Here is a 69,051-nt window from a genome sequence, read left to right as displayed (position 1 = left end):
CTGTCTTTGCTCATTTAGGTGTTTCCGTCTCCCCTACTAGACTTTGAGGACCATGAGGACAGGGGCCTTGTCTTCTTGTTCACTGCTTTTTACCAGCACCTAGCATAATTTCTTGCACATAGTAGGTACTCACTAAATAGCTGTTGACTTAATGAATAAAGTGCCCACCATGTGCCAGGTACTAGTTGACTCCTCGGTAAGGGTATGTGTAGTGACATTTGCTGGCTGCCCCTCTAGCCTCTGGACTTAAGCCAGTAAGTCCCATCCTCCAAGGCACAGAGTGTGGTCAAAGAAGAGCCCACAACCCTAGATGAGCCAATGAGTTCTTGCACTGTGGTCTGAGGAACAGAGATTGGAATTGACTTTCTTGTTCCTGTGGGATGTGAACTCCTATGGCTGAATCCCTAGGAGCACTGCTGACCACCTGGGGCCATGAGAAGAGCCAGCATTAAGATGAAGTCAGCATCACTGAAGGATCTTTGGTGATATGTGAGCAGCTAAATCAAACCTTCCCTGAAGCTAGCCCTCCCACCTCCATTCTTCTTGGGTAAGCGTGCCAATCATTCCTTTTAAGTCAGTTTGAGTTGGGTTTCTGCCCTTATAACATGAAGCATCCAGAAGGGTCAGAGGCAGCCCAAGTTTCATCATCTCAGTACCTGCTGAGAAGCTGAATGAATCCACAGTTTAGGATGCTCTTGGGACCTTATCTTGCAGCCCTCAACTCCTCATCCACCGTGATTCTCAGATAGGGACAACCCCCAACAGCAGCTCTTGGCACCAAGGGCAGGGGATATGGAGTTTGGTCTTAATTACCAGATGCTCCAGCTGTTCTCAGTCCCCACCAAGGAGACAACTAGGACCCATCCAAAGACAAAACAGCTTGTATCTGGCACATGACCTTCTTGGGCCCCTAAATCACTTGTCCGGGGGCTGGATCAGAAGTGACCATTTCAGGGAATTCCCTGGCAGTCCTGGAATTCCCAGTTGTTAGGACTCCGAGCTTTTACCGCCGAGGGCCCAGGTTCGATCCCTGGTCAAGGAACTAAGATCCCACAAGCCACGCAGCATGGCCAAAAAAAAAAAAAAAAAAAAAGAAATGACCATTTCAGTCTTCTTGGTACAAGCATAGTGGAGGTGTAGGATTGAAGAATCAGAGTGTCAGAGCTAGAGGGATCCTTAGCGATGAGCTGGTCAGACCCTTCACCTTGCAGATGGGGAAACTGAGGCCCAGAGCAGGGAGGAGACTTGTTCAAGGTTACACAGCATGTTAGTGCCCGAAGGAGTTTCTGCATCAGCCTCCCCCTGCAGAGATGGGGTTGGGGCTCCCCCAGCTGGGGAAGGAGAGAGGAAGGAATACTGATGGGGATTCTCCCTGCTATGGCAAGATAGGAGCTTCTCCCCCAAACAGTCACTGGTAGGCCTGGTTAGTTAGCCATCCTTAATAATTTGATAGCGGGACTTCCCTGGTGGTCCAGCGGTTGAGACTCCACACTCCCAGGGCAGGGTGCCCAGGTTCAATTCCTGGTCAGGGAACTAGATCCCACATGCCGCAACTAAAAGCCTGCATGCCACAGCTAAGAGATCCCAAATGCTGCAAATAAAAGATTCCGAGTGCCGCAACTAAGACCTGGCGCAGCCAAATAAATAAATAAATAAATTTTAAAATTTTGGTAGCATTTTGATAACACCTTGTGGTTGGCCTAGGGTGAGATGACTTTAAAGGGTACTAAGTCTCTGGCAAATCATCAATGATGCCTCCAGAATTTCTACAGGGGACGAATTTAGGGCCAGCAATCTGATGGGAAAGAGGACGAAGAGACTTGCCTTGGAGGTGCATGCATAGCAAGTCTACTGTTGTTACTTAGACCAGGGTTTCTCAATTTCCACACTATTGACATTTTGAGCAGGATAATTCTTTGCTGCTGGGGACTGTTCTATGCATTGTAGCATGTTTAGCAGCATTCTTGGTCTCTCTTACTGGATGCCTGCAGCACCTACCCTCCCAGCTGTGATAACCAAAAATATCTCCAGACATCACCAAATGTCCCCCAAAGGGCAAATCACCCCATCTGAGAAGCACTGACATTACGTTTAAGTGGCTGAGAGGGAATGATGGAGATTCTTCTAAAAGAGAGGAGATAAAAATATAAGGAGCCACCCCTTTGTACAAGAAAAGAAAATCGTCAGAGGGATGGTCAGCTCTAGGCAGAACTGTGAACTTTGACCTTACTTGCCCCCCTTCCCTTTTTTGACCATTTTCTTCTTTCTTGGCTCCCATTCCTACTTAAAAAAATTAATAAAATTTTCAGGAAAAAATTAATATTTGCATTCATGCTAAAATGAGACAAGCAGTGTACAATAGTTACTAGAGGTTATAAACACAAGCATTATACACTTAAATTGTGAGAATTTCAGTGTATGTAAACTATATCTCAAAAAATAATTTAAAAAACACATAGGAATTATAGTCAGACCTGGGTTCAAGCCCCAATTCAGACATTTCCTAGCTGTGTGACTTAGGACAAGTCCTCTCACCTCTTTCTTTCTTTCTTTCTTTTTGGCCACTCTGTGTGGTTTGTGGGATCTTAGTTCCCTGAACAGGGATTGAACCCCAGTCCCGGCAGTGAGAGTGCCAAGTCCTAACCACTGGACCACCAGGGAATTCCCTCCTCTCACCTCTTAGAACCTCTGTTTCCTCAGTTGTAAAAGAGGAGTAGTAATTGTATGCCTCACAGGATAATTGTGCAGAGTAAATGAGATAATGTATAAATAGCACTTTGTACAATGCCTGGCACTGGAGGTAATATGAATATTACCTATTATTTATTTACATTTATATTACTTATTTATATTTATCTGTAGTGTACAGGTGAAATTGCTCCCCGATGATCTGCTTCCTGTGGACCTGTTCTTATCAGGGGCATCTCCGCTTGCCTCTTCCCATGTGATCCCTTGGTTAAGATAGGAAAAGCAAGGTCCGGAAACATAGAAATTTATGGGACTTTGGACCCTTGGCTCCATCAGTGACTTATTAGTCCCTCTGAGTCTCAGTTTCCTCAGCTGTAAAATAGTATACTAATATTACCCACTTCGTAGGGCTCTAGGCAGGTCTGGGAATTCAGACCTGCCCTAAGGTGCAGGCAGCAGCTGCACCAATAGAACCTGCCACCAGGGGTCAGGATCGCTACAGCCAAGTTCCCACCTATCCAAGACATTTCAATTTTTTGAGCATGGTTGTCTAACTTTATATTATGGAAAAATTCAAACATACACAAAAAGTAGAATAGCATAATGAACCCCATGTACCCAGGTTTCAACAACTAACAATATTTTGCCAGTCTTCCTCCCTCCTTTTGTTTGCTATGCTGCTTGCAGAGTATTTTAAAACATATCCTTGGGCTTTCCTGGTGGCGCAGTGGTTGAGAATCTGCCTGCCAATGCAGGGGACACGGGTTCGAGCCCTGGTCTGGGAAGATCCCACATGCCGCGGAGCAGCTGGGCCCGTGAGCCACAATTACTGAGCCTGCGCGTCTGGAGCCTGTGCTCCGCAGCGGGAGAGGCCGCGATAGTGAGAGGCCCGCGCATCGCGATGAAGAGTGGCCCCCGCTTGCCACAACTAGAGAAAGCCCTCGCACAGAAACGAAGACCCAACACAGCCATAAATAAATAAATAAATAAAAACATCTGATTGTCTTTAAAAAAAAAAAATCCTTAACCTCATTTCATTTTATCCAGAATACATCACTGTGCATTTCTAACTGAAAAAGGCTTTTATTACCACAGGCACTATGTCATTATCACACCTAACAAAAAAGAACAAATAATTCCTTAATCAATTAGTTCACATTCAAATTTCCCTGATTGCACCAAAGATGTCTTTTGGCAGTTAGTTCACTTGAATGAGGATCCAAGTAATGTTTTTGCATTTGGTAAGTGTGTTGAGTTTTATGATTTAACATTCTACCCTCCTTTTTAATTTTTATGCCATGAATTTGTTGCAGAAACCAGGTCACTTGTCCTGTAGAATGTCCCACATTTTGAGTTTGGCTGACTGTGGTGTTTGCCTATGCCCCATATTTCTGGTAAACTGGTAATTAGATCTTGGCTTGATTAGGTGTTTTTTTTTTTTTTCCAGGCAAGAATATTCCATGGAGAGCACTGTATCCCCTTCTTAATGATTTTAAGGTTGGTCAATGGGTTCAGGCAGTGTCAGCTTAAGGTCTCCATTACAAATTTTCCCAATAATTTTTCATCCAGTTGTTTCAGCATCATTTCATGATTGTTGCCAAGACTCATTATTTCATTAGGTTTTGCAAAACCGTGCTTTTCTAAACCTATCATTTCTCCTGCATTTATTAATTGGATCCTTCTATAAAAAATAACTTTTTCTTATCTACTATTTGGTTACCTGCAATATAACTCATCAAGGAAAGAGCAAAAAAAATTTTATTTTCTTCTATTTATCAATGTTTGTAGTAATTAGTTGATTTCCTGTAAAACTCCATTGATAAAAATGTGTTGTTTTCCTTACATATCATTATTTTTATGTATTTTATGTGTTGCAATCTATTGAAGTCATTATTTTTCTTTTAATGCTCAAATTGTTCCATCTTTGGCCAGTGGGGCCCCTTTGTACTGGTTCCTCAGTCATTTTTACATGATCCTAATAGTCTTTGATAGCTTCCTGGCCTTCAGGCATAAGACAACCCAACCTCATCTTTCCTGCTCCAGATCTGGAACCAGCCATTTATCAAAGGAGCCTTGACTTTGTTTAATTTTTAATTGATTTTTAAACTGGAAAATGGTGTTTAGAGACCAAATCTGTGCACTAGGGGTGTTCATTACTACTGGGTTGGTCTTTGCTTCTAGGCCTTTTCAGCAGAGCTAGAAAATACATTTTTGAGAGAAAAAAATACATATTTCATTCATTCTGCTATGTAACTCAGATCTAAGTTCATCCTAGGCTTCTTTAATACTTGCAACTCTTTTTCTCATATGTTGAAAATCTTGATTCCTACTGCCACTGACACAATTACTTTGCTTTATCCAAAAATATAACTATCATAGCTTCAGAATAGCAATATTATTACTAATAATAAGGCTAACAAATGCGATTTAATATTTCTATGCAATTCTAGTTCATGCTTAGATTATATCCTATTAGGGAGGTACAGTCAAAATACTTATAAAGCCACTTGAAATTATTTTCCCTGTGTAGTTATAACACTTCATTTGTTTCCATTTGTTTTTTGTTTTTAAAGTTTATTTATTTATCTATTTTTGGCTGCGTTTGGGTCTTCGTTGCTGCATGCAGGCCCTCTCAAGCCACAGCGAGCAGGGCCACTCTTCACCGCGGTGTGTGGGCCTCTCTCATTGTGGTGGCTTCTCCCTTCGCGGAGCACGGGCTCCAGACGCACGGGTCTCAGCGGTTGTGGCTCGTGGGCTCTAGAGCACAGGCTCAGTAGCTGCGCACACGGGGTTAGTTGCTCCGCAGCATGTGGGATCCTCCCAGACCAGGGATCAAACCCATGTCCCCTGCATTGGTTAGGTGGATTCTTAACCACTGCGCCACGAGGGAAGTCCCTCCATTTGTTTTTAATTTTTATGGAGTGCTTTATTCTTTTTATTGAACTGTTTTATAAATATGCAACATTTACAAAGTTCCAAAATAATAACTATATAATAATGTATATTCACAGAAGTCTCATTTCCATCCCTACCCACTCCATCCCACATAGCAAACAATTTTTAGAAGATTGAGTTTAGTTTTCTATTGTTTAACTTTTAAATATAAGCAATTAATGTATATTTATATCTTCCCACTTACACAGAAGATAGCATACTATAAACGCTACTATGCATCTTATTTCCCTTAACGTATATGGGCATCACTACATATTAGTTTCTGTTTATCAGTATATATAAGAACTCTTCGGGGCTTCCCTGGTGGCGCAGTGGTTGGCAGTCCGCCTGCCAATGCAGGAGACACGGGTTTGAGCCCTGGTCCGGGAAGATCCCACATGCCGCGGAGCAGCTAAGCCCGTGCACCACAACTACTGAGCCTGCACTCTAGAGCCTGCGAGCCACAGCTGCTGAGGCCCACACGCCTAGAGCCTGTGCTCCGTGCCGAGAAGCCACCGCAATGAGAAGCCTGAGCACTGCATCGAAGAGTAGCCCCTACTCACCGCAACTAGAGAAGGCCCGCGCACAGCAACAAAGACCCAACGCGGCCATAAATAAATTAATTGATTAAAAAAAAAAAAGAACTCTTCCACATATCTTTTTACAGCTGCATAGCACTCCATCCTGTGTTTGTACTATAATTTATTCAGCTAGTTCTTAACTGACACAAGCAGTTTCCAATCTTTTGCTATAAAAATGCCATAATGAATAGCCTTGTGCACAGAGCTTTTTGTATTTTGCCAATATATCACTAGGATAGATTCTTGCAAGTTTAGCCCTGACCTAGGTTTACTGGGTGAAAGAGTAAATACATATGTAATGTGGCTACAGATTGCCAAATTACCTTAGAGTTACATCATTTTGCCTTCCCATCAGCAATGTATGACAATGCTATCCTCAGGAGTATTTTGGTATGATATCAGATAAAGGAGGATGCAGAAATGAATCAAAGACAAGGTTCCTGTCCCCAGGAACTCTCAGCCTAGTAAAAGGCTTATGGGCAAATATAATGATATAATGTAATCTTCAGGGCAGATTTATTCTGAAGCTTAAGCTTCAGAGTCCCTCACAGAGACCCTCTCCAAGGCCCCAGCAATGTATTCACAGGTCCATTTTGTAATCTTTTTCCTAAAGAGGACACCCCAAATTATTTAAACATCTACCTCACAGACTTTAGAGCCAGTTCCATAACTTTGGAGTTATGGGAGTGGATTTCAAGTTCTGCAACCATCTTGAGAGGAGGGATTCCTATATTTAATGACTGAGACAAAGAGACAAACAAAAAGAAAAGGCTCCTTTGACCAAAGAAATACCCCTCCCCAGATTCTGATCAGTTACACACAGGTAGGTAGCTGTCTACACAGAGCCCTCTACTTTCCCTCTGTTCTCAAGGGCAGAAACCAAGCCTTAGAATACATCAGTATTCCCAGCTGACAGCTGAAGACTGGTACACTGCACTCAGGACAAGTCTGAACAGATTACCGAGCAGGGTTTTGTTTTTTTGGGGGGGGGGGGGTAGGAGGGTTTACACCAGGGGAGTGGGTATTCAAGGCAGGTGCCCCCCACCCCAAAACAGACACCTTTCCGTCAAATAAGGCAGAGGTCTGCTTCCTTACCTGTAAAAACAGGGTTAGTAATAAACCCTGCCCTCGTAGGGTTTGGTTAGGATTAGGAGAGATCATTTAAAGACTTAACCCAGTCCCAGACTCTCGGGAGAAGGTCCATAAATGGAGAACAGAAAATAGAACGGGTAATTGGTTGATCCTTGAGAGCAGTAACAAGAGATTCTTTGCACATTGTGCCTTATACAGCACTGGAAAGAGGAACAACCCCTTTATTGACAAATAGTAGGTGCAGATTAAATCGGCGAAGAAGGAATGGACGTTTCTGGCGGTTGCTTACTGATCTGTGAAACTAACTGAATGACCGATAGGTCCGGGTCTCTGAGCAACTGACAGTCCCGGGCTGCTGTCAGGCGAACGCGGGCCTGGATCTGGCTGACGGCTGTGGGGTGCCCCAGTGCCTCAGGCTGACCGTCGGGCCCCGAAAACGGCTGTCCTCGCTGTCAATCCCGGCCCCAGCCGGCCCGGACCTCCGTCGCTAGCTGCACAAGCGGGGGGCATCCCAACTCTCCACGAGGAGCTCGAGGGTGTCGCCGCCAGGCAGGGCGTGCGCGCGCTGCAGGAGCCAAGCTCCGGCGCCGCGGCCCCTTCCTCCCCGCCGGCGGCAGGGCGCCTCCGACTCGCGGCTGCCGAGCCCCGGAACAACGAGGCGCCGGCTTCTTTAAGGGAGATACCACCGCGCCAGCGGGGCAGGGGATGGCGTCTTCCTAGATGCTCGCACCCAGCCCCGCGCCGCCGCCGCCGCTGCCGCCTCGGCAACTGCACCGCCCGCAAACATGGCTCAGTGACTCTGACAAAAGGTGCAGCCTCCCTCCAGGCGGGGCGGGCGCCAGGCCTCCCAGCTCGGGCTGCGCCTCCACGCGGGTCCGCAGAAGAGGCCCGCTTACCGCAGGCATCCCAGGCCCGCGCGGAGGAAGATGCACCAGGCGTTCCACCCCAGCGACCCCGCACACCTGCTCGCAGCTCGGTAGGTCGGAAATGGGGGCGGAGCGGGGGAGGGGAGGCGCACCAGGCGCGCACACCGCCCCCGGCCCGTACCTGCTGCGGGGGACCACTCCGAGGCCGCGGGCCGTGGACGACCGCTGCGGCTGGAAGGCGACCAAGCCCCGGGCGTGGAGTGGGCTTCCCCGATCCCAGCCACCCCTGCGGGGAGGGGCACGAGTGGTGCGTTCCGGAGCGCGCACCCCTTCCGCGACTCCCGGCTCGGGAAAGCCACGGGAGCCGGGAGCACGCCAGCGGAGCGCCGGGCACGCGCCCAGTAGGACCGGCGCTTGGTGTCCCGCTCACGCTACGGAGAGCCGGAGGGGGGCGGGGTCTCGCGGCGTAAGGGGGTGTGTCCGCGCGCACCACGGGGGCGCGCGCTGGCCTCTGACTGGAGGCCGCGGCGGCGGAGGCGCGAGCTGCCTGATAATGGCGGCCTGCAGAGCCCGTGAGAGGGAGAAGCGGCGGCGGCTAACCTGAGGTAAATCCGGCCCCTCGGCGTGGCAGAGAGGCTTTGCTGCAGAGCCGAGGGCCCTGCACGTGCCTCCCGCCCCAGGAGGCCTGTCACAGAGCTGTCAGCGGAGGCATCCCGGGGAAGGCCCCGCGCGCCTCAGGCCTCCGGCCCCAGCAGCGGCCTCCTCTTCTGCCCGTGGCTGCCTCCCCAGGCCCCAGCCTCAGTCGCTGGCCCCGAGGAGTCGGGCAGCTGCAGGACTGCCTCCTCGGGGTGAAGGGCCCCGGCAGGATCCCCTCCGGGTTTCATCTGGAAGTAGCCGGGGAGGGGGAGGGCCTGATTCTTGGCCAATGAGCGGGGCCCTGAGCCGCCGCGTTGGGCAACACCTCTGCCTAGGACTGGCCCTTCCCGGGCGCCAACAGGTGTACGGCCTGGCCGGCCCGAGACCGAGCGCTGGGTGCGCCCGGCAGGCGCGGGGGCCCGGGGGATGCCGTCCCAAGTCCCCGAGGTTCGCGCGGGATGCATCACCGTGCTGTGTTTTGACCCAGGATCTCAAGGATTGCATAAACACCCTCCCTCCTCCTTATTCAGGGGCTCTCTCGTATGGGGATATGGGACAGCTTCAAAGGCACGAGCCACTTTGAGATGGATAGGAGTTGGCGATCCACGGAGAACAGGAATGTCCACTGTGTAGCTGGGGCAGAGGATTCTGTGGCAGGAAATCAGACCCTAGGAAATACTGCAGGAATTTGAAGAGTGGGTGTCCAGTTAAGAGGAAGTGGGACTAAGAAGCAATCTCAGAAGCTTTCATTTTCTTTATTAAATCTATCCTATGGACTTAAAGTAGCCGGTCCCAATTTCACAGGCTCTGGGGTCGGTAGCTTTTTGTTCCCCTAAACTGTACAATATAAAAATTGTTCAATCTCAGGTTACTTTTCTTGCCCATGCTGGCATTGTACAAATGGGAATTTGTTCCTGAAGCTCTTCAGAATCTTGACATTCTTCGGAGAGTGAGGAGGCACACTTTAGACTTTCTTGATTCAACACGTGAGCGTTTCCGTGTAGGGCCTTTGCTCCTGCCTTTAAATGATTTATCAAATTGAATTCCAAAGAACTCCCTCAGAGAACCCCTTAATATGCAGGACAGTTTTCATTGGCAAAAATGACCTAGATCTAAATAACTATTGCTAAAACAACAACAAAATTTAACCGTATTCTAAGTAACTTAATCTTTAAAGAAACATTTTTCTCCACAAACTGTATTTTCATTTATTTTGCAAGAAATAAGGAAATAACGTAAACAAAATTAAAATAAGAACATATACAGTTTGACCATTTACTTTTAAATAATAAAAACAACTGCACATTTTCACTTCTATATGTGATCTTGTTCACTTTCAGTCCCTAAGCATAAGCCAGGTTTTTGTATTTCTAACTGTGAGGGTTGGTTTTTGTTTTTGCCATTTTTATGACCTTTTATGTGTCTGTGTCAGTTTTCAGGAGAAGCTGGAGTTTTGTTTGTTTTTTCACAATCAGTAAATAAATACTGAATTTTTTGGTTTATTTTTAGCAGTGATGTTTTGAAGCAGTACATGTAAGAGGCAGTATAGTGTAGTGGTTAAAACGAAGGCTGTCAGAGCCAGATGGCCTGGTTTCAAATCTCAGGTCCACCAGTTACTAGCTGTTTGACCTTGGGCATGTTGCTTAAACTCTGTGCTTTAGTTTCCTCATCTATAAAATGACCATAATAGTATCTACCTCATAATGCTGTTGTGAGGATTAAATGAACTTAATATTATAAACTGCTTGGAACAGTTCCTGATACATGGTAAGTACTACATTAGTGTTACCTGGTTTACTATTATTAAGATATTTAGATTTGCCTCATATATAGCAAATATCGTTCAAGCACTGCAAACAGTGAGACAGATGATAACTAAATCGTGCATAAGAAGAAATACAAGCCAGTAAGCAGACTTAATTTCAACAGAGCACTTTGTTGATTTTTCCAGAAACCTTGACCTTGAAGATGGTGAGTAGCCAGCCAAAGTACGATCTAATACGGGAGGTAGGCCGAGGTAGTTACGGTGTTGTATATGAAGCAGTCATCAGAAAGACCTCTGCACGGGTGGCAGTGAAGAAAATTCGATGCCATGCACCTGAAAATGTTGAACTAGCCCTGCGTGAGTTCTGGGCACTAAGCAGTATCAAGAGCCAACATCCAAATGTGATTCACTTGGAGGAATGTATCCTACAGAAGGATGGGATGGTGCAAAAGATGTCCCACGGCTCTAATTCTTCCCTTTATTTACAGGTATGTGTGGTTGAATGGGAAATAGAAATGATTTGAAAGTAGCATTGGTCAGCAATAAGAGGAATGAAAGAGTCAGACAAACTTCTACTTTTAAATGCAGGTGTTTATATAGCTAGGAGTAGATAGGGGTCTGCCAAGAACTGAGTAGACGTTTGCTTTAAAACAAGGTTTTATTTAAACCTGTGATGCAAATACCTAAAAATAACATATGCCACCTGTTATGCCGTGATACTTGCCAATCTGCATAGGAATGGGGCAACATAGGAACTAGAGAAATGATCGAGACTAGAATCTAATTAGTTCACTTATTTGAAATCAGTTTTTTTTGGAACTGAATACAGAAGAGAAGGAAAAACTGTACAACCAGTAGTAGTACCCATAGGTAATTGGGCATTTCTTTATATATCACTGGCTTGAACATAAGCCTCTGCTGTTTTAGAAGGTTATTTAATGTCTTAACCATGCAATTCCATTGAATTTTCATGGAGTATGTGGCGTAGCACCTGAATGTTATTAACAGTGCTGATAGCTAACATTTGGGTTCCTGCTCATTCCATGCTCTGTGCTCAGAGCAATCCTATGAGGAAAGTACTATTATTATCATCATTACAAATGAAGAAACTGAGGCTTAGAATAGATAATGAATTTATCCAGAATCACATAGCAAGTGGCAGAATTGGGAGCTAAACGTAGGAGTATCCAGCAGCTAAAACTTGTGCTCTTTTAACCTCCAGATTACTGTTTTGCCTCCAAATTACTCTTCTGTAGAACTGGGGAAAGCATTAATATAGGAAAACAAAATCTTTTTTTTTTTTTAAGATTGGCTTCTGCCATAGGTCAAAATCTCTAGTAGCTCTACACTTGATGAAGAGAAAATATACTTAAGACATAGCTAGTTAAAGGCCAGAGCAAAATTTCTTAAGTCCAGTTATTCCTGGAATAGGAAACAACTTGCCATGAGTGTGTCTAAATTCAGAATTTACCATCAGGGTACAAAAGTATGTTTTAAAACAACAAAAGCTTTTGGACTAGGAGCAACAAAGAAAACAAACGCATTTTTCTGTGTAATTAGAAACTTGCAAGTTTCATTGTATGGTAAACAAATATCAGTCTTAAGAACCTAATTTATACTGCAAGTTTAGCATGCTATGCCCTGAAGTTTTCTCTCTTAAGATAAGGGATGTAAAACACAGCTGTTTAGCCTCTGTTTGTTTTATTGTATTTTTTTCTAAAAGTGCTTATTATGTATGTTGCAATGATAGAAAATATCAGAAACATTCTTACCACATTCCCTCCTAAAAGTGGATAGAACCTTGCTGGACTTTGCATTGAATTTTGGAGACTAAAGTGCGTAATCAGACTACAAGTGCAAAGACATTTAAACATATGATGTCTTTGCAAGTACTGATGGTATCCTTGAGTCCAGATCAAGCAACTGTTATAGTAACTAGGCATTAACCAGCTAATCTTTCAAGGTTTTAAGATGTAAAGTACTTCCAGACTTGATTCAGTGATTTTTTTTTTTAATCTAAAGTACCTTCTTGTTTAGTAATTTATTTCATCTTTTTAAAGCCTAATAGACCTGTGTTTGACTTGTGGCACTTTTTGCTAGCTGTATGACCTTGGATACGTAACCCACCTTTTCCCAGCAACTGTATCTTCATATGTAAGGAATAATAATGTCTACCTTCCATGGGAGTTGTCAAAATTAGAGGTGATGTAGATACAATACTTGGCACATAGGAGGTATTCAGTAATAAGCAGCTCTATTAAGATTGTCTTTTCTATGGGTTTATTTCATTAACCAAACATTCATCAACGCATTAGCAAGTGCCTACTCTAAATTTACACTAGTAAAGACAACCAATATTTACATGTACTAAAGACAAACAAATCTATAGTGGGACCACAGAGTCTCTATACATGGTCTTACCATTCTGTACATAAATTTTTTTTTCTCCATGTTTTTCTAGATATCTTCCTTGTTCTCATTTGGAATCATTCAGTCAGTTCCTGATAGCTGAAAACCTCACCTAGAAGAAATGTAAAACAAATAATTAACAGAGGATACATCTTATGCATAGGAACTTAGTGGCCAATATGTATACTTGTGATGAGTGTCATGAATGAAAAGTACAAGATGATATAGGCACATAGAGTAGGGAACCTGACATAATCCTGGGGTTCAGGAATTAAGAACTGTTTCAACTGAAACTTGCAGGGTGAATAGGAGTTAGCCAGGTGAGTGACTGAGAAAACTTCCCAGGCATAAATAACTGTACGTACAAATGTCTAGAAGCAAAAAGCATGAAGCGTTCTAAAAATTGAAAGAAAATACTAAGACTGCAGTGTACAGGGAGAGTTGTTTTAGATGAGGCTAGAAAGATCAGCCAGGGTCAGAGCACACAGGATCCCATAGCCCATGTTAAAGAGCTTAGACTATATCCTAAGAGAACAGGGAAGCTATTAAAGGACTTCAGGCAAGAGAACCAATGGCTAACATCCTCTACACGTGACAGTAAGCAGACTGGGATCTGTATTTCTGTAGCTCTCAACCAGGGGCCCTCAGACTATAGCCCTCAGCCTGTTTTTGTATGGCCTGGATACTAAAAATAGTTTTTACATTTTTTAAGAGTTGTTTTAAAAAAAAGAAGAAAGAAAGAAAAGGAAGAAGAATATGGAACAGAGATCTTATGTGGTTTGTGAAGCCTAAAATATCTGCTATCTGGCTTTACTCTAAACTATTATTTGAATTCTGGAAGTCTGCATTGCTCAAAGCTATTTAGGAAGTTTGCTTTTGAGAATGAAGACAGAAGAAGAGAAGAAATGAAGGAAGAGTGATGGTGCTCATCTTTAATCTCAGCATATTTAGTAACAGTGCACCTGGTAAATAATTGTATCATCTGGACCTTTCTGTTCTTTCATTTTCTGTCTCAGTGGCAAACATATGGAACAAGGAAAATGTATGCAAAGAAGACATCTGCAGACCATTGCAATTATGGCTGTTTGCCATTGGGGGAGATGGCATGGAGAGGCGTTCTTTGCCTCTGCCCACCAAAAAGACAAAAGGAAATACTAGTAGATTTAAACATAAAATTAGCAGTTCACTCAATCTTCAACAACTCCTCACCTTGCCTACTGAGTTTCTATTCAACCCATGGGCCTGAAAAGGACACCATAGGACAAATGCTTTCAAAGCACTGTATTTTAGAATGATAGTTCATGTTCAGTGAAGTAGTTAATCTTGAATTTCAGGTAGTAGGAGAGTTATAATTAGATAATGATATAAGTAAAACAGTGGTTTATTCTAGATTTTCACCTTGTATCAAACAAATATACAAACTCAGATTTGAATTTTTATATCAAAATGCATGTATGATTTTTATAAATTGGTTTTTAGAAGCCATCTATTGATAGAGATAGCCAACATATTTGCATTCTGCTTGTAGAAGTTTATGAAGTAATGATGTCTTTAGTTTTATCAGTGACTACAGGAGCACTTTATTTCTATAACAACTGGTTGTTCCTTCATAATTTTCTCTCAGTTTCACAGATTATGTTGATAGTGTAAGTGCAATACGCAAGAAGTAGATTTCAGGCAGTTTCATGGAATAGAATTTCCTAATTTGATGTTTATTCCCCAGCTGGCAAATCTACCTGCTGAAACTTTGATCTTTTCAGGAAGCTATTAACTAGACGGTTAGAGTTCATCTCCATTGACACATGTAGAAAATGTATAGCCAGTTGGATACTTTTCAGAATAAAGCTATTTTTAAATAAGTTTTTACCTCTTGACTTGGGAGATTTGGTGTGTATTTGTTAGGGACAAAGTGACAGTTTGAAGTACTAAAGTTTAAAATAAAATGCACATATGAAAGCACTGACCAAATAAAATATTCATGGAATTTCCACTTAACATTGGAGACTAACTTAATCAGTAACTCTTTCTCTATAGCTGAATTGTATAAACTGTGCAGATGATTGTAAGCTGTTTTTTTATTTCTTATAGCTTGTAGAGACTTCACTAAAGGGAGAAATTGCCTTTGATCCCAGAAGCGCCTATTACTTGTGGTTTGTGATGGATTTTTGTGACGGAGGAGATATGAATGAGTATCTGTTGTCCAGGAAACCCAATCGTAAAACTAACACCAGCTTCATGCTTCAGCTGAGCAGTGCCCTGGCTTTCTTGCATAAAAACCAGATCATCCATCGAGATCTAAAGCCTGATAACATCCTGATTTCTCAAAGCCGGTTGGATACCAGTGACTTGGAACCCACACTGAAAGTGGCTGATTTTGGTCTAAGTAAAGTTTGTTCAGCATTTGGGCAGAATCCAGAAGAACCTGTCAGTGTAAACAAGTGTTTCCTTTCCACAGCGTGTGGAACAGATTTCTACATGGCTCCTGAAGTGTGGGAGGGACATTACACAGCAAAAGCTGACATCTTTGCTCTGGGGATTATCATCTGGGCAATGCTGGAAAGGATCACATTCATAGACACAGAGACAAAGAAGGAACTCTTGGGGAGTTATGTAAAACAAGGAACTGAGATCGTGCCTGTTGGGGAGGCACTTCTGGAAAATCCCAAAATGGAACTTCTCATTCCTGTGAAGAAAAAGTCTATGAATGGGCGAATGAAACAACTGATTAAGGAAATGCTGGCTGCAAACCCTCAGGATCGTCCAGATGCTTTTGAACTAGAACTCAGATTAGTACAAATTGCATTTAAAGATAGCAGCTGGGAAACGTGACACATACATTATTTGCAAATATCTTGGATAATATGCTGCTTCTGTTTTAACAGTGATGCAACATAATGTGGCTGAAAAAGAATATAAAAAGCTAAACTCCACCTTTTAAGGGTTTAGATTTTATTGTGGGATTTTTTTTTCCTCATTTTTCTTAAGTCCAAGCTGGCCATTTTGTTAATATGTTTTAAGTGTGTATTACCAATGTGAGTGTAAATTTTTTTAAATGATCATTGGTAGAAGTTTGGCAGGAAAATTTTCTAAGAGCCAAGAAAAGAAGAAAGTCCAGTTTTCTGGAAATATGTCTCTAAGTATTTTAGACATTCCTTGTCAGTATTAGGAATTTCCATGGAAGAAGAGGTTTGCATGCTGGTAATGCAACCTTTGAAGCTTTGTAAAGGAAACATAAATGTATATATTTATGTATATGTAAGTATGTGAATGTGTGCATTTTGCATTCCATATGAAAAAAATGCCACTTCTGTTTAAATTATTTGATGTAGGTTTGGGTTTTTGAGATTTGCTGGTGAAATCAGTGATGAAAAATAAAAGAACCTTCCCTCATCTCCTACCCTGTCCCTCCCTCTAATGAAATCATACTAAGTTTTTTATTTTTATAATATTATACAGCTTTTTTTTTTAAGGCATCATTTTAGAGAGTCTAAAATTATCTGATTAAACGTAAGTGAAATTAAGTGATCCAAAGCTGCTGAAGTATGTTTGAGCTCTCCAGCGCCCTAAAGCTGCAGGAGTTGAATTAGCCATGCAATCATGTGGTACAGGTTGGCAAGGACATTGATGATTCAGTCATACCTTCTTTAGATAACCACGCATTCAATTAACTAATTAAACCACTGCATTGGGACATGTCTGCACTTGAGCATCTGCAATCTGATACAGATCTGAACACAGGATTCTTCTGTATCTGAAAACTTTGCTGTATATGAACTATAGTAATTGATATATTAATTTTTTATTTCAAGACTTTGTCTAAGCCTCAGCATCAAGTCGAAGAAACCAAATGAGCTCTACCCTCACGTTGCCTGCCCTAATATGGTCTCTCGTTTAATCACTGGAATTTCTTTCATTTTGGCACTAATGCTGTTTTCTCTTGTCTAATTTGACACAGTAATGGTAGTGATATGGTTGTATTCAATGTTGATCACCTTTTTCTAAAGTGGGAAATGATACACAGTTCGGCAAATGGGTAAAATACTGTGGCATAAGTTATATCTTTCAAATACAGAGGTTATCAGTTTTATACAATCACTTGGTATGGTCTGTGTCAAGAACCAACCATTATTCTTCTTGAAGTCAGTTTGATTTTAACCCCATATGGTTGTCTCCAATTTTTTTTCCTGTAAATGCAGATAGTTCAAATGTAAGGGAAGAAAGTTTTCCTAAAACAGAACATTAACAACCTTTAAGGTTGTTAATACTTTAAGACCATTGTATATAGATTAATCTTTATAAAGCACTAGAATCTTTGGTCAAAAGTTAAAAAAAAAATTTAAAAAGGTATTAGAATATTGAAATTGATAATTCAGTCTCCTCAGTTTTCTGAACTTCCACAACTTTTGGAATATTCCTATCGTAATTTTTTCCTTATTTAAAATGTGTTCGGGGGACTATAAAAGGTGAAAAAGCACAAAAAATTGGAGTACATAAAATTTCTGAACTATGCATTACTTGGTATGAAGTTTGAATTTTAAACTGAAAGGTTTTATTAAAAATAAAACCTTTTAAGTGAAAAAAGTCATATACTTTTAACATTACTCTCAAGCTAATAAATATAAGAATTCTTTTGGAAATTAGAGGTGGAAATACACTGGAACTTCATGATAATTAACCCTCTGGATAACCAAATTAGTATAACACAGATCTGGCCAAGGGGATTGAGTTACTGGAAGTAAAAAAACATTATAATGTCTAATCAATAACATGGCACTTCAGCAAGAGATTCATGATGACTTAGGTGATGGTATGCCAATGCTTCATTTGCTCTTCAGATATCTACATGTCATGGTTTTGGACCCGCCTCATTTAAAATAGTTAACAATTATAATTTATTTTGAAAAATATTCTGTGTTACCTATGAAGTGGAATTATTTCTTTCAGTAAGGATGTAAGGCGATCAGGAAGTTTCTTCTGAAATTTTCTCAAGTCCTTGTATTCTAAAATAACCCATGATACCAAGAAAAATTATAGTAAATTCTTTGTCTTTATTTGTTCTTTCAGTCAGGAGGTATTTATTAAGTACCTACTGTGTGCTCAGCACTAAAGATCAGTTGATAACATAACAATTAAAAAATGGTATATAGCCATGAGCCTTTTCCAGCCAGGAGTAAGAAATAAAAGATGATTAGTGAAGCTGGGAAATTCCTGGATATTGCTAGGGGAAAAATGAAAGCAAGAATTGTGCACAGTGCCTTGCGCATAATAGGTACTCAATAAACAATTATTCCTCATAGAGTCTCTTGCCATGGTTTATAGTGTTTTATGAAATTTTGTCTTAATTGAAAAAAGACCAAATATTTCAAATAAGCTTATAGGCAGCTGTGGCCAGTTAAAATAATGGGGTTGTACAGTTAGTTCCTAGAATGTTATTTTGCACTAGTTGTCACTTAGAAAGATGGGGTTCCTGTAGTTTTTTGGTGCTAAGGGATACTTTGTCATTATGATGAAGTAAATGTTAAGTGTCAGATAAATAGCACACTGAATAGTTCTTTCTGCTGGTCTGTTTTTTCCTCTTTGTTGTTGTTGTTTTTAACTGTAAAATGTTTATCAATCAAACTATTGTAGCAGCTACAGATAATTCACCAGCATGACAAAATGGTCAAAAAATAAGTCATCAGCACTTCAAAAATGAAAGTAACTTTTGAAATTTTCTTTTAAAATTGTCAAATATATTTTATGAAGAATTTATAAAAGGGGGAAATGATTGTAATTTATTGTTCATGACTTTTTTTTTTTTAATAAAGTGAATTTCAACAAAAAAAACCTGGAAATGCTACATTGCTGCTTTGGTGGCTCTGTGAGTAGTTCTGTAATGCTTTACTTCATAGACATAAAATAGAGCATATAAAATTTGAAACAATGTCTTTTTCAGCCTTATCTATTAAACGAAAACTATCTATAATAGAAGCTATTGCAGAGGAAAAGATGATTGAATTACAGGAGTTTCAGCATTTCAAGTTCTCTAAAATTTTAATGCTTGCTGTATTAGAAGAACTTGTATTGCCTGAAATAAATGATTTTCTTTCTATCTCATTAAGCTGAGGATGCATCCCAGACTCGGAATGAAGTGTAGTAAAAGTACTAAGAGGATGCAATTTTTCAGTCTTTAACTTGAGACCATGGTTTCTTTTCTATAAAAAAGTCATCTGAGCCAATTTTTTCTCTTCTTTTATAGGTTTTATTATGTATGTCTTCACCAGAATAAACAAAGTACTGAGGATGCAGTGTACTTAGTGGTCCAATGGAATAGCAGAGGGAAAATGAGAGACAGAAAACTTTAACTCTACATGTGATCTAATGATGAGTAGGAAAGTAGGTGTCAGAATTGTGGCTGCTTCTGACTCTGCCACCTCCTGGTACAGCCTTTGCAGACAGGTAAATTTTGCTTTATATTTAGAGGGTTTTGTTTTGTTTTGTTTTTGAATCTTGAAGCTATAAATACTTGTATTTACTAGCCTTTTCCTTTGCAGTTTACAAAGCGTTTTCACATAGTTTTTACATATCTTTTCAGTGAGTTTTACTTAAAATAGGGGCTGATTTCTTGATGAAGAAATTAATAGCAACTTAACACCAGTTAATGAGGTAAAGGTTTTACCTTAACACAGGGCTTTAGTGCCTAATCTCTGACTCCAGTTGGAGTTTACTCTGACAAAGCTTTATCTTTCTCACTGAAGTAATGACCCTAAGGTTGTTCTGGTCTTTTCTTTAAATTCAAATGTTGCTCTCTTGGTCGACCAATCATAGATGTCCTCTCAAAGTGCAGTGTAATGATAGACAGTTGGTTCTGATTAGATAATAACTCCCACTTGAGAAACCTACCAGCCACACCTCTTGGAAGCCACACCTCTTGAGGGCAAGTGCCTCTTTTAAAGGCAGCACTTTCCCTTTTGCAGTTGTTATTGGTTAGAAGGGAATTGTTTTTTTTAAAAAAAATTGCCTGAGCTTGGGACTTCACTCTTTCATTTCCAGTTCAGCCCTGGTATTTCAAGCTTGGCTTGTTCTGAGCAGAGGTTAGGCAACATAATGTTACCGAAGGCATTGTGGTCTCGCTGCAGAAGCACAGGCCGGTAGCAGGTCTCATACTGAATACTAGCTTTCACAAATACCTACATAATTAATGTGTGGCCTTGGGCAAGTCACTTCATTCTGAGCCTCAGTTCCCATATGTGTAAAATGGAGGTGATAGTATTTACATTTCAGGGTTTTTGTCAGAGTCAGAGATAATACACATAAAGTGCCTGGCACATTAAATTCTCAACTGGTAGCCATTGCTGTTACTGTGTTCTGATTTTGATGATACGTTGAATGAATGAATAGATTCCCCTTGAACCAGTCTTCAGGTTGTAGCTTTTATTCTTGTCCCTTTGGGGAGAATCTGATGAAGCCTCTACATCCTCTCCTCGGGAAAATGTTTGCCTATAATTTCAGGAGATTTATAGATGCCCACATCGACCCCAAGTTAAGGGACCCTCAGCTATAGGCTCGACTGAGTACCTCTGTGCTATAGCTCCTGGGCTGAAAGTGGGCCATATGTGAGGAGACTTCTAGGGTACTTGTACCACTTTGTTTCTTGACCTGAGCGCTGGTTAGATGGGGTGTGTTTACTTTGTGAAAATTCATCAAGCTGGACTTACAAGTTTTACACTTTTCTCTAGTGATTTATACTAAAGTAAAAATGTTATTTAAACAAATATGCATTGGGGCTGGAAACTATTGTGCCAGCTGTTGTCAGAGACAGAGAGGGAAAGGACAAAGACTTGGAAATCAGACACTACCTTTCTGTTACTAGCTATGTGACTTGCATGAATTCCCTAACCTCTCAAATCTATAGCTTCCCACATGTATAAAATAGAGATAATACCTGACTCAGAGAATTGCAAAGATGAAATGAGATGCTGCATGTAGAAAGGCACGGCACAATCAACAAATGATTGCTTCCCATTCTCTTTGGAGGACTCGGAATGACTCTGAGCTGCTTTTACTGCTAATTTACACCCCTGATAGAGAGCAAGTTTTGTTTGTTTGTTTTTTATTTAATTTAGCTTATATTTTTACAATATTTGAAAAATATCTTATATTCCATGACTATAATGTCCTGTCCTGCCTGACTCTTTGCCTTATACCCTTCACAGTTATAGTTCTTAACAATCTCCTTAGCCCAGTTTTCTTTCCTCTCTTTGATGATAACATGATTTCTGTCTCTCAGACATAGAGAACCATGCCTAGAAATTTGGAGAGTACTCATAAATACGAAATCCTAGAATGTCATGCCATTTCTCCTAGCTTTGTGTATAAGGCAAGTAGAATGTGAGTTAACCTGCATGATTTGAGAGGTGACAGTAGAAGCACGGCTGCAAGGGGGCCAGAGAAAAGCATAGCAATTGTGGCTAAAACTCCAATAACAAGAATAGAATTAGACTACAGTGGTTCCCAACTCCGGCCATACATTAGAATTTTAACCTAGGGAGATTGAAAAAAAACCAGACTGGTAACTTGTGCTTCTGGCCATTAGGGAGTGACAGGGCCTAGATTTCTCTGCCTGCCTTATACAGCTAAAACATCAGACTTTGGACAACTGGCAGTGCAGGACAGCGATCCCTGGGAGAAGGAAATCAAGTGAGGAGCACTGTGATTGCCCCAGCTTGCTTCCTGTAGAGAATCTTCAGGCTGCCATACAGGGGAGGAGCATCTAAACCAAGTCCAGCAATCTCGCTGAGTTGAGGAGACAACATTCAGAGTTCAGGGAGGCCAGGTCAACTAGAATTTATGGGAGAGAGAGAGCTGAACAAAGAGAGAACTCCAGACATTTGCGGAGAGCTTTTTCAAGACATTGGCTGAGCACTGATGAGTATATGCTTGTGAGGAAACTACCTGAGAGCAGGAAAGACTGTCTGAAAGGATCAGGCAGAACAACCCTCCCAGCTCACACAGGATCAAGGATAATTGCTGTTCCCACCAGCCAGAATGGAGAGATCTCCTAATACATCACAGAAGTACATCCATCAGGAGTGAGGCCAAATTAGTCCTAGGCTAAAGGGTATTCTGGATCTGTCTAACAAAGCTTAAAAGTAAGTCTTGAAAGAATAAATTTTTTTCCCTAAGAAACTTCATGTGCCAGGACAAAGCTCAAAATTACTTAAAGGAGTACAAAAAATTCCAGTCCTCAATAATGTAAAATTCACAACGTCTGCCGTACAATTTAAAAGTATTAGGCATGCAAAGAAAGCAGGAAGATACAACCCACGTTGAAGAGAACAACCAGTGGAAACAGACCTCAGAAATAACACAGATAAAGTAGTATACAAAGATGTTAAATATACTTCATATGTATATTTGAAGGCAGAGGGAAGCATGAGCATGGTAAGGAGAGAAGGTATGGAATATATATATTCCAAAATGAAATTTGAGAAATGAAAAATATAATTACTGAGGTGAAAAATACACAGAAATTAGACACTATAGAAGATTATCAACCTTGAAGGCAATTCAATATAAGCTATACAAAATGAAACAGAGAGAAAAGAAGACTGAAAGAAAAAAAAAAATGAGCACAGGGCTTCCCTGGTGGCACAGTGGTTGAGAATCTGCCTGCCAATGCAGGGGACACGGGTTCGAGCCCTGGTCCGGGAAGATCCCGCATGCCGTGGAGCAACTAGGCCCGTGAGCCACAATTACTGAGCCTGCGCGTCTGGAGCCTGTGCTCCACAACAAGAGAGGCCGCGATAATGAGAGGCCCGCGCACCGCGATGAAGAGTGGCCCCCACTTGCCGCAACTAGAGAAAGCCCTCGCACAGAAACGAAGACCCAACACAGCCATAAATAAATTAATTAATTAATTTTAAAAATAATTAGCACAGCATTAGTGAGCTGTGAGACATCAAGTGGCCCATGTATAACTGGGGTCCCAGAAGAAGAGACGAGAGTTGGAGAAACTATTTGAAGTAATAATGGTCAAAATTTTTTCCTAAATTTGATGAAAATTAGAAACTCAGAGATCCAGGAAGCTCAATAAGCCCAAGAACAAGAAAACTATACCAAGATGTATCAATTACTTAAAATCAATGATAAAAGAAAATCTTAAATGGAGCCAGAGGAAAAACATACCTTACATACAGAAGAAAAAAACAATTTGATGACAGATTTGTTGGAAATAATGCAGACCAGAAGACAGTGGGATGACATCTTCTAAATACTTAGAGAAAAAAAAATCTAGAATTTTACACCCAGAAAAAAAATACCTTTCAAAAAATGAAGGTTAAAAAAAAGACTTTTTTCCAAAGTACAGAAGCTGGAAGAACTCATCACCAGTAGACCAGCACTATAAGAAATATTAAAAGAAGGCTTTCAGGGACTTCCCTAGTGGCACAGTGGTCAAGACTGCGTGCTCCCAATGCAGGGGACCCGGGTTCAATCCCTGGTCAGGGAACTAGATCCCACATGCCACAGCTAAGGAGCCTGCATGCCGCAGCTAAGGAGCCCGCATGCTGCAACTAAGGAGCCCATGTGCCACAACTAAGGAGCCGGCGAGCTGCAACTAAGGAGCCTGCCTGCTACAACTAAGACTCGGTGCAACCAAATAAAAATGAATAAATATTAAAAAATAAAATAAATAAAAGAAGGCTTTCAGGGAGAAGGAAATGATAGCAGATGGATCTGGACCTATACAAAGGAATGAAGAGCAACAGAAATGGTAAATATGTGTGAAAATATAAAACACTTTTCTTTAAAAATCTCTTTAAAAGAGGAAAAATAATAACAATGTCTTGTGGGATTTATAATATATGTAGAATTAAATGTAGGACAACAATGACACAAAGGCCAGGAGAGGGATAAAGGAAGTATACTGTCATTATGTTCTTAAACTATACGTGAAGTGGTATAATATTATTTGAAATAGACTGTAATAAGTTAAAGGTATATACTATAAACCTTAAAACAATTACCAAAAGTAAAACAAAACAAAAAACCAAAGAGATATAGCTAATAAGCCAATAAAGGAGGTAAAATGGAATCATCAAAACTACTCACTGCAAAAGAAGGCAGAAAAAGAGGTAAAGGGAACAAAGAACAGATGAGACAAATAGCAACATGGTAGATTTAACAATGTGATTTACACTGAAGGCTTTGGAACACATCACATCAGTTCCAACCTCCAGAGGAACTGGAGACTGAAGGAATTGAACTGAACCTCTGGGAGGGGCTGGAGACTAAAGGTCAGCCATTCAGGCACTGTGTGACAGAGCCCCATTCAAACTCTGGGGCCCAAAGGCTCAGATGAGCTTCTCTGGTTGGCAGTACTCTGAGTATTGTCACATTTTAACACCGGGAGAGTAACGTGTTGAGGATGATAGAAGCTTCGCTTTTGGAACCTTCCCAGACTATGCCCTTGTGTATCTCTGCCTTTGCTTACAATTCTAGTGGGTCTGGTTCTCATGTGTATCCTTTTGCTATAATAAAACTGTAGTCGTAAGTATAACACTTTCCTGAGTTCTGCGTGTCCTTCCAGCAAATTATTGAACGTAGGGGTGGTCCTGGGAACTCCTGAATTTGTAGTTAGCACCTGGGAAGTGAGGGTGACCCTGGGAATCTCAGAAGTTGCTTTTGGTGAGGTCAGTCCTATGGGGAGTATGCCCTCAGTCTGTGCAGTATGCCCAAACTCCCTTATAACTATTCAGCAATAAAAAGGAACAAATGCATCTTTAATGATATTGTAAAAGCAGCCAGGCCCCTCCCCCAAAAGTACATACTGTATAGCTACATTTCACGTTAATAAAATCTAGAACAAATATAATAGAAAGCAGCTCAGTGGTTGCCTGGGGATGAAGTGGGGTAGGTGGTAGGAGCATGGACTACAGAGGTGCATAAGGAGGAAACTTTGGGGGATAATGGGTATGTTCATGGGTTTCATATATATATCAGAATTTGCCAAACTATATACTTAAATGTTTATACTTAAATGTATTTTATTTTGCATCAATAAAGTCGTTTAAATTTTTAAAAAACTGATGCCCAAGGTCCATCTCATATTAATTGAGAATTTCAGTAAGTAGAGCCCTCACACTAATATTTTTAAAATATTAGTGACCCTAATGTGAAAATAGGATTAAATGTTGCAACTGAAAGAGCATTGGTCAGACTTTGGGATAGGTAGATAAGGTCAAAGCATAGTCTTTCAGATTCACTTACCTTCTACCAACCAGCAGCACAGGCCCCATTTCAGCACCCCACCCCTGTCTTCACCCTCAGGTTCCTTCTACCTCATGTTAGAACTTAACTATGTTTCTGAGAAACAGAAGAGATAAATCATTATCAGGTATTTTGCTCTAGGGGAGGGCTTCTTAAGCAGGAATCCAACAGAGGACTCCAGGATTGTCAGCAGACTCCCTAGAATTGTAAGCAAAATCTTATGTATACATGCATTTTTCCATGGAGATGTTCCATAAATTTTAGCAGATTCTTAAAGAGGTCCAAAAGACTAAGAACCACTATTCTAGTCACATAAGGAGAACTCTGGGTGCAGGGTAAATGGGGTGGATATTAAAAGGAAAAGAATGAACACCAAAGGGTTTGGAAAACTGAGTCAGAGACTAGCCTAATGCAGCCTGGAGTCGCCTGGTTGTCTCCTGAGAGGCAGCCATTCTTATGTAGGTCTGTGTGTCAGAATACAACTACTTGTATCTGCAGGGGCTCTGGTCCTTTTCCAGCTGGCTCACAAACTAACCAGCCTGCTCCAGAGGCTTGACTTGGGCCCTGCCTTTTCCATTTTAGCAGACAGGATTCCTGAAGCTGATGAGAGATCTGGTGGGCCCTCAGCCCCTCCGCTCTAATCATATCAATACCAGTGGCTGGAGGAGGACACTTGGTACTTCCAGTCCTTCCCAAAGGAATGTCTGTACGTGTGGGCTACAGTGGGCTGTGGAGAAGAATTATTCTTTCAGGTTGCTCACTTCCCTGTCTTTCAACACTTTGAGCCATTTCATTGCCCTTGAGACTTGAAAAGCAAAGCACCTGGGGACTTCCCTGGTGGCGCAGTGGGTAAGACTCTGAGCTCCCAATGCAGGGGGCCCGGGTTCAATCCCTGGCCAGGGAACTAGATCCCACATGCATGCCGCAACTAAGAGTTCGCATGCCACAACTAAGGAGCCCACCTACCACAACTAAGACCTGGCTCAACCAAATAAATAAATATTCAAAAAAAAGCAAAGCACTTGTCTCCCTGCTGGGCCAAGTGAAGCTATAAGCCTCCAGGACAGAAAGCTCTATTGCCCCCTTGAAATGGCAAAAGGAAAATTGCCTCTTGAGAAAATTAGCCCTACTGTGTGCTGGGCACTTTGTTAGATACTTTAAAAAACTATTTTATTTACAGAAATCCTCTCTCAGTTGACAGATGAGATGTAGGAAACTAATAGTGACACACTATATAAGAAAGAATAGTAATAACCCCTAAAAATGTATCAAGCAGTTACAATGTGCCAGGCACTGCTTTAAGTGCTTCACATGCATTGACTCATAAGATCCCCGCAACCCTGCAATATAAGTACTATTCTTTACCATTTTACAGGTAAAGAAACAGAGACACAGAGAGGGTAGATTACCTGCCCAAGGTCCACAGTTAGTTCAGGACCTGATGCCGATCAACTAACTGATGAATACAGTTAATTCAGACCCAGTCTATCTTGACCTGAGAGCCCATGATCTAAATCACTACTCTGCACTGTACAAACAGAGGAAGCCCAAAATTGAGTAGAAATCATGGAGATGCTGAGATGGACCACTGCTGGGAATGTATGTCAGGAAAAAAATGTTGGATGAATATAATGAGATCAAATTATGAAGGGTCTTTGAAGACGGGCAGAAGAATATGAACTTGTGATCAAAGCTAAAAAACTAATGCCTTTCTGTTCCACCTCACTGCACTGTAACATGCAGGGGTTCTTAATGTAGAATCCATGGATGGATCTTGGAGAATCTTGACCCCCCTGAAATTTTAGTGTATTTGTATCAATGTACACATTTCTGGGGAGAGGGTCTAGAGCTTTCATTGGATTCTTAAAGAGGTCCATGTCTTCCAAAGATTCTTAGCAAAAGTTCTTAACCTTTAGAGGGTGAATACCAATGGTTATACCAAGTCCCTGTTCAGCCCTAGAGTTGGTGTAACCTTGGGTAAAACTCAGTGCCTATGTTTCTTCATCTGTAAAATAGGGATAATAATATCTACCTCTCTAGGTTAGCTGTGCAAATTAAATGATTTATTATCATTATAAATCATAATATATACAAGTCATACTATATGAAACTCATAACATTAAATGCATAAAAAACTCTAAGATGTCATAAAACAAATAAATGTGAGTTATAATGAAACATTTCATTTTAACATTTTTTCCCAACAATACAGTGAATTGGGTACCTGAGTAACCCTCCTGATGAAAAAAATTAAAATATTGCATAGAGGGGCTTTTTAAAAACTATTTTTTACGATGTTGCTGAGCTGCTGTGAAAGTAAGGATACGTCAAGCCCCCAAATGAAGTGAAACCAGGAACTGTGGAGAGGGGAAAGTAAATGCCCAAATTGTCCTTAACCCTCACAGGATGCCTGTCAAGGCCTGGAGACCGTAATGTCCTCCTTTCGTGTCTGCAAAGGATATATGGGAGACAGGAGATAAATCCCAGGGCCCCTCCCAGATAGAACTCTAATAGGATATCCCAAAGGATTATAAGTACAATGCAAGAGCCAATGTCAAGTAAACCCTCACACTCAGAAAGGAGGAGATATGAAAATTTCCTATATCAACTCTGGCCCGGGGAAGAGGGGAAAATAAAATTCTCCTTTAAGAATTCATAATTTAGGGCTTCCCTGGTGACGCAGTGGTTGAGAATCTGCCTGCCAATGCAAGGGACATGAGTCCGAGCCCTGGTCTGGGAAGATCCCACGTGCCGCGGAGCAACTAAGCCCGTGCGCCACAACTACTGAAGCCCATGCGCCTAGAGCCCGTGCTCTGCAACAAGAGAAGCCAATGCAATTAGAAGCCCGCGCACTGCAATGAAGAGTAGCCCCCGCTCGCCGCAACTAGAGAAAGCCTGAGCACAGAAACAAAGACCCAACACAGCCAAAAATAAATAAATAAATTAATTAATTTTTTTTAAAAAATTCATAATTTACAAGTCACTTCCCTCATAAAATCTGAAGTCAAATCACATTACTTATATAATCCTAAAATCCTCAAACAGAGAATTTAAAGTGGTGTGGGCTGATGGTACCAGCACATTATTGACAGCAATAAATGCACATTGTCTCTGAAGGAACTCAATTTCAACACAGGCGTCAATTCTCACAAATTTCTAGGCAATATGAGCAGCTCACGGTAAAAAAAAAAAGCCACCAAACACACAAGGTAACAAGGCACCATAAGGGAGAACAAGTAGAACTGAGAGATGGTGAAACAGACCTTCAAAGATATTGGAATTACCAGACACATAATATAAAATAAATTTGTTTAATGTATTTAAAGAAATAAAAGAGAAACTTGATACTATGTGGGAACTAGTACATTTGGAAAAAGAACCAAATACAATTTCTGAAAATGCAAAAATATGTTAATTGAAATAGAAAACTCAGTAGATATTAGGTTAGAATTGCTGAGGTAACCATTATAAGAGCCTACAACCTCCAAACAAACAGAGGTGAGGAGTGGGGAGATCAATCCAAAAAAAAATGTTTTAAAAAAAAAGAGAGAGGGAAAGTACAACAAATATAATGCACATTACAAGATGAGAGAAATAAATAAAAAGATATCAATCTCAGTGGATGAGCTAAATTCTCCAATTCAAAGATAAAGTATGTCAGACCAAATAAAACAAAATCCAGCAATGTTCTGTTTACAAAAGACAGATCTAAAACATAAGAACACAGAATGACAAAGTTTGGGCAAAGAAATACTAGGCAAAAAATAAACAAATAAGAATAAAGAGGACAAAATAACTATAGTAAGGCAAAAAGCATCACTAGAGATAAAGAGGGTCACTACATGATGATAAAGTTCAATTCACCACAGAGAGAAGGCACATTTCTAAGGTGGTATGCACTAATACCTTAGCCTCGAAATACTACAGAGAGAAGTGGACAAATCCACCAACCCACAGTGGAATATTTTAACACAAATTGTTAAATTTGTAACGGTAATTGATAGGTCAAGTAAACAAAAATTCAGTAAGGACATGGGAGATTTAAACTGTACAGTTAATAAGCTCTATATGTTCCAGTCATCTATTTGTCTATCCCTACTTCACTGTCTTAATTACTGTAGAATTAAATGAATCAACCCTTAACCTCATCCTTGTCACACAGCGAGTGCTCACTAGATGTTAGCGCAGCAGCAGCAGTAACTTACTATGTGACTTTGGTCGAGCCACTCAACCTGTGAGCCTCAGTTACTGCTTCTAAAAGTGGCCATAATAATAAATTATTTTTCCAAGTTGCTTTGCAAACCAGAAGAGTATGTTTGTGAAGATATTTCATAAACTATGGGGAAAACATAAATGAAGGATCATTGCTTTTACCAGTTAACTGGTATTACAAAGCACCAAGTATCAAGGTAAATAACCGTCAGAGTGGTCACCTGGTGGAGCGCAGCACTAAGGGTGTCCAGGGAGGGCACAGTATGCCATCCATGGTGTGGAGACCCTTGGGCTATTGGAGCTGGGAGGAGAGCCCGCAGGTGAAGGCAGATCAGGAAAGCTAGAGGGGTGAAGGCTGCCCTCTGGTGGATGAGCCTGGAATACCTTGCTCAAACACAGACTTGCACTTTCTGGGTGTCCTTAGGTAAAGCACTCCCTAGTCGGCACCTCTACATCCCCTCAGTTCCACAGACTTGCTTCCTATATACGATGTACGGTAGGGTGGGGTAATGTGGAAGCAAAATTTTCATTGTGGCCTGTGCCTTACAGTGCCAAGAGCTCACCTCATCTCAGGGCCTTGCTAGGGGCAGTCTCTAAAGGGTAAGTGATTGACCATAGATCCCACAGTACATCAGTAAAGAAGACAGCCTGGGCTCCCACCTCCTGATGACCAATCTCTTTTAGACCAGAGGATGGCAAGGGCAGCCTCTCTGACTATGGTTGGAACCTCAGGAAGCCAAAGGGGAGCAGATGACTCAGGATCTAGGGTCTTTGTGGCACAAAGATTTATTCTCAGTTCTCACCTGAAGGCACTGAAGTATTATCAAGGCTCTGGAACTAGTGGGTGCTTAATATTTGTTTGGAGAACAAACGTTGAAGGGAGGAAGTGGGAAAGGGTGTCCAAATTTCTAATACAGTAGAAAGAGATGTTTGGGAGGAGCTGCTCAGAAGCCCCCTTCAGATGGCCTGGGGATCTCTGAAGGGAAGCTGGAGAGAGGCTGAACTGTTCCTGGGGGCTGGAACAAGGGTAATACACTGCTGGTGTCATGGCTGGGTTCTCTGAAAACAGGCACTGAGACAGAATTTGGGGTGCAAGGTGTCTATTGCAGAAAAACACCTATGAAGAAAAGGAGCAGGAATGAGGCTTAGGGAGAGAAAGAAGTTAAATTACAATGCAGGTTTGCAGATGACATGATATTATACATTGAGAATCCTAAAGACTCTACCAGAAAACTACTAGAGCTAACCAATGAATTTGGTAAAGTAGTACAAAATTAATGCACAGAAATCTCTTGCATTCCTATACACTAATGAAAAATCTGAAAGAGAAATTAAGGAAACACTCCCATTTACCACTGCAACAAAAAGAATAAAATACCTAGGAATAAACCTACCTAAGGAGACAAAAGACCTGTATGCAGAAAACAATAAGACACTGATGAAAGAAATTAAAGATGATACAAACAGATGGAGAGATATACCATGTTCTTGGATCGGAAGAATCAACATTGTGAAAATGACGATACTACCCAAAGCAATCTACAGATTCAATGCAATCCCTATCAAACTACCAATGGCATTTTCCACAGAACTAGAACATAAAATTTCACCGTTTGTATGGAAACACAAAAGACCCCGAATAGCCAAAGCAATCTTGAGGAAGAAAAACGGAGCTGGAGGAATCAGACTCCCTGACTTCAGACAATACTACAAAGCTACAGTAATCAAGACAGTATGGTACTGGCACAAAAACAGAAATATAGATCAATGGAACAGGATAGAAAGCCCAGAGATAAACCCACGCACATATGGTCACCTTATTTTTTATAAAGGAGGCAAGAATATACAATGGAGAAAAGACAGCCTCTTCAATAAGTGGTGCTGGGAAAACTGGACAGCTACATGTAAAAGAATGAAATTAGAACACTCCCTAACACCATACACAAAAATAAACTCAAAATGGATTAAAGACCTAAATGTAAGGCCAGACACTATAAACCTCTTAGAGGAAAACATAGGCAGAACACTCTATGACATAAATCACAGCAAGATCCTTTTTGACCCACCTCCTAGAGAAATGGAAATAAAAACAAAAATAAACAAATGGGACCTAATGAAACTTAAAAGCTTTTGCACAGCGAAGGAAACCATAAACAAGACGAAAAGACAACCCTCAGAATGGGAGAAAAATTTGCAAATGAAGCAACTGACAAAGGATTAATCTCCAAAATTTACAAGCAGCTCATGCAGCTCAATATCAAAAGAACAAACAACCCAATCCAAAGTGGGCAGAAGACCTAAATAGACATTTCTCTGAAGAAGATATACAGATTGCCAACAAACACATGAAAGAATGCTCAGCATCGCTAATCATTAGAGAAATGCAAATCAAAATTACAATGAGGTGTCACCTCACACAAGTCAGAATGGCCATCATCAAAAAATCTACAAACAATAAATGCTGGTGAGGGTGTGGAGAAAAGGGAACCCTCTTGCCCTGTTGGTGGGAATGTAAATTGATACAGCCACTATGGAGAACAGTATGGAGGTTCCTTAACAAACTAAAAATAGAACTACCATATGACCCAGCAATCCCACTACTGGGCATATACCCTGAGAAAACCATAATTCAAAAAGAGTCATGTACCACAATGTTCATTGCAGCTCTATTTACAATAGCCAGGTCATGGAAGCAACCTAAGTGTCCATCCACAGATGAATGGATAAAGAAGATGTGGCACATATATACAATGGAATATTACTCAGCCATAGAAAGAAACGAAACTGAGTTATTTGTAGTGAGGTGGATGGACCTAGAGTCTGTCATACAGAGTGAAGTAAGTCAGAAAGAGAAAAACAAATACCGTATGCTAACACATATATATGGAATCTAAAAAAAAAAAAAAAAAAAATGGTTATGGAGAACCTAGGGGCAGGACAGGAATAAAGACACAGATGTAGAGAATGGACATGAGGACACGGGGAGGGGGAAGGGTAAGCTGGGACGAAGTGAGATAGTGGCATGGACATATATACACTACCAAATGTAAAATAGATAGCTAGTGGGAAGCAGCCATATAGCACAGGGAGATCAGCTCAGTGCTTTGTGACCACCTAGAGGGGTGGGATAGGGAGGGTGGGAGGGAGACGCAAGAGGGAGGGGATATGGGGATATATGTATACCTATAGCTGATTCACTTCGTTATAAAGCAGAAACTAACACATCATTGTAAAGCAATTATACTCCAATAAAGATGTTAAAAAAAAAAAAGAAATTTACAATGCAGGCCTGGCAAAACCTTGCTCCATCAACTTGGCACGGAGCCCCTGCATCAGGCTGGAAGGGCCAGACCTCTATACCCCACCTCCTCCCATCCCTAGATACATGCTGCCCTGGGAAGGGTGCGACCTTGGGTGAGGGGCTCAGCTGCAAGTCGTGGGCTGACTGCACTCACCACAGGTGGGCACCAAGTCCTTCCTTGAAAGTTGGTGTCTACCACAAACCACCTGGAGCACTCAAATCCACTTCCCCATGCACATTCAAGGAGCTGCTCCTTCAGGAGTCCACTGGCCCTTTTCCCGAGGGAACTTGGGAAGGAATGTTACTGGGACGAACCACAGCCGCCACCACTGCAGCTGGTCTGGTCATCTCCCTCCTCCTCTACCCATTCCACATTCCCCTCACCCTCAGCTATCACTCAGTGGCTCACCTGGTGGCATGATCCAGACCCTCATCCTCAGGGTGCCTGAGCCCCTGGTCATCATGCCTTTCTCAAGCCAGGGTTACCTCACCTGGCCATTTACAGTTACACCTGGGCTGGGGAGTACCAAGAAGCAGCCAAGTAGAACACCTGGGATCCACACGTATTCCTCGGTGTCCCCATGGTGTAACAGCAGCCTGTTTATAATCAGGTTAAACACTCCTGCCATGACAGTGATGCCACTTCTTGACTGCTGGTCCCTGGATACAAGGAGTTCAAAGCACCCAGGAGGCAGACTTGGCTTATAATTCATAAATTTCTGGGCAAAAGTGTGCCCTCTTTGAGGACCAGGACCCTTAACCCTGCAGAGTGGCCGGGCCGGGAAGTACGAGGTCTCCAAGGGCTTATTAGAGTAAGGGTAAGTGGGGTCACTCCTGCTTCGCCCCTTGGTTACTGTATTCCTACATTCTTCCTTATGGGGACATAGCACCATAAAGTTCTTTGATTCAACCAATAGCAAGTACTGCCCATCAGTGTCCCATTTGGGCCAGAACTTTATACTCTCACCTCCTTCAATCACTAGATGTGGGCCGCCTCAAGGAGGATGTGACCTTGGGGAAAGGGACTCTCAGCAGCTGAGGCAGAGGTGACAGCCACAGGCAGTCAGCTAACCGCACTGCCCACAGAAGGGGGCAGCGAGCCCTTCCCTGAGGGTGCCTTATAAGTGAAGGACCCAGGTTAACCTCGTGCCCCTCCTTCCCCCTCCCCCACCAACCCACACACCTCTTTCCTTAAACTTGCTGTCCTCATGGTCCCAAGATGATAACATAGTTCTAAGAATCACATCTAGAGAAGGAAAGGGGCTATTTCCTCCAGTGTCCCCTTGAGAGCAAGGAACCCTTTCCTAGGACATTGCAGCAGACTTCCCCTCTTGTTTCACTGGCCAGAAAGGGAAACTGCATGGTTTTGGAAGGCCTTCTGGGGCCCCAAATTTTTATCACTCTGGTCCCAAGACCCACTCTCTCAAGAGACTCCCTTTGGGCCCATCCACAGTCCCTCCAGGGTCTCTTCAAAATTCATTCATGAATACAATGGAATATTACTCAGCCATAAAAAGGAACGAAATTGGGTCATTTGTAGAGTCGTGGATGGATCTAGAGACTGTCATACAGAGTGAAGTAAGTCAGAAAGAGAAAAACAAATATCATATATTAACGCATATATGTGGAACCTAGAAAAATGGTACAGATGAACCAGTTTTCAGGGCAGAAATTGAGACACAGATGCAGAGAACAAACGTATGGACACCAAGGAGGGAAAGTGGTGGGGGTGGTGGTGTGCTGAATTGGGCGATTGGGATTGACATGTATACACTGATGTGTATAAAATTGATGACTAATAAGGACCTGCTGTATACAAAAATAAATAAAATAAAATTCAAAAAAAAAAATTCATTCATGAAACAAACGTATTGAGCACCCACTGGGCACCAGGCACTGTTCCAGGCACTTGGGATATATCAGTGAACCAAACAGAGATCCTTGCCTTCATTGAACTTACATTCTAGTTGGGGGCGGGGAGATATTTATGAGCACAAACAAGTAAATTAGTATGTTACAATGTGATAAGTTGAAACAAATAAAGAAGAAGCAAAGAAAAAGTAGAACAGAGTAAAAAGGATTGGGAATGCTGCAGAAAGGGGCTGACTGACTTAATAAACAAGGTCAGGGTAGGTCTCACTGGGTGAGATATTAACAAAGTCCTAAGGAAGTAAAAGAGGTATCAAAGCCGAGAACTAGAGGAAGGGCATTCCAGGTGGAGGGTCAAAGGCCTTAAGGTGGACATAGTCGGCATGTTCAAGGAACAGGCCAGGAGGTGAAAAGTACCTGGGGTAAAGACGGTGAGAGGGAGGATAGTAGGAGATCGAGTCAGAGAGCTAGCAGGGCCGGGTCATGTAAAGCCTTGCAAGCCAGTGAAGACTTTAGCTTTCCCTCAAGCAAAACGGGGAGCCTTTTCTGGGATTTGAGCAGAGAAGTGACATGATTGACTTATATATATATATATATTTTTTTTTTAAATAATTGAGTCGCCAACCTTGATTTTTTTTTAATATTTATTTTATTTTATTTATTATTGGCTGTGTTGGGTCTTCGTTTCTGTACGAGGGCTTTCTCTAGTTGTGGCAAGCTGGGGCCACTCTTCATCGCAGTGTGCAGGCCTCTCACTATCGCGGCCTCTCTTATTGCGGAGCACAGGCTCCAGACGCGCAGGCTCAGTAGTTGTGGCTCACAGGCCTAGTTGCTCCGTGGCATGTGGGATCTTCCCAGACCAGGGCTCGAACCCGTGTCCCATGCATTGGCAGGCAGATTCTCAACCACTGCGCCACCAGGGAAGCCCTGACTTATATTTTTAAAGGATTGATCGAGCTGTTATGCTGAGAGTAGACTATTAGGGATGAGGTTAGAAGAAGGGAGACTTAGAGACTATTGCAGTAATCCAGGCAAGAGATGGTGATGGCTTGGACCAGGGTGGTAGGAGTGGAGGAGGATAGAAGTGATTAAATCTGGATGTCTTCTGAAGATGGAGCCAACAGATGCTGCTGATGGATGAAACGTGGAATGTGAGAGAGAGAGATGTGTCCAAGATTACTCCAGTTGGAAGGATGCTGATATAGAGAGGGATCAACTGAGATAAGGAAGGCAGGAGTGGGAGAGATTTGGGGGAACAGGAGACAGATCAGTAGTTGAGCTTTGGACACGTTGATACTTGGGTTCCCAGCGATTAGCATCAATTCAAAGCTAATGTCTAGTATTTCCTAAAAGGTCTGAATTTTCCCTTCCCCCTTCCTTGGAGGAAGATTTACAGCATATGCTTGTGGCGTTGCTACAGGGTCCTCCCTGAAGGGACCTGGCCTCCTATTCAATCAGGACTTCAGGTCTGTGAACTGGCTTAGATGTGGAAAGGTTGAGATGAAAGATTGAGATGCTCCCTTGTGACAACAGTTTAAGTTAGGCTTCTGCCCATAAGACATGGAGGTTTTTCTGTTACATAACTCAATCATATTTAGTAAGTTGCTCATCTATTTCATTCCTAGAGACACTCTGATCAAAGATCCCTGCAAGCCAAGGGAATTTCCTGGCGGTCCAGTGGTTAGGACTCCACGCTTCCACTGCTGGGGGCCTGGGTTCGATCCCTGGTTGGAGAACAAAGATCCTGCAAGCTATGCGGTGCTGCCAAAAAAAAAAAAAAAAATTCCCTGCAAGCCGACACATTCTGATTATTACTTCATCCTGCCGCACGTTACAGTGAAGGCCCCCGCCTTGCCTCGGGCAGTTCAGCCGCTTGGCCTCTTCTCCTCTAGGACCCCATCATCCCCAGTGAACTCAGGGATCCCATCTCAATAGTGCCTCCTTCAATATCCAAACTACAGAGGACACCCACCATAAAATTTTTCAAGGATACTGACGCTGCTGTCACTAATGCTTATCTCAACACCTAGGTGAAGAATTATGCTCTGAGCCCTCTTGGGAAGGTACTTGTTGGGAATAGGGAGTATATGCAATTTCAAGTGCTAAATCTTCTCCAACATTCCTATCTTTTTAGACGTCAGATACATTCACCAGGAGAATGCTGAATCTCCACCTCACAGAATACAGGTCACGTTGAATACTAGGTTCAGTCAATCGAACAAGCCAACTATGAGAGCTACTTTCAGCTGCAAAAGATAACGTATTAAATCTAGAATCTCTCGTAAGGACGCTCATAACAATAAAATCAGTCTGATCCAGTGTTGTAGTCTTTCCTCCTTGACTCCACCCCAGCTCTACTCAATTAGATTCTCCAAGGGTGGAGGCCTGGCATCTGTCTTGTTAACAAGCATCCCAGGGAATTCCCTGACGGTCCAATGGTTAGGACTCAGAGCTTTCACTGCCAGGGAACTAAGGTTCCGCAAGTCGCCCAGCGCGGCCAAAAAAAAACATCCCAGGTAAACTTCATGTAGCCAACTGGAATCCACCCAAGGAATAGCTTTGGGGAACCACTGGTCTAATCCACGTTCCTCCTTTTAACAGATCAGAATCTGAGGGTGGAGAGAGAAAGTGACTTGCTCCAGACCAAAAGTGAGTTCATGTCCAAGTCAGGACCATAACGTTGGTCTCCTGACTCCTTATGGGAACTTCTGCTGCTCTTCCAGGCCAGCTTTACCACAAACCTGGAAATACCTGGTCAGCATACCTGAGAAATTAGCGTGGAGATGGGTCGGAATGGTGGGCAAACCAAGGCTGCACATGTTCAATGTTACAGGCACTGTGATGAAGGTGACCTAGTTTGGGAGAGAATGATGTGTTTCCTTCTGGTTGATCTTGGTTGTAAGTGACTAAAAAAATCAACCCAACAGGGTTAAGCCAAAAAGAAATGTACTGGCTTACCCAGTGTCAAGACCACGTGTAGGTTTGCTTCACACGTGATGAGATATGGAGGCTCCACTCATCCAGGTTGGTTTTCACTGTCTGTTCTCTGCTGACTCTGTCCTCGGGCAGGCTGTCCTCTCAGGGCTCTGTCTTCCCAGGTTCTTGCACAGCAGAGAACAGAGGGACGCTTTGTCTCAGTCATCGCAGCAAAAGTCTCATCGGCTGTAATCAAGTTACATGTCCAGCTTTAAATGACATACTGTAGCCAGAGAAATGTGATAGGCTTTTTGACCCACACTTAGGTCAATTGCCCCACTGAGTCATGTTACCCCACTCTGGGAGCACAGGGACTGAGAGTGGGAGAAAAGTGGCCAAGATCAGGGCAAGAGTGCCAGGAGAAAGATGAGTAATTGCTGAAAGGTCAAAACTGCAGACGTTCCCAGTCCTAGGAACGATGGGGAACCTGACAACGGCCCTGGAGAAGGTGGCGGTTATAATCCAGTGGTGACATTAAGGTGTTGGTTATAATGCTATGGTGGTGTGACAGACGGTGGTTATAATGCCCACCTCTTGGGGTGTCCGCCCAGTCCTCAACCTCCACTTTCTCTGGGAATTGCCCTCTTCACATATAAAAGGGTAGGTCCTCACCGTTGGGTATGTTCAGTGTGACACAACACCTCCGTGGCCATAGCTCAGTGCTACATTTACAAGTGACCAGAGAGGCTCCCACCCATAAAGGGCCCTTGATATAAAAAGTACCCCAAAAGTCATTTATTAAGGACCACATGGGCATCTGCCACTCAGGACACAGTGCTCAGCGCTGCACAGTGTAAACTCGAACCCTCAACATCTGCTCAGCCCTAACACCATTCGGCCCCAGGGAAACAGACGCTTCTCCACACCTCTTGCCTCATCCTCCAAACAAAGGACGATTGCATCGCTCTGCCGGAAGGTTTGCACTGCTGCTGAAATTGCAGACAGCCACTGTTTGGAGTGTGGGGGAGACTGGGGAAAGCCCTTAGGTAAGAGAAAATGCAGATTAATTAACTGGTCAAATCTTTCCTCTCGGAGAGCATTAATGTGTAGATGCGTTCGTAAGGGAGTATTGTTTCCCAGAAAGTGCTAGCATCCATTTTCTTGCTTCACTTCGTGTTCCAGTGGGTAGCATGGTATTTGCAATAGTAGCGTATGATGGCTGAGGAACATTCTGCAGCATTAAACAATGCATTTTACACTTAAATTTGTAAATGAAGGCGAAGCATAATATGGAAGAAGTATTCTTGCCAATTCTTTACTGTTATGAATCTAGACATTGCTTAATGAGATGGTAAAGGTCGTGATATAAGATATAGGGATTTATATGATGCCATTAAAATACGTTGTAATATGTTCTGTGCTGATGATAATTTATCATATACACACCATTTAAATATTTGAACATGTTATGTAACACTCATAATTCATCTCTAAATTTAAGTATTAAGTATTGAAAATTTATTTTCAATTCTAACTGCTACTACCTCAGCAGAACAAAGTTTCCTCAAATCGAAATTTTAAAAAACTGAAAGAAAAAAAAAAACAGACTAAGGAAAGGTGGTCTAATTAGACATTACTATCAGCAGAATACAAATTATGTGAAAATTTAATTATAGCAACACAATTGGTAATTTTGCTGAAATCAAAGCAAGAAAAATAGGTTTTATGGAATGAAGATATAATAATTTATTAATTATTCACATCTTTGTTTTTTCACTCATCTAACATTGCTGACCCTCATCTAACAAAACACCCATGTATGCTCAATGATAATTAAATTCAATCATCTTTGGTACTTTGATGACTTTCTCTGTATAAAAAAATCAAAACATATTTTTCAATGTGTCATTATGAAGGTGTATTTGTCAAGGTAGGAGGATAGATTTCTTGCCATTGCTTTCTATGAGAAGCCCCTGATTCCCTCCCACGTGTTCCTCTGCTTTCCTTAGTGTAGACTGGATGCTTTTGGTTCCTTGTGCTCTATCTAAGGCCGCTTGGTGAAGACAGTGGTGGAAGGTGGAATGCTGGAGATGTTGTTGATAAAGACGGGATGATGCAAGTGTAGGTGATAAGGCCTGGAGCACAATGCACTTGGGGCTGACCTTCCAGTCCTTGCTCGGGTCCAGAAGACTTGAAGTCCTGCCCAGCCAACAGAAAAGCAAGGCAGGAGGGCCAGCGGGCAGCGAGAGCAGACTTGCTTGAGCCCCGTCAGAGGGGTAGAATCGAGGCAGGCAGTGCTGTTCAGTGGGTAAGAGCCGGCTCTGGAGTCCCAGCTCTACCATCTGCAAGCTGTGTGACCCTAGGTGAGTTACTTTGCCTCTCTCTGCCTCTGTTTACTCACCACTTCACACGGGGTTTTGTGAGGAGTAAGAGAGGAACTGAGAGTCAAGCACTTAGCAGAGCGCCTAGCACAGAGTAAACGCTCAGTAAATGCAGTTGGTTTTGTTCTAACTCCAGGTTGTAAGCTCCTGAGAGCAGAAATCCTATCTGTTTTATTTCCGTTGTTCGTTAGCATCTTGTAGGTGTTCCGGGGGGAAAATGTTGAACGACACCCTCCTCCCCTCTTCGGCCGCCCCCGCGGCGAGTACCGGGCAGCAGGCGGCGCCGGCTCTGCCCAGAAGCCACACCCCTCGGAGGGAGAGGGCGCGGGAGCCAGGCTATTGTTGTGGCCGAGATTCCTTCCGAAACGGAAAGCCCGGAATTAGGGGATAGCGGCTCTAATCTCTCCGGGGCTCACCCACGGCTGGCGGAGGGGGGCTCCTCCTGTGGTGCCGGGGCGTTACAGACCCCAGCCTGAGGCCCTCCCTCTCTCTGAACTCTCCTCCTCTCACTGAACCCCCGTCCCCTGCCCTGAGGCCCCACCTCTCCTCTAAGCCCCCTTCTCTCACCGAGCCTGCCTTTGCTCGGTGTCCCCATCGCCTCACAGAAACCCCTCTCTTCCATGCACCCCATCTTCTCTCTAAGCCCTCTTGAGCACCGGCCCCCCTTCTCTCTCAGCAGCCGCCCTCCCTAGCCTCTTGCCCTCACTGAGACCCTGGCTCCTGCCATCCCCTTAGCCTGTTGCTCTCACCGTCCCTCCCTCAACGCCCCCCTGACCCTGCCCTCTACAGCCTCCCCTCCCTCCCATCCCACCCCCATCAGAAATCCCTTCCAGACCCAGATCTGATACCCCCTCCTCTTTGAAAGCTTCTCACCCCAGACCGGACAGAACAGATGCCCCCCATGTGCCCTGCTTTGTTCAGCTTTGTAACAGCAGCGCTGCTCACACTTGAGCTGTGATCAGTCCTTCACACTTCTGTTCCCCCCACCCCTGCAGCAGGGTGAGCTCCCTGAGAGCAAAAGCCAGGTCTGACCCATCTGCTGCACAGGGCAGTGTTCAAAACGGCTTGGTGATGTGGCTGAGAGTGAGACTGGGATTAGAAAAAAAGACTTAGGCCATCGTTGTCGGGAAGGTGCTGGAGGGCGAGACCTGAGAAGCCGAGACTCCTGAAATTTACAGGCACCTGAGGCACCAGGTGCTTTCTCAGGCACCACTTCTTTGTGCCACACAAAAGCTGGTCTTACTCCCATTTTACACAGAAGGAAACTCAGAGAGGTTAAGTTCTTGCCTGAGGCCACAGATCCAGTGACTGACGGACCAGGATTAGAATCAGAGGCACCGAGGTGTGGTTGGCTGTGGTGAGGGGGCAGTAGCTGGCTGGTGAGGGAAGTGACACATTTCTCCTCTGTGACAATGTGGATCTGGGGCCTGAGGCTGGAGCTGAAAGGTCTCCTGACCTGTCCTCATCATTCCTGACACTGACCAGAGATGTGTCCCCATCCTCCCACCACCCTCTCCTGGAAGGAGCCAGTTCTGACTCAGCCATTCCCATCTACCCTCATCCTCAAGGAGATCCGGGAATGAGCTCGGAAATAGGAAGGAAACATCCCTCGGATTTGGCCTCCCCCCTCAACAAAGGTCCTGGCTCTAGGGCCAGAAGGAGTCACTTTAAGGCTCTCCCTGGGGACCCATGACCAGAAAGACAGATGATCCGGTTCAAGTCAAGTGTGACCAAGAGACAGGCAGGGCAGGCAGCTGGATCTCCCATGATCTCCCCCACCTCCCACCTCTTTCAGGGCAGTCAGGGCTCTCTCAGCTGAAAGCCAATCCAGTCAAACCTCGCCCCCATGACTCTGCTCTCCAAGATGGTAGTATGTGTCTATTGACATCCTGGGATAGGGTACCGTCACCCCTCAGACTGGGAGCTCCTGAAAGCAGGGCTCTTTGACCAATCCCCACCCCAGACTCCTGAGGGCAGGGGTGTGTCTGGCCTTTCTGACTGGGGACTCCCAGGGCTGGGGCTGTGTCTCCCTACTCTGAGCCCTCCTGAGGGGAGGTCGGCTCACCTTTAGTCACCCTCATCAGACTGGGGGCTACCCCAGGGCAGCACCTGCATTGTACTCTGAATCCCCCTCTTTCTGTAGCCCAGTATCTGTCCGGAGCTGAGAAGGAGGCCCCTGCCTGCCCTGCCACCCAACCCGGATGCTCCTTTAAGACCAAAGGGATGGGGGTTGTATAAGAGTCAGACACAACAGCCCCATCCTCCCCCTCCTTCACAGGCCAGGTTTCCTGCCATTGACAGCATCCCAGCTGGGCCCTGCCCGGCCTCATGCTTAACCCCTTCGTGACCAGATCTCAGGGCTACTGGCATGCACCCGCAACCTCCATCTATAAAATTAGGAAAATAATTGGGTTGTTTTGAAGATTAAATGTGTTAATCATTGTGTGACGTGCTCAGAACAGTGCCCTAGGATATATTAGTCTCTCAATAAAAATTAGCTGTTCTTCCTAATTTTGTGAGCTTGGGTGAGTCATTTCACGTATCTGAGCCTCAGTCTCTTTAGCAGTCAAATGGAGAAAACAACAAACCTACTTCTGAAACATAGTCCTGGGGATGAATTGTGATAATGTATATGAGAGCATTTTGTAGAGTGCTGTAACAACACAATATGGAACTATCTATCATGAACAAAAAAAAATACTCCCTCTAACTAGGTAATTAAAATGTCTTACCAGGAGATGGGCCTCCTGGTTTTCAGACTTATTACCTTACTTGACAGGCAGAGGGTGCAGTGGAAAGAGTGGATTTGGAGTTGGAATTAAGTACCCCCCTTTAATCCTGTTTCCTTACCCATAAAGTGGGGTGGTCACTCCTGCTGGGTCCTCTGTTTAGGGTCCTTGGGAGGGACAAAGGAGATCAGAGAGCACGGGTGTGAATGTGCTTTGCAAACATTAAAAAGTGCTAGAAGGGAGGGAAAGGGATTTGTGAAAAGTGGCCATGGGGTGGTGGTGCAGGAACCCCTTGGCAAGGACATTGGTCTTTGAGCTCTGGGTACTGCAGAGTTTACCCACTGGGGAGAGAAGAGGGGCTCTCTTGGAACCAGCATTGTGGAGCCAGGGCTCCCCCTTGAGACATGAGGTGTCAAATAAGAAACTGTGCTAGCTCTAGAATTTCCCAGTGGGGGCAGAGAAGGAAGGAGGTCCTTTACCCAGGCTTGGCCCCAGAATCATCCCTTCATCACCCTCTTCCCAGACAATCCCATTTGCCATCAGAGGACCTTGAGCAGAGGCAGCTCCAATGGGCTCCCTTGTGACCTTCATGCCAAGACTTGCTGGGAGGGGCTCACCCGGCACATCTGCAGCACCACTGCCCCCGCCTTTAGGTTGCAGATTCCTGGCCTCACCCCTCGGGAGAGCAAGCTTGACACCATCCACACACCTGGACCAGGACAGGTCTAAACCTGCTACAGAGGGAAAAAGCTGGTTAACTAGAACCCTGCACATTCTCATCTGAATGAGGAGGATCTGCCAAGGCCCAGCAGAGGGGGCTGACCCCACGTGAATCGCATGTCCCCGCCCCAGGCCTCTGGAGGAAGCTTGGGAATCAGGAGACCTTGTTTGGGGTGCTGGCTGTGCCCCAAGCTCACTGTGCCTCTGTGCAAATCACTTAACCTGTCAGGGACCGTATGACCATCTGTAAAGTAAAGGAGCTGGATGTGGTCCAAAGGTCCTCTCCAGCACTGAGACTGTGACCAGGAAGGGGTTAACAGAGGCCAGGCTCCAGGTCAGGAAGGCAAGGGTTAACCTGGGGGGGGGTGGAGGCTCTCTTGGCTTTTCCTGTGGAGAGTGAGGTTTGGCTGCCACCAAAGTTACTTCCAGTCCCTGCTGTCCCTCCTGCCTTCAGTCTGGACCTGCCTGGGGACCCTGGCATTCAGCCTCACCATGCAGAGGTGAGTGCATCCTGAGCCCAGGGCTGGGGTGGGAGGGCACCCAGGGACCCAAGGGCAAGGAGGCTGGCACCAAGCCAGTGAGCACAGTCCCCCAGCCTGCATCTGCATCCAAAGCCAAATGCTTGGGCAAAGTTCGGACCACTAACCCCAGTACTGGGAGAGGGTGGGCAAAGGGATGGCGGGCACAAGGATGTCTGCCAGGCTTCTAGGGTGGAATGTCTGTGGTTGGGCACCAAGGCAGCCCAGAAGGCAGGGAAGAGGCAGTGGACAGCAAACTATTTTGGTCCCTGTGTTTAGGAACTTTTTATAGCCGCCTGCTCAGGGCTCGGAAGAGAAGGAGGGGACGGGAGGGTACCCTTGAGGTCAGACAAGCACAGTGCCCTCCTGGGACCCCGGAATCTGACCTATTGCCAAGTTTAGTCCTTGGGAGGCAGGAAGGAGGGCACTGCCAGGCTTTCCTTGCTGTCTGGTTTCCCAGTCACCAACTACCTATGGACTGACTTGCTAGATCCTAGATGGGTGTATGTAAGTGTGTGTGTGTGTGTGTGTGTGTGTGTATACACACAGGCTGCCCTGGGGTGAGTAGGGTTGGCAGAGTCTCTGCCCCAAGGCCCCTTACCAGGACTCCCCTCCCCCCATCCCTGGCAAGTTCTGTTCCTTTGTTGCCTGCAGACCCGAGGTCTCCTCAGCCCCCAGAACTGATGTGTCCCTCTCAGCTGAATGGAGGATGGGGGGAGCAGGGAAACAGGGATGGGGTAGAGTGTACTGAGCCGTGTGGGTGGCCCATTCTGTTACTGCCAAGGGAACTGTCAGCTCTTGATTTACAACCCCTCCGGCCCCCCTTCCCCAGCAGAAGGGAGCTGGATGAGAAGGGTCACGGGGTTTTAGGATGAGGGACCCTGAGGGCAGATTTCTGGGAGTGCAGGTTATTGGGAAGAATTAGTGGAAGGAAATTTTTAGTGAGATAAGGGGCCAATCTCTAGCAGAAAGTGCTTGGTTTTATAGCAGCAGGAATAGAAGCAAAACATAGAGGAAAGTTTTGATAGGCAAGTGAGATACTCATTTTGAACTAGTTCTGGACTGCAAAGCACGAGATCTGGGTTCCAGTCCTGTGTCCAAATTCTCAGTAAGACCTGAACAAGCCTCCTCCTCTCTGGGCCAGTTTTCTCTTCTATGAAATGGAAATGCAGAGGTAAACAAGGTGATGTATACAGTTGGGCATTGTGGAATTCCCTTCACAGGGGCACAGAGCAGGTGGCAGGTAGCTGGCTGAAGTGACCTGGTGACCATCTCCCTCTCTTTCCCTGATGACCCTGCTGTGTCTGGGCAGAGCAGTTGACTGCAATTACTGGAGGCTCCTACCCTGTGGTTATATCCCTGACCTCTGTGTTTGGGGGCGGGATGGGTTGGTCCTGCTGGAGCCAGCATGTGGCTGGGAAGCCTCCTTGTCTTGGACTCAAAGTTGCTAGGTTGGGAAGAGGTATTTTTTCCGGTTGAGGCTACTTTCGGGAATTGGGCAGGGACCAGCCCCATTTCCTTTTCCAAGTGTCCTGCTTGCTGATGCCTGCTTGGCATGGCCCTGTGGCCAGAATGGGGCACGCTCAAAGGGGCATAGGTTTCTGGGTGGCCAGGGAGCCCCTGCCCATTATCTTTGAGGGATGGGGGTGGGAGGGATACCTGAGCCTCTGCCCCCTGGGCGTGGCACCTGGCTGACTTGGATGGGGGAGGGGTGGCTGGCTGAGCCTATTCCCAGGAGTGCCTGCAGGAGAGGGGCAGGGACATTTCCTACTCTCCCCCTGACCATTCCTCTTTCTCCGCAGGTCCCAGGAAGCCCCAGCCAATTGCTCTCAGCTCCTCAACTATCTGCCTACCTCCAGTGGCTTATGGGGCACTGTCCTGCCCAGTTCTGCTAAGATGCTCCTGGCCTCTCCCTCCACCCCATCCAGGGGACGGACCCCCAGCGCTGTGGAGAGGCTGGAGGCCGACAAAGCCAAGTATGTCAAGACGCACCAGGTGATAGCGCGACGCCAGGAGCCAGCTCTGCGTGGGGGTCCCGGGCCGCTCACCCCGCACCCCTGCAACGAGCTGGGGCCCCCTCCATCGCCCAGGACGCCCAGACCCGCCCGCCGGGGCAGTGGCAGGCGGCTGCCAAGGCCTGATTCCCTCATCTTCTACCGCCAGAAGCGGGACTGCAAGGCTTCAGTGAACAAAGAGAACGCCAAGGGCCAGGGGCTGGTGCGTCGCCTCTTCCTGGGCGCCCCCCGAGACGTCGCTTCAAGCAGCCCAGGCTCAACGGAGCGACCCGCGGCTCCTGGGGGTTGGGCCGCGCCCCAAGATGCCCCAGAAGCAGCGGGAAAGCGGGCATTGTGCCCCACGTGCTCGCTGCCCCTGTCGGAGAAGGAGCGCTTCTTCAACTACTGCGGTCTGGAGCGCGCGCTGGTGGAGGTGCTGGGCGCCGAGCGCTTCTCTCCGCAGAGCTGGGGCGCCGACGCCAGCCCCCAGCCCGGAACGTCGCCGCCGCCCGGCTCTGGGGACGCCAGCGACTGGACGTCCAGCGACGGCGGCGCAGAACGCCGGGACCATGCGGAGGGCGGTGGCTCGGAAGCGGGGGGCTCGGCGCGGGACGGGCGCCCCCAGGTGTCGGTGGTGGAGCGCAACGCGCGCGTCATCCAGTGGCTGTACGGCTGCCAGCGCGCCCGCGGCCCGCCGCGCGAGTCCGAGGTGTGACCGCCGCCGCTCGTGAGCAGGCTCTGGTGGAGTCCGGAGTCCGGGGAAGGGCAAGGGGTGAGCGCGGGGCTGGACCCAGGCACGGGCAGGGACACCCTGCCTCTAACGCGCCGGGTGCTTTTGGGCAAACCCTTCCCTTTGGATCTCGGTTTCCCCTCGTGAACCTTGGCAGGATGGGACAAAAAGATCCCGAAGGCCCTTCCCAGCGCAGGCGGCGGACGGGGAGGGGGCGGCCTCGTGGCCCCTGTGGAGGCCGGGAGGCTAGTGAAGACTGGGCGAGTGAAGACTGGGGTGGGAGATCAGAGAACCTGCTGAATAAAGTCAAAAAGTTATTTAAAGGAGTCGAGAGGCTGGATTACAGAGCAGACGCGCGAGGGTTTTGGAGTGTGGGTTCCAGTCTGACTGTGCCTCTCGGGGCCGCAGACACACCCCTCGGTGATCGAAGTATATTTGAAATGGTCACAAAGCGCTTGGCAAAGTTCCCGGCACGTAGGAGGTGCTCAATAAACGAAGCAGCTATGACCACTACCGAATTAGCACTAACACTATTATGATCGTCTCCGCCACCGACCCCCCAGGAGGGTCCAAATTAGAGCTGGGAGCCGGGAATCGCGCGTTTGGGGAGTTTTGGGGAGGGGTCTGCTCCAGAAATCTGGGGTTCACCAGCCTCTGAAGGCTCCCATTCCTGGAGCTTTGCTACCCGTTTTGGTTACTAGATATGAAGGGCTGAGATGTGGAGGATCCAGAATCGAGGACAATAAAGGACTCTTCAAACCAGGACTTTGCCAACCCGCAGCCTCACATCTTGTCACTGTCTTCCTTTCCCTCAAAGACAAACAAGGTCACCTGTTTTCCTCACACGTTCACACCTGTAAGTCTTTGTTCACGGCCTCCTCCCTTTGCCTGGGTTACCTTCCCCTTTCTCTCCACTCATCCTTCTAAGATTACATATATGCATTCTCTCTCAGGAACTCCTGAATTTCCCAGCCGGGCTCATCTCCTCTGAGCTCCCAACTACAGCCTTATTTTTGTGCTTCAACTTATCACCTTGTGTGGGACCCGCTGGTAGTCTGGGTTCTCTTGTTAGTCACTGACCTTCCCCTAGTACAGGGACAGCCCACGTAGCAAGGCCACAAGGAACGTTTGTCGAACTAAAAGGGGCTGGACAGGGCGGCGGGACTTGTCCTTTAGGGTTCCCCAGATTCCTGGAAAGTAGTACCCTAAATCGAACACAATCTATCCTGATACCTGGGAGGTCTCTGGTCATTTTCTCCTTGTACGTTTGTGGGGGGAGAAGGCAAGGACCACTCCAGCTGGACCCCGCCCTGAGGTCGCCCACCCAAAAGCAGCCTTCCCCGCCGTACGGACAAAAGCACGCGGTCACACGGGGTGTCGGGCCAGGGTTTTTTTATCGCGGGAGGGGAGGAGCGGTCGCCCAGTTAGGCCGGCAGACTAGTCGCCCTTGGGCGCAGCTTTCACCCTCATCTCGGCCAGTCTGTGGGTGAGGAAGCCCCACTTGAAACCGGCTGCGGGATCGGCTTCCCGCGGCTCGGGGCGCTCGGCGGCCTCGTCCCCGGCTTCAGGGGCCTGATCCGGGGTGGATTCCGCGCCGCGCAGCATGGACGCTGCCGCCGCCTGCTGCTGCTGCTGCTGCCACCTGCTGGCGAACGCGTCCCAGAACCCGGGCCCGCACGTCTCCGCCGCCGCTGCCGCCGCCGCCTGAGAAGAGGGCTGCGCCGCCAGCGGGCTGCAGGAGAGAGGCGGGGTCAGGGGCTGGCCGAGAGGCCCCGAAGAGGACAAAGGACAGGAGGCGGGGTCAAGGGACCAGTAGTGGGGCCAGTGGGGCCCGGGTGAGGTCAGGGGCTGGAGGGGCCCGGGAGACTGGGGGCAGGGCCTGGAGGCAAGGGGAGGGCTCAGAGGCACTGGGAAAGGGGGCTGGGGTGGGACAGGGTCAGGGGATTAGGTGAGGGGTCTGGGAAGAGGGGACCAGGATCAGGATCCCTGGGGAGAGAGCTGGGGTCAGGGGTTTAGGGTAGAGGAGAGGGGCGAGGCCAGAGGAGAGGAGCCAGAGGCGCGGGGTCTGGGAAGGTGGAGGAGGAGGAGCCCTGAGAGAGGGGCGGGCGGAAGGATGCTAAGAGACTGTGGGACCCGAATGGGAACGTTAGATCCGGGGAGGGGGCGGGGTCAGACTCTGGGGGCGGTCGTTCAGGAACATGAGGTCAGAGCCCTGGGGAAAGAGACGGGGCGGGGACAGGGGTCTGGCTCTGGGATGGAGGAAAAGAGGGTCCAGAAAAATGAGCGACGCTGGGGAGAAGGATGGGTGGAGCGACCCCGGGGGAAGGAGAAAGGCCTAGATCAAAGGCTTAGGGGAGAGGGGGACTAGGGAGGTAGCAAGTAGATGTGGGGGGAAGGGCAATCAAGGAGCAGTGATGAGGCTTGAGGTAGGGAGAGGGGATGAGCGGGAGGGAGAAAAGGAACCCTGGGGCAGGAGAGATGGGTGGGTCAGGGGGACCCTGGGGAAGAAAGGAATAGGGGAATGCCAAAAGGGAAGTGTGACTGGGCTGGAGGAAAGGGCAGAGATGGAGTGTGTGCCAGAATAGAGCTAGGAGGAAGACAAGGCCCCGGGTCTGACCCTCTACGCCCCCAGCATCAAAGACCTGCTAAGACAGTGGTTCCTAAACTATTGTCCTCAAGTCTTCAGGGAGCTCGCTGAAAATATAGATACCAGGCCTCAGCCAACACCGGCTGAATCAAAATCTTTGAGGGAGGGTCTGGGAATTTGTGTTTGTCTCAAGTTCCCTGGGAGGATGAGGGTTTAGACCAATACTTGGGAACCACTGATCTGAACCACTCTCTGTTCCAAACACCTAAAACTTCTCTCCTGGGTTCCCTTATTCTAGGGAGATGACCCCTCCCACATGGATGGGGAGAGAGCCCATATAATACCTTTTAGCATCTCAATCCCAACAGCTGGTAAATTCCTCCTGAGATCTAACCTAATCTCCCAGATATGCTGATTGGGCCTCTTTCCTGCTGAGAGAAAGAGAAGCAGCCAGGGGCTGGCCCTCCCCAGTCCTCTGTAGTCAGAAAGACAAACAAACCAGAAGGAAAGGACATAGGAGAAGGGGATCCCCAGGCCCATCCCAGACCCCCTCAACACACACACACACGTACTGGTCAGCACAGGGCTCTGGTGGCAGCAGCTTGTCCTCGTCTTCTTTGTTAAACAGAGACGACATTGTCAGCCAGCCTTTCGCCCCAACCCCCTGAACCTGGGAGAGAGGGGCTGGGAGTCAAGGAGGGCCCCCAGCACCACCTCCCAGGACTCCACAGCAGCTTCTGCCAGGCTCCCCAGGGTTGGGGTGGAAGAAGGGAGAACTCACCCGGCGGGCCAGCTGTGACATGGGATTGAAGGCCTCTTCAGCTGGTTCTGCCGCCTCAGATTCCACTAACGCTGGGTTCTCCTTCTGGGACACAAGACCCCTACCCAGCATGAGAGAGGTCCCAGAGGAATACGACCTCCCTCCCCCACTGCTAGCCTGGTACACATAGACTTGGCACTCCAAACCCCAAGGAACAAGACGCACACCTAGGCCCCTGACACCCTCCAAAAATACACGCAGCTGTACCTCTACGCAAAGCTACCTGTCACACACATTTGCTGTACAGTCAATCCCTGCAGACACCTTTGAGCTCACATACCTGCCCACCCACAGACACATGCATACACACTGCAAAACATGTGGACAAGGGCTTGCACGCCAATGTAGACACACACCTGTACAGGAGCGTGCCTCCACATGGCTATAACTCTTCACCTGTACGTACACAGATATATGTGCTGTGAGGCACCTACACAAGGACACTTACACAATTATACCATTCACACCTGTGCACTTCCACAACTGAAGACAGCTGCATGGAGGCCCACTCACAGCACACAAAACCTCTCCACCCATCCACAGACACCAAGACACAGATGTTCACACACACCCAACACACACGCCATACAAACATAGTACCTGCAAATGCCTGCATGCCTCTGTAGACTTCTGCCCCCAAAAAACACACCTGAAAATACCTGTAACCAGTTCACACCTGCACACACACCTTAACTGGGGATTCCACATGGACGCCAATCCCAATACTGACCCACAGATACTTCTACACAGGGCCAGCCCTAGACACCAACCTGTGTAGACATACACGTGTTCACACTGACATACACACACCCCAGCACTAGTTCCTGCCTCTGTCATATCTATTTGTGCAATTGCCATTTATCACAGCCTCCAGAGATAAGACTGTTTTGGAGCCTTTTCAATTTTTATTTTTAAATGTCAGAACAAACATGGTCCAAGTATGGCTCTGTTCTGATGCTGCTACAGTAACCCTCAGTGTACAGGTGCCACTTCCCCTACTTCCCGGGGGCTTGCTTCCTCTCAAGGCGAGTCATCCTGCTTTTGCTCAGCTCTGCCCATTAGAAAGTTGTGTCAAGCTGAGTGTATGTGTGTAGGTACTGCACATGGGTCCTAAAAGGATCCCTTCCGTGTGGCAGCCCTTGAGATCTTTGGAGACCGTAACCACTCCTCCAGTGCCCCCCAAGTCTTCTTTTCTTCCTTCGTTTTCTGGAACGTCCTGACTTTCTGACAATGCACCGTGCCATTGGTCATCCATGAATTGCCAGTTGCTTCTGCACAAATCTCTGTCTCTCTCTCTCATAGCCAGTCCCTTGCCCTTCTCAGTATCTTTCACTCCTGCTGCCCCTCTGCCCATGCCCCATCCAGCAAGCAGGATATTACCCACCTCCTCTGCCAGGTCCTCCTCAGATTCCCCACTCAGGGTCTGTAGCACTTTGGACTTGTAGGTTTTCCAGAAGGCTTGGTTCATGGCTGCAGGGGAAATGGGCCTGGCACCCAGGCATGGGAAGCACCCAGTGTGTCTGGCTCCAGGAACTTGGTGAGGCTGAGAGCCTGTCCCAGGGATCAGGTGACCTCATTAAAGATGCACCAGCCTCCCCAGATGGCACAGTGCCCAGCAGGTGAACCCGATCCAAAGGAGTCTGTGGTGAGAGCCAGCTTCTGCCACTTCAGCCCCTCGTCTTGACCCATATTCGCCAAGAATAATGAAGACTCCCTCCACAGAAGCCTCCTTCCTGGGCCTAGGAGTTCTTGAATTTGATCATTTGAAATGGCTCCAGAAATATCCTCTTCCATTCACGAATCCCATTTACAAAGTCCTTGGGCTCAGGACCCACAGTGGCTCCCCTGTGACTGTAGCCATACCAGCTGTGCCCTCAACAGGGCTCTGACCTATGTCTGCACTCAGCCTCTGTGAACTGGAGTGGGAAGGTCCCAAGGCTCCCAGTCGGTGCCCTGGGCTTACATTTCACCGCTTTGTCTGGGCTGGAAACTGATTCCTCTCCCCAGGGATGCACGTGCTGGTCTCCCTGTTTCCTGGCAACAGGTTCCAAAGAACCGGAGCCCCTGAATTATTGCTGAGTTCCTCTGGTCAGCCTGGAAGGCACCAGGCTCTGGTGCATGGGGAAAGGCTCTCTGGCCCTCTCCCCACTCTGAGCACACAACACCTGGGCTGTATCTCTCCCTTTGATGCCAGCCCACGCCTGGGAGTCCAGGGCTCAGAGAAGGGGCTCAAAGATGGGAGGTCCTTCTGTGAGCATCTCCTTTTCTTGTGAGAGGAGCTGACCCCTCTTGAGTCTGACAGTACGCCTAAGCACTGTGATCTCTGGGGAGGAATAACTGGGGAGGAGTGAGAAGTGGCGAGGGCTTTCTCAGGGACTAGAGGTATTTCTGTGGGGGCCGGGATCCCAAACTTATTCACTCTCATTCATTTATTAATTTATTAACATCATAGACATTTTTCAGTTCCTCCCAAAGATGCAGCATCCACCCCCCCCCCCCAACCCGCAACGCGGAGTCTAAGATCTGGGAACCAGGAAGGGGTGGTAAGGCCAGAGGACGGTGCTGTGGGCCAGGCGGGGCAGGCAGGGCAGCGGACGGGCCGGCATCCCCCCAGGGCACACACCACCCTGCCTCTCCAGCGACGGAAGAGGACGCTTCGTGGGGCCCGGCCCCGAGCTCCGTCACTGACGTCGACGGCCGCCTGGGGGCGCTCGAGGCGCGGCCCGCGCAAGTGACGTCATCAGAGGCGGTCTGGCAGAGCTGATCATTCCCAGGGCGTCACAAGGCGTCATTGAACAGTCCGGAAGCGCCCACACGTGTTCTCCCAACTCGGCTCTGGGACCCCTAGTCCTGCTGTCACCCGCCATGGGTCGCTCCCGCCGGACGGGCGCGCACCGAGCGCACTCCCTGGCCCGCCAGATGAAGGCGAAGCGGCGGCAGCCGGACCTGGATGAGATTCACCGCGATTTGCGGCCCCGGGTTGCCGCACGGCCCCGGCCAGACCCAGGCGCGGAACCCGATCCCGACCTGCCAGGGGGCGGCCTGCATCGCTGTCTGGCCTGCGCGTGAGTTCCGGCCGGGCCCAGCCTGAGGAGGAGAAGGGTCCGCGGTACGGGCCGGGGGTGTGAGATCCGGGTCCCGGGACGCGCAGGGTCTCTTCTCCTGGGACCAGTGGGTCTGCCGGCCTCCCATCCCTTCAAGCCCGGAGCCTAGCATCAGGGAATGAGCTAGGGTCAGGGAAATAGGCGTACCTGAGAGGCATCACCTTCTAACTATCCTCCTTACCCCCCATCCCTACAGGAGGTACTTCATCGATTCTGCCAACCTGAAGACGCACTTCCGATCCAAAGACCACAAGAAAAGGTATGAAGGAGTAAGGAGAGGATTGATGGATGTGTGCCGGGCAGACAGGGCTTGCATCTGGTCAGCTCTCAACTCCTATTCTTTTTCCCAGGCTGAAGCAGCTGAGTGTGGAGCCCTACAGTCAGGAAGAAGCAGAGAGGGCAGCGGGTATGGGTTCCTATGTTCCTCCCCAAAGGCTGGCAGTGCCCACAGAAGTATCCACCGCGGTCCCTGAGATGGACACGTCTACCTGACATGGCCTGAGGATGCAAGGCAGAGGAGCTGCCCATGGACAGTGGTGCAAGGGCCAGGCTGGGAGAGACTATGCCAGTCTCTTTTGGTTTGGGAAGTAGATGGCCTCTTCCGGGTGCCCTCCCTCCCAATAAAAGAACTGGATAAAGAGGGCTTGGCTCTGACTCGCTAACCTCCAGGCCACTCCTCCAAATTCAAGCCCTGTAAGGGTTTCTCTCTACTCCTGTGTACAAGGCCCAGAGTGTTTACTCCCTACTTGATTCAGCTTTAGAACCTGCATCCTTTCCTTCCCTCAGGGGTCCTGGCATCTGAGCTGAAGCCCCCCATTGCAGCCCAGGTGTGTGGGGGGGATGGGTAGGATCAGGTTTATACTATCTTGCTTCCAATGAGGGCAGGGAGTGACCCCCCCCCACCAGAAAAGAAGTAGGCTTCTGAGATTGTAGCCCCCGCGAGTCACCTACCCCCCAGGGCCCAGGTGAGAGGCTGCCCACTTCATCATGGAGCCTGTGGCGGTTGCCGCTGCCCCACCATCTTCCAGACAGCATAGCAGGAGCCGCCCAGCCCGAGGATAGCCAGCAGTGCAGCCACGATCCCCACCAGCGGACTCCGGGGCTCTGCCTTCAGCTCCCCGGCTATCTGCATCTGGAGGTGCACAGAGGGTCCACCTGAGGGGTCAGCTGAGACTTCTGGGAAGGTGGGGGGTGGAAAGGGGCTGAGAAGCTACAGCTGAGGGAAGGAGATATGGATACCATTGCTGCCCCAGGGAGATTCCACCCCAATCCCTCTCGCTTCACTGCCTATGTGGGCCCTGGCTGCTCAGGCGGCAGGGAACGTGACAGCCTGGCTGCTGGGTATCATCCCAGCCGTGGTAGTAATGGGGTCGGTCCCAGAAGGCACCATTTGGGGTGCTTACCTGTAGCACTCGGAAGTAGCCAGGTGTCAGGCGTCGAAATCGCATGGTGGGTGCCGCTAGTCTTCCTGATGTCCTGTGGGATGGAAGCGGGAATGAGGACCAGTGGCGTTCATGGTACCAAGAAGCGGAAATCAGGACAGAGAGGATGCTCACCAGCGTCTGCCTTCCCAGGTCTGGCAGGGGGCGGGGCAGCTAGACCTTTAAATCTCTCCCTTCCCCCGCCTGCCTGCCCTGCCAGCCTTAGGAGCAGCTGTCAGGAGAGATCAGCATCAGGCCTGAGCAGCACCTCCCCCACCCACCAGGGAGTCCAGGCCGGGTAGGCAGGAGAGGCCTGGCAGTGTTGAGAAGTCTCAGGCCTGGACCAGGTATGGGAGGGACTCCCAGCCCAGGTCGTGGCCCTAACCCTACCTCAGATGATTGGATGTCACCAGTCAGCTCTCAGCAAAGGAGGGGTTGGGTGCCTTATTATTAGCACCCCCTCCAAACAGGAATAGGCCTTTTTCACTTGGTTTCTGTTGGATCAACCACACCTACCTTGGGGGAAGGCACATTCCACCCCTTTCCCCAAGATGGAGTTCCTGTAGGGACTTCCCTACCTCAGCTTGGGGACAATAATAAAAGATCTGCATCTTAAGAAAGCTGTCTGAGGTGTGCTAAAAAATAGTAGCTGACTGGGAGTTCCCTGGTGGCCTAGTGGTTAGGATTCCAGGCTTTCACTGCCATGGCTTGGGTTCAATACCTGGATCCTGCAAGCCACGTGGCGTGGCCAAAAAGAAAAAATAGTAGCTGACTGTGCTGGGCATTATTTGTATGATTTCATTTGGTATTGATTAACTCATAAAAATGGGCGGACAAGCAGATTTCCAGAATAACATGTAGAGTATCTGCATATCGAGAGAATGGAAGAACACCAGAAAACTTAACAGTGGCCCAACCTGGGCAACAGGATGGGGACATGCTGGGGAAAGGGCACGTCCTCCTTCCACTTAATGACCTACTGTTATCGCTGAAATTTTTACAGCAAATAGATCCAAAGACCTTTCATAAACTTATAAAACTACTTTCAAAATAGAAGCTGCCATTTACTGTGCCCCTAACTGCCTAGCCCTGCCACATGTTGGGGGCCCAGAGTAAAGGCACTGGTGTGGTTGTTAGGACCCCAGTCCTTTACAGGGAGTATCTGAGTACACGTGGTGAGTTCTTGTTGGTTTCTCCCCTACAGAATTGTGAGTTCAGGGAGGGCAGAGGCTGGCTGGCTTCTCCCCTCTATCTCGTGCCAGCTCAGGGTAGGCGTTTGATGAAATCAGGATGGTGGAGATAGGTCTGTGTTTATTGGGTTTCCCCAGAGTGCCACAGGGAGGCCAGTGTAAGAAGAGGCAAAAACATTAAAGGGGAAAGCACCGAGGAGTGTTAAAGGGATACACACAGTGCAGCGTATGAGGACATGAGGCCAAGGACAAAGCCAGAGAGGTGAGGGCCAAGTTGCAAATTGGGAGCCTACTGGTTCACAAATGAGGGAGCAAGTCCTGTGGGGACCTGGTGAGCTGGAGTCCCCTTGAAAGGAAGCAGCCGACGATCTGCACTCATGTTTGATGCCACGTGTGAAGGTGGGATGGGGTAAACAGAGCTGGCCAAGTTTCAGAGAACTCAATTTGTATGTGAAATTGTTAAATGATGACAAAACACACACACCACATGGACATCTGTGGGCCAAATTCAGACTTCAGGTCTCTGGGTGACAATCAAGATCATGACAGGCTTTGGAGGCCAGGTATTGGGGCACTGGTAGAGAGTCCAAGTTAGGTGACACAGAGGGGGCAGGCCTCCCAGGCCCCTCCCCACAGAATTAAAGCAATAATAACTCATATCTACCTCATGTTACAGATTTCAAAATATTTTAAAGACATACTCACAGAGCTAAGGTCTAGTCACATCCCCCCCAGCCCCCGGCTTTTAGAGAGGAAGAAACAGGTTCAGGGAGGTGTAAGGGGTGGGCTCAGTCACATAGCAAGTGGAACTGACTTTTTTTTTTTTTTTTGGCTGCCCTGGGTCTTAGTTGAGGCACGCGGGATCTTTTTTAGTTGCAGCATGCAGACTCTTAGTTGCAGCGTGTGGAATCTAGTTCCCCGACCAGGGATCTAACCCAGGCCCCCCGAATTGGGAGCACGGAGTCTTACCCACTGGACCACCAGGGAAGTCCCAGAACTGATTTTTTTTTTTAATTGAGATGTAGTTAATTTACAATGTGTTAGTTTCAGGTGTACAGCAAAGTGATTCAGTGATACATATATATATAATATTAGAATACATATTATATATATATATATTTTTTTTTTTCTTTTTTTGGCTGCACCACATGGCATGCAGAACTTCCCTGACCAGGGATCAAACCCGTGCCCCCTGCAGTGTAAGCACAGCGTCTTAACCACTGGACCACCAGGGAGGTCCAAGAATATATATATATTCTCGCATATATATTCAAATTCTTTTCCCTTATAGATTAGTACAAAATATTGAGTATAGTTCCCTGTGCTATAGAGTAGGTCCTCGCTGGTTATCTATTTTATACATAACAGTGTGTATGTTAATCTCAAACAAGTGGAACTGATTCTGCCTGATTCCAAAGTCCTGGGAGTCCCCTGGCCTGCGATGATGATAATGATGATGATAACTGCAGACACTTAGTCTGTGTCAGACATTGTTCTAGAGGAAAGCTCTTAACCTGGGCTTCCCAACTCAGGGGGCCTATAAACTTGCATGGCAAAAAAATTATATATTTATTTTCACTAACCTCTAACTAAAATTTACCATTTCCTTCTTTATGGATTGAAGTATTAGCAGTATCTGTGGCTTTGTCACCAGTAGAAATCACAGGTATTTTCATATCAAATTGTAGTTATCACAAGTATCCCAAAATATCACTTACGCTCATAACGATCTCAAAATGGTGACAGTTATTAACCCACTGCTAAATCACACTGTTTCAGACACTCCTGCAGCATAGCTGCCATTGATGGTGCCCAGTAGAGGGTCAGTGACCAAATGGTGAATCCACCTGCTCTCACATTGGTCACCCAGCTTATCTGTTACTCTCTTGCATCCCCTATCTGTAGGTGTTTGCTGATCAGTAAGTGCAAGGAGGTGAGTCAGAGACCACCTCCACAGTTCAGTGTTATTCATGCTGAGTAACAACATGCCGATCATTAGAAAAGGAATTTAATTTGCCAGTCTTGTTATTTAATGCTGATAAATGAATATTACTATATCATAAATTTGTGGGTTTTAATATATTTTGATAATAACTGTCCTCCTTGTAATCTTCAGCATTTTGCTTTATGCTTTTAAAGCATCGTTCTAAGAAACTGTCCAGGGTTTCCACCAGATTGCCAAAAGGGTCCACGGTGCAAAAAAAGAGGGGGCTAAAAACCAGTTCTAAAGGTTGTAGAGCTATTAACACAGGTACTCTGCATAGCAGCCCTCTGAGGTAGGAACTATTATATCCATTTTACAGACAGGGAAAGTGATGCCTGGTGGGTAAGCTTAGCCCTTGGTCACACAGCTAACAAGCTGCCAAGCCAAGATTTGCACCCAGGCTCTGGCTTCCTAACCTCTGCGCTTTGCTGCCGTGCTCACTGCTCACTTTTTGGCCCCTTTTTGAGGAGCCTTGAAGGTCAGGGTTGCACCCTGCCATTTGAGGCCAGTTTTGGGCGGGGATCCCAGGCCAGCTCTGAGATCCCCTGGGTCACACATCAGTGGCACCATCCCCAGGTCTGGCAGCCCAGCTGCCCTAGGATGCCTGAAGGGTGGGGCAGGAGGTGGACAGGCAGTAGGCCAATGGCTGTCACAGCACCTCACCTAGCCAGCTTTGTGGGCCCAGGTATGCTAGTAGCTCCGCCCCCAGCCCAGCCCAGCCCCTCCCCAGGTCAGAGCTCTGGGAGCGGAAATTCCTGCGCTGGAGAGACGGAGCGGGTGTGGATCCGAGAAGCCGAACTTGGCCATGGAGCCAGTAGCGACCTGGACCCCCGGGAAGGTGGCGTCTTGGCTGAGAGGTGGGTGGGGCTGGGGCAGTGGGACGGGGAGAGGAAAAGGACAAAGGACCTGCCGAGTTTGTCAGTTGGTTAGTCAGTCAACAAGTATTTACAGAGTGTCTGCCGTGAACCTGGCAGAAGGATAATGGAGATGACCCCGGGGGGCCCCCCCCCGGAGGACCCAGAGGGGGACTCCCATCCCCCCAGAAGCCCAAGAAGCCTCCAGGGTGGCAATGGGGAGGCAGTGGTTGTGTAATAAACACAGACGGTGTCTCCCCAGCTGCCCGCCCCCACTGTATCTCCTTCATCTTCCCTCTGCCCCAGGGCGCAGTGGGCTGTTATTAAACCCATTTTTCAGAAGCCGAAAAATACACAGTGAGCCAGGAAGTGATTTGCTGAGGCTTTGGAATAGGGCCGGTGGGGTGACTTTTCCCTACCCCCACCCCGAAGCTCCCAGTGAGAGCAGAAGCCCCGGCCTGACTGGAGGGTCGGCACTGCCCCTCCCTAGGCCTCCAGGGGGGATGATCCCAGTTGGGTGGGAAAGGTCCCAGAAGTGAAGACCTTCTGACATGCAGCTGGAAGCCGGGAGGTGAGTCAGGACACTCCTCCTACAGGGAGGAGCCAGAGTGGAGGGGGCGGGCGGAGTCCACCGAGGGCAGGCTCAGGGTGACCAGCCCCGGTAAAAGCAGGGATTCAGGGCTGGCGTCAGACTCCCAGACTGAGTTCCAGGCCCAGCCCCTCCACTCACCAGTTCTGTGACCACGAGTCTCAGTTTCCCTATCCATAAAATGGGAAAGGCAACTCTGATCTCATGAAGTGAACCAAATAAGACAATCATGTCGAGGGCCTGGCACGTGCAGTTCAACGCCAGAGTCTGTTGGGAGGGAGGCAGCACAGCACATTTGCTGTGTGCACGGCAAGGGCGGTGCTCGAGGGCCCAGAGCCACGGAGTAACAGGTTCACGAACTCCTGGTCAAGTGCTCTTAATGTCACACAGGGAATGAGGGAGAGCTATTGATCACAAAAGACCCTGGCTTGGAATGGCAGGGGTTCCTTCAAAGATTGAGAAAGCTGACTGTTAACCTCTATTTGTATGTTTTCCCACCTGTAAAATGAGGATAACAGTATCTCTGCTTTCTAGATTCGGTGAGGATTAAATGTGTTAATATGTATAAAGCCCTTAAATTTTTCCTAACACATAGTAAGCATTCACTAGATTTTTTTCTTACTTGTGAGTGTCTACCTTGTAAGAGGCCTGGGCTGGAATTAGAGATGAACACTTGTTTAAGGCCCAGTCCTTGAAGAGCTCATGATCAAGTAGGAGAGGTTAGTGCTTTGATGCAGGGGTTTGTGGAGGTGCAAGGGGCAGTGAGAGCAGCAGAGGCTCCCAACCCAGCCTGGGGAGTTGTGGAAGGCTTCCTGGAAGGAGTAAGATGAAAAAGGACGTGAAGGAGCTGGAAGAGCAGTCCAGGCAGAAGGAAGAGCACATGTGAGGACCCTGAGGCAAGAGAGCATTCCAAGAGCTGCAGGGAGTTAGTGCTCTGGATCTGAAGTGTTGAGTTTGAGGGCCTGTGCGCCAAGAGATGACTGGAGAGGCAGGTGGTGGCCGGATCATACAGGGCCTTGGGGATCACGGTAAAGAGTCTGGCAATAATAATACGGGGGCTGTTACTGACTGTCTACCATGAACCAAGGCAATTGGCCAAGTGCTTGACATGTGTCGTGTCATTTAATACACATGATTAGAAGGTAGGTGTCTTTATTTTCCCCATTTTATGGGTGAGGAAACTAAGGCACGGAGTAATTAAGTTACTTGCTCAATCGCTGTCACTCAGGTCTCTCTGACTCCAAAGCCCCATCAAGCATGACTTGAGCAGCATCAGAACACCTGGAGCATTTGTTAGAATGCAGATTGCTGGGCCCCGCCCCTGAGTTCTGATTCAGCAGATGTGAGAATTCGTTTGTTTGTTTTTGTTTTTTTGGCCATGCCGTGTGGCTTGCGGGATCTTCGTTCCCTGACCAGGGATTGAGCCCGGGCCATGGCAGTGAAAGTCCAGAATCCTAACCATAGTCACCATGCTGTACATTACATCCCCAAAACTGACTTGTAAATAGAAGCTTGTACCTTTGGACCACCTTCACCCATTTCCCCTACCCCCTCATCCCCTGCCTCTGGCAATCATCAATCTGTTCTCTGTTTCTATGAGTTTGGGTGTTTGGGATTCCACATGTAAGTGAGATAATACAGTATTTGTCTTTCTCTGTCTGATTTATTTCACTTAGCATAATGCCCTCAAGGTCCATCCATGTTGCTGCAAATGGCAAGATTTTCTTCTTTATGGCTGAATAATATTCCCGTGTGTGTGTGTGTGTGTGTGTGTGTGACATTTTCTTTCTTTATCCATTCATCTGTCAGTGGACACTTAGGTTGTTTCCATGTTTTGGCTATTTTTCTTTTTTTTTTTTTGGCCGTGCCACGCGGCTTGTGGGATCTTCATTCCCCGACCAGGAATTGAACCCGGGGCACAGCTGTGAAAGCACTGAGTCCTAACCACTGGACCACCAGGGAATTCCCAGAATTTGTATTTCTAACAAGTTTTCCAGTGAGGCTGCGGCTGCTGGTCTGGGGACCATCCTTTGAGAACCACTGCCCTATGTGACCCTACTTCTCAACTCAGTAGGCTTATCTGTGAAATGGGCAGGGCAGAACACTGCCTGGGTCTCAGGGTCATTAGGAAAAGGACTTTTGCACTGACCAGAAAGGCCTTGACACCCCCTGGCTCCCCCATGCTGACCCTCGTTCTTCCACCAGGCCTCGATGATTCCCTGCAGGACTATCACTTTGAGGACTGGGAGCTGCCTGGCAAGTACCTGCTCCAGCTCTGCCCCCGAAGCCTGGAAGCTCTAACTGTGTGGCCTCTGGGCCACCAGGAGCTCATCCTGGAAGGGGTGGAACAGCTCCGGGCCCTGGTGAGTGAATGGCGGCCACACTGGCTGCAGTTTCCACCCACCATGGGGGTGCTGATGGGGGGCTGGCCGCTGCCAGGAATTAACCTGCCACTCTGTGGTACAGAGCTCTGGGCTACAGTCAGAGAACCTGCAGAGCCTGACAGAGGGGCTGCTGGAGGGGATCCGGGCATTCCAGAGCTTAGTCCAAGGTCGCTTGGGGGGCTGTGCTGAGCCTCCTGCAGATGTCCTCACCGCAGCCATGGAGCTGGTGCATGAGGCCCGTTCCCTCCTCTTCTGGCTCAACAGGTACTTCGGTCTCCTCCTAGGGTCTGAGTAACTGGTGAGGGGACCCTTCTCATCCTTGGGTTCCTCTGGGACCTGGGAGAGAAAAATAGAGCTTTGCTCTTGTTCAGATATAGTGGAACTGGGCAAAGAGTTTAATTGGTCTGTGTAGGGGCACTGGGTTGCCTGGGTTCCCACCCCACCTCCAGCTTGTAATCATGACAGTCACATCAACAGCATTATATAAAGAGCTCTCTACCCCTTTCACTGGCCGCTGCTTGTCCCATAGGTCCCAGCTCTAATGTCACCTCCTCAGAGAAGCCTTTCCTGTTACACACTCTCAGAGCTCCCTACACTTCACAGCAGTAGAAGTTAAATCATCATTGATGTAATTAGATGTTTAATGTCTGTCTCCCCAGTGCCTAGAACAGGGCCTGGCATTTATTAGGCACTTGACTAAGGTCTTTAGATGTATCAGTCATCTCCTTTACCCCAAATCAAAACCCATCAGAGTCTCAGATGCGTAGCCGGCGCAGGGTGGTTCAGTGACTTGACTGTTAAGCTCAGTTCCCTAACCACTGCTCCATCCTTCCCTCTGCCAGGTACCTCTTCTCCCACTTAAATGACTTCTCATCCTGCCAGGAGATTGGGGAATTGTGCGGGGAGCTGGGCCAGGCCTTGCAGGAGGTAGGAGAACCAGAGGCCAGGCTTGGCCCAGGCTGTAGAGACCAAGTCAGGCTAGAGCTTTTTATAACTTGTGAATCAGCACAGGATCAGGTGTGAGAGCAGGAAGAGGCAAGGGCAGAAAGAGAGGAGGCCCGGCCACTGGGTAGGGGGTGATGGGGGCGTGGGAGCTCCTAACTGGCGAGGGCAGCACAGGACGTTTGATTCTCAGGAGGGGGTGGAGCGGGGGAGGGCATGTGTGGTGACTTCTGGGGGCCTGGCGTCAGGGGGATGAGATCTTGGGGCGAAAGCTCTAAGGCCATGTAGTTCTGGGAAGGGGGCCAGGGTATGGGACGCCGGGAGGGACTGCAGGGAATCCCCCTGCCCTCAGGCGAAGGCAGCGCGCCCTGCTCAGGGCAGGCCCCTGCTCTCTCACTCTGCTTCCAGGACTGTCCAGCGGCTGAGAAGGAGAGCAAAGTCCTGAGGATTGTGAGTCTGGGGGGTGAGTGGGGTGTGGAGATGGGGTGGGACGGGGCTCAGGCTAGACATCCTGCTCTCCATCCGCCAGAGCAGCCACGTGGCCGGGATCTGCCACAACATCCTGAGCTGCAGCCCAGAGGAGCTGCTGGAGCAGAAGGCCGTGCTACAGCACGTGCCGCTGGACCATCCTTCGGTGAGCCCTGACCTCTCAACTCTCACCCCTGACCCCTCGGCAGCCTTGTCTGGGCCCTGAAATCTGGTTCTAGGATCCCACAGAATCCTATACTGTCACAGCTGGAAGGCCCTGTTTTTTTCTTTTTTGGCCGAACCACGTGGCATGTGGGATCTTAGTTCCCCCACCAGGGATCAAACTTGCGCCCCCTGCAGTGCAAGCGTGGAATCTTAACCACTGGACTTCCAGGGAACTTTTGTACAGATGTTAAAGGCCCAGAGGACTTCCCTGAGGTCTCACCGTCATTCAGCCCCTTCTCTGGTCCTGAGGGGCTGCAGCTGGTGTGGTCTCAGGTGACACATCCCAGCCCTGGGACACGGACCTAGGGGAGAGGGGAGAGGACATGAACTTTTTTGCTTTAATCTTTGACCAGTTGGGAAAACCAGAGGCCCCAGCCCTGCCCTGTCCCGCTCCTGTCCCTGACGTATGAGATTCTTCAGGAAAGTTGCTGAGAATCTTATACCTCAGAAGTCTGCAACCTGCTCCCCTCAGCCCTTAGGGGAGGAGGCAGAGCCCAGAGAGGTGCAGCGGTGAGCCCAAAGTCACATAGCAAGTCGAGCGGTGCCAAGCTGAGGCCAGCTCTCTCCCCCATTCCACTCACCTGTGAGTCCTGGTGCCTAGCAGGGGTCCTGGCCCGGCGGTCCCCACACCCTTAGTGACTGCAGCCTCTGCCCTGCAGGGCCTGGAGATCCACACCACCAGCAACTGCCTGCACTTTGTGTCTCGAGTGGGCACCCAGGTGAGACCCCTACACCCTTCTCGGCCGCCCACCCCCGTGGCCCTCCAACCTGCCAGCCAAGCCAGCTTCCAGCCCCATGAGGGTGCACCCTCTGAATCCCACCCCCCACCAGGTCCCCATTGATTCCCGGCTGCAGATCCTGCCTGGAGACGAGATTGTCCAGATCAATGAGCAGGTGGTGGTGAGTGAGGGGAGGGGCGTGGTGGGAGGAAGGGGGTCCTGAGTAGAACCCAGGTCGGTGGGTGGGGAGGTTCCCTTGGGGAGACCAGGGCTGTGGGAGCTGCCTTCCATGAGGCCAGCCAGCTCACACAGGTCAGAGGGGCTCGTGGAGGCTTCCTGGAGGAGGATGAGTTGAGGCTGAGCGGAAGGCTGAGAGAGTGCTGTGAGGCCAAGGCTGTCGGGTTGCTTCAGAGCCTCCTGCCCAGTTCAGTCCTGCCCATCATCCCTGCCCTGCCCTCTGCCCTGTCCCCCAGGTGGGCTGGCCCCATAAAAACGTGGTGAGGGAGCTGCTCCGGGAGCCAGACGGGGTCAGCTTAGTGCTGAAGAAGGTCCTGGCGCCGGAGATACCCTCACAGGTACCTGCCGCCCTCCCCTGCCCCCAGTCTGCTTTCAGACCCCTGTCTGTCGCCAGCTCCATCACCTGTTTCTGATTATTCCTCAGACCCCTCCTCAGGCCCTGGGCCCCCCACACCCAGTGAGCCCATCGCTGGCTCCGGCCCTGCCGTCTCCCAGGTAATAGGCTTGGGCCCCGGGTAGGTCTTGGCCCCGGGTAGGTCTTGGCGGGTGGGCCATGGCTCACCTCATCTCTCCCTGATCTCTCCAGGGCCCCATCGGAAGACGTCTTCGCCTTCGACCTGACTTCAAACCCAAGTCCCGGAGCCAGCCCTGCTGCCTGGACAGGTAATTTCAAAGCCCCACCAGTCGGCAGATGCCCCGGACAAGGCATGTGGGCTGCCTGACCCTGGACTCTTACACCCCCACCCTACCACTGGGCCCGGGTCTGAGCTCAGGGACCCTCCCTCTCTCTCCTGCCTCCCTGACAGCCTCAACCTCCCTTGACCCGGAGCCCCTGCCCGGCCCCCATGCACCCTCAGCCACACTCCTAGCTGGGGTAGCAGACGCTCCAGAGCCCCCAGAACACCCTGAAAAGGTAAGCTCTGGGGCTCAGCAAGGAGGGGTGTGTGGCTTTGGACCCATACGCTTCTCTAACCTCCTGTGGTTCTTTCAGAGTCCTGTCCCTGGTCGCAAGAAATCAAAAGGTATGAAATGCACCTGATGGGGTGGGGGTGATGCCGTGATATGAGGAGCTCTTAGAGGTCTTTACAGTGCTGGGCAAGACCACCCCCCTCAACACACACTTCACGCACAGCCTCTCCTGGCAACAGCTGTTTCTGGGGTCACACAGACCTATGCTCCCAGCCTGGGCCTCTCGCCAGCTCTGTGACTTCGGGCAAACAGCTCGTCCTCTGATCTTCAGCTTCCCTGTCTCTAAAATGGGAAGAGTCATCCCCACCTCAGAAGTGACACGTGTAACATTCTGAGCCCAGAGCATGGGTTCAGAAATATCAGCTGGGGGTGCTCGTGGGGGGCAAGGGAGCAGGTTGGGGGTCCGGGACACCCCGCCAGCCCCTCACTGACCAGCCGCGCTGTGCTGCTGCAGGCGTGGCGATGCAGCTGAGCCGCCGGCAGGTGTCCTGCCGGGAGCTGGGCCGGCCTGACTGTGATGGCTGGCTCCTGCTCCGCAAGGTGCCCAGGGGCTTCATGGGCCCGCGCTGGCGCCGCTGCTGGTTTGTGCTCAAGGGACACACGCTCTACTGGTACCGCCAGCCCCAGGTGAGACCCCATACACACACACAGGTAAGCAAGTGAGTCACCTCAGGGCCTCGGCTCTTGTCCCTCCTTCACGGTCCACTCCCATCTGTGGTCACAGGTGGGCCCCAGTGTTCTTATGTGTAAAATGGGGACACTATTCAGAGAGAACTGAACAGATGTGTGTATAAAAGCAGTCTGGAAAAGGTATCACAGGCCGGGTAGAATCTCTTTGATTCCACCCGCCTTTCCTTCCTCTTTTGTTAATCTGTTCATCCTAGTTATGGGCCGCTCAATCAATTGTTTATTCATTCAACTAACATTCAAGGTGCCTACTGCATACCCAGCTCTGGGCTGGGCCCTGGGACACAGGGAAGAATTGGACCGCTTCCGTTACTCAGGCTGGTGGGGAGAGGGATGAATACACACTCAGGGACAATATGGGAACACATACTATGATGGCAGAAGAGCCAGGGGTGGGTGGGAACCCAGCAAAGGTGGCCAGTCCACCTGAAGAGTGGTGAAGGCTTCCTGAAAAATCAATGCCTGAGGGTTAGTCAGATGGAAAGGAGAAAGAAAACCAGGCAGGGAGAGGAGCATTTGCAAAGCAGCTTCGTCTGTGTCTGTGATGGAGCAAATGCATGAGGGGGCTCCTCTTCCTTGGCTGTTTCTCTGGATATCTTTGGCTCCCCTTGCCAGGCTCAGAGGCACCCCTTGGTCACACCTCCTGACCCCACCCCAGCTTCCTGCCCTGAGCTCTGGGCACTGAGAGACGAGCGGTTAGAGAGCCCAGGAAATGCCCTCTCCCCTCCCCCATCCTCAGGAGCCTGACTGGGCCTTGAGGGTATTGGGGCTTCAAGCTGACCCTCACACTATGATCTCCCCAGGATGAGAAGGCTGAGGGCCTCATCAATGTCTCCAACTACAGCCTGGAAAGTGGACAAGATCAGAAGAAAAAATAGTTAAGTCGTGAGGTGTGACAGGCTGGGGGTGGGGAGAGAAAGGGAGAGGTAGGTGACAGGAGGGGCGGGTGGGGGCAGCAGGTAGCTGGGATGCCCAGTCCAGCCTCTCTGCATCCTGGATGGGCACCCCCAGCTGAATGAGGCCCCTCTGCTCCCTGGCAGTGTGTTCCAGCTCACCCATAACGTGTACAAACCCTTCATCTTCGCTGCTGATACCCTGACGGACCTGAGCACGTGAGTGCCACCCCCTTGACCTCCACAGCTTGCACGGGAGTGCTCGGAGGCCTGGGCTCAGGAGCCTGGATTCAGAGCCCAGCTCTCTGATAGGGCTCATCAAGACACTCACTCCTCTAAGCCTCAGTTTCATCTTCTCTAAAATGGACTAGTAAGAATTCCTATCTCTCAGAGTTGCTCTGAGGATTAAATTAGAAGATGATATAGGTGAAAGCCCCTGGCATACAGTAAGTGGAAACTCCCTGAGACCCATTTGCCCCTCCACAGGTGGGTGCGCCATCTCATTACCTGCATTTCCAAGTACCGGTCTCCAGGCCGCGCCCCCTTGCCCCGAGAGGAAGGTGGGTGCCTCACAGGGCTGGGTCTCCCCTGAGCCTCTGCCTTCCCTGGGATGGGGGCTGGGAGCTCAATTCCCCCAAGCCCACCCCCTGGCCTGCCCAAACCCTGTGAAGCTGAATGGGTTTCCCAGCCACTCTTGTCCACCCCAGACTGCTACAGTGAGACGGAAGCAGAAGACCCCGACGATGAGGCTGGATCCTGCTCAGCCTCGGTGAGTGGGAGCTGACGGGGGGTGAAGAGCAGGGCGTGGAACTCAGACTGATACCCTCCTCTCCTTCCACCCTGCCCCCAGCCCAGCCCGGCCCAAGCTGGGAGTTCGCTCCACGGAGACACATCACCTGCGGCCGCCCTCACGCAGGGCAGCCCACGGACCTCCTTCAGCCCTCTGACAGGTGCTGAGCCAAGCGGCAGGGGGGGTGGGGGGGTGGGAGCCGAGACGGAGGGCTGGGGGCGAGGGCGGGCACACGCTCACCCTGCTCCCCCTCCCACAGACAGCAGCGAAGGGGCCCTGGAAGGAATGGTACGGGGGCTGAGGCTGGGTGGCGTGTCCCTCCTGGGCAGGCCGCAGCCCCTCACTCACGAGCAGTGGCGGAGCTCTTTCATGCGGCGCAACCGAGACCCCCAGCTCAATGAGCGAGTGCACCGCGTGCGGGCGCTGCAGAGCACGCTCAAGGTCAGCGGGCGCAGGGCACCGTTCGGGGCTGGGCTCGGGGCTTTCGGCTCGGTTCCTGGTCCTCAGCCCTGGGCTCTGCTGTGGACCGGGCCGAGTTCTAGGTTCCTGGAGCCAGGCTCTCGATTTGAGGATGGGGGCTGGACCGGGCCAGGTGCTGGGTTCTAGGCCACTGGACTCCAGAGCTAGCTCTGGACTCAGGCTCTGCCCGCTCCCCGGGTGATCATGGCCCTAACCCCTACACCTCTTCCAGGCAAAGATGCAGGAGCTGCAGGCCCTGGAGGAGGTGCTAGGCGACCCCGAGCTCACTGGGGAGAAATTCCGCAGGTGGAAGGAGCAGAACCAGGAGCTCTACTCAGAGGGCCTGGGGGCCTGCGGAGTGGAGCGGGCCGAGGACAGCTCCCAAGCCCGAAACCTTGACTCCAGGGAACCGTCTTCCCACCCCCCACCCTCTCAGCCTGAGGAGCACTCCTGTCTCCGCCCCCTGACCCCAGAGAGTGACCTCTGACCTCCTGACTTCTAACTCTGGCCAGTACCCTAGTTCCTGACCTCTGGCCTTGAGGACCACCTCTGACACATCTAGGACAGAGCATCCCTGCATTCTGTTCCAGTTTGGAAGTCGTGCTTGTCCATGGTTCTGTCCCAAGCTGACTGCTTCTGCCTGAGCTGCTGCCATTTCTGCTCCTCCCTCCCCTGGAGTGGGGTGAAGTGAAGTGAGCTTTGTGCCAAGGAAGGAGCAAGAGACGGGGCCGAAATAACTCTCTCCTACCCTGTGCTCTGTGGGGTCACAGACCTGCCCCCTCCGCCCCGCGGCACTTCGTTGCCCAAGCCAGTCTGTATGGGTGTTCTTCACTTTACCCAGGAGACACTTTTCAACTAAATAAAGTCAGTTTCTTTAACAGAAATCTACATGTGCCTTTGACTTCTGTATTAGAATCTGGAATCTGCTTCCCAGAGGGGACTGGGATGAAAAGCTGTCCGGGGCGGGGGGCGGGGTGAGCGCTTTTGGTAACTAGCCCACTGTGTGGCCCACCAGCCTGGGCTCTGTACCTGAAGCCCCATGCCTACCAGGGTGGTGGGGACTTCTACCCATGCCCATCTCTCCCCAGCCCTTCAGAGACCGGAGTGCTCTCCTGCCCCATCTCCAGGGGCGAAAGGTG

General features: G+C 48.0%; 6 protein-coding genes across 6 annotated transcripts; 4 read left to right on the top strand and 2 right to left on the bottom strand.

Annotated features, from left to right (window-relative positions):
* Window positions 1-8,675: 8,675 nt before the first annotated feature.
* Window positions 8,676-15,831, top strand: PDIK1L (PDLIM1 interacting kinase 1 like). The gene is made up of 3 exons (XM_061186960.1): window positions 8,676-8,766; window positions 10,749-11,050; window positions 15,060-15,831. The coding sequence occupies exons 2-3, from the start codon at window positions 10,766-10,768 to the stop codon at window positions 15,798-15,800; spliced, it is 1,026 nt and encodes a 341-aa protein (XP_061042943.1). The 5' UTR covers window positions 8,676-8,766; window positions 10,749-10,765; the 3' UTR covers window positions 15,801-15,831.
* A 27,960-nt stretch (window positions 15,832-43,791) lies between these two features.
* FAM110D (family with sequence similarity 110 member D) lies at window positions 43,792-46,654 on the top strand. Its single transcript, XM_061186959.1, has 2 exons — window positions 43,792-43,848; window positions 45,669-46,654. Exons 1-2 carry the CDS (start codon window positions 43,841-43,843, stop codon window positions 46,573-46,575), a joined length of 915 nt encoding a protein of 304 aa, XP_061042942.1. The 5' UTR covers window positions 43,792-43,840; the 3' UTR covers window positions 46,576-46,654.
* Window positions 46,655-48,027: 1,373 nt separating this feature from the next.
* C3H1orf232 (chromosome 3 C1orf232 homolog) lies at window positions 48,028-51,465 on the bottom strand. Its single transcript, XM_061186958.1, has 4 exons — window positions 51,382-51,465; window positions 49,959-50,042; window positions 49,750-49,847; window positions 48,028-48,322 (listed from the first exon to the last, which is right to left on the bottom strand). The coding sequence occupies exons 1-4, from the start codon at window positions 51,463-51,465 to the stop codon at window positions 48,028-48,030; spliced, it is 561 nt and encodes a 186-aa protein (XP_061042941.1).
* Window positions 51,466-52,760: 1,295 nt separating this feature from the next.
* Window positions 52,761-53,741, top strand: ZNF593 (zinc finger protein 593). Its single transcript, XM_061186956.1, has 3 exons — window positions 52,761-53,062; window positions 53,298-53,360; window positions 53,452-53,741. Exons 1-3 carry the CDS (start codon window positions 52,863-52,865, stop codon window positions 53,591-53,593), a joined length of 405 nt encoding a protein of 134 aa, XP_061042939.1. The 5' UTR covers window positions 52,761-52,862; the 3' UTR covers window positions 53,594-53,741.
* Window positions 53,742-54,086: 345 nt separating this feature from the next.
* ZNF593OS (ZNF593 opposite strand) lies at window positions 54,087-54,549 on the bottom strand. The gene is made up of 2 exons (XM_061186955.1): window positions 54,505-54,549; window positions 54,087-54,233 (listed from the first exon to the last, which is right to left on the bottom strand). The coding sequence occupies exons 1-2, from the start codon at window positions 54,547-54,549 to the stop codon at window positions 54,087-54,089; spliced, it is 192 nt and encodes a 63-aa protein (XP_061042938.1).
* A 3,872-nt stretch (window positions 54,550-58,421) lies between these two features.
* Window positions 58,422-68,796, top strand: CNKSR1 (connector enhancer of kinase suppressor of Ras 1). The gene is made up of 21 exons (XM_061186954.1): window positions 58,422-58,553; window positions 61,345-61,502; window positions 61,606-61,787; window positions 62,366-62,450; window positions 62,874-62,915; window positions 62,995-63,099; window positions 63,818-63,877; window positions 63,990-64,058; window positions 64,351-64,452; window positions 64,539-64,609; window positions 64,701-64,777; window positions 64,921-65,027; window positions 65,106-65,136; window positions 65,538-65,710; window positions 66,574-66,647; window positions 66,811-66,882; window positions 67,150-67,223; window positions 67,371-67,432; window positions 67,514-67,613; window positions 67,713-67,894; window positions 68,145-68,796. The coding sequence occupies exons 1-21, from the start codon at window positions 58,502-58,504 to the stop codon at window positions 68,397-68,399; spliced, it is 2,133 nt and encodes a 710-aa protein (XP_061042937.1). The 5' UTR covers window positions 58,422-58,501; the 3' UTR covers window positions 68,400-68,796.
* The last annotated feature ends 255 nt before the right edge of the window (window positions 68,797-69,051 follow it).

This window comes from Eubalaena glacialis, chromosome 3, assembly GCF_028564815.1.
Source record: "Eubalaena glacialis isolate mEubGla1 chromosome 3, mEubGla1.1.hap2.+ XY, whole genome shotgun sequence".
NCBI lineage: Eukaryota > Metazoa > Chordata > Mammalia > Artiodactyla > Balaenidae > Eubalaena > Eubalaena glacialis.
Note: the sequence above shows the minus strand (reverse complement) of the source record. Positions and strands in the feature narration are given on the sequence as shown.

Bases quoted from the DNA above. Each gene is read 5' to 3' on its own strand.
- C3H1orf232 (XM_061186958.1), bottom strand. From the start codon at position 51,465: ATGAACCAAGCCTTCTGGAAAACCTACAAGTCCAAAGTGCTACAGACC. The intron at 50,043-51,381 runs GTGGGTAATATC...CTTGTGTCCCAG, and splicing joins AGGAGGACCTGGCAGAGGAG to AAGGAGAACCCAGCGTTAGT. The intron at 48,323-49,749 runs GTACGTGTGTGT...TCTCTCCTGCAG, and splicing joins CCAGAGCCCTGTGCTGACCA to CCCGCTGGCGGCGCAGCCCT.
- PDIK1L (XM_061186960.1), top strand. From the start codon at position 10,766: ATGGTGAGTAGCCAGCCAAAGTACGATCTAATACGGGAGGTAGGCCGA. The intron at 11,051-15,059 runs GTATGTGTGGTT...TATTTCTTATAG, and splicing joins ATTCTTCCCTTTATTTACAG to CTTGTAGAGACTTCACTAAA.
- ZNF593OS (XM_061186955.1), bottom strand. From the start codon at position 54,549: ATGCGATTTCGACGCCTGACACCTGGCTACTTCCGAGTGCTACAG. The intron at 54,234-54,504 runs GTAAGCACCCCA...GTGCACCTCCAG, and splicing joins GCTACTTCCGAGTGCTACAG to ATGCAGATAGCCGGGGAGCT.
- ZNF593 (XM_061186956.1), top strand. From the start codon at position 52,863: ATGGGTCGCTCCCGCCGGACGGGCGCGCACCGAGCGCACTCCCTGGCC. The intron at 53,063-53,297 runs GTGAGTTCCGGC...CCATCCCTACAG, and splicing joins CATCGCTGTCTGGCCTGCGC to GAGGTACTTCATCGATTCTG. The intron at 53,361-53,451 runs GTATGAAGGAGT...TCTTTTTCCCAG, and splicing joins TCCAAAGACCACAAGAAAAG to GCTGAAGCAGCTGAGTGTGG.
- CNKSR1 (XM_061186954.1), top strand. From the start codon at position 58,502: ATGGAGCCAGTAGCGACCTGGACCCCCGGGAAGGTGGCGTCTTGGCTG. The intron at 61,788-62,365 runs GTACTTCGGTCT...TCCCTCTGCCAG, and splicing joins CTCCTCTTCTGGCTCAACAG to GTACCTCTTCTCCCACTTAA. The intron at 67,224-67,370 runs GTGGGTGCCTCA...TGTCCACCCCAG, and splicing joins CCCCTTGCCCCGAGAGGAAG to ACTGCTACAGTGAGACGGAA.